The sequence below is a fragment of the Pteropus medius genome, unplaced genomic scaffold (assembly GCF_902729225.1).
Source record: "Pteropus medius unplaced genomic scaffold, Ma_sr-lr_union100, whole genome shotgun sequence".
NCBI classification, from domain to species: domain Eukaryota; kingdom Metazoa; phylum Chordata; class Mammalia; order Chiroptera; family Pteropodidae; genus Pteropus; species Pteropus medius.
Window position 1 is genome coordinate 2,903,447 of NW_024340696.1, and position 72,089 is coordinate 2,975,535.

Sequence of the window (72,089 nt, forward strand, 5' to 3'; positions counted from 1 at the left end):
TTTCTCAATATTACTAAATTAATGCCATATGTATAACTACTAATATTTCCTTGCATAAAGATAAATCTTTTGAACTTAAAGTCACAAAGGTGCATGTTTAGTGTTTGGATTTTTGGAAATACACGAAGAAAATTTGTTGGATTAGTAAAGAGTGTCTGACTACATATCTCTTATATTGGGAGTAGCTATTAATTTAGAATAGCCTAAAAGGCATTCTTTGGTCTCAGGTGGCCTAGTAACAATTGTAATTTTCCATATACAACATTTTCCCCTTGTTTATGACTTTGCTCAAGATGTCCCCTCTGGCTGGGATGATCTCTAAGTACCATAACCCATCCCCTACTCAGTTCCACTGGGCTGCCATCATCTTCATAGGACTAAATTTCTGTTAAAGTATTAAGACAGACAAGGAAACACCACTTCCTGAATTTTATTCTGTACATTTTCATTTCCAGGCTGGGTTACTTAACTTGTCCAATTTCACCCATAATTATTTGTAATTGTATTTGTGTGTCTATTTCCCATGTAGCTTGTGAAGCCTTTCAGGGGACATTCCTAGAACCTGGTGCAATTCTTGGCACTAAATGAATATTTTTAGAATGAATAAATCAATATTAGCAGTAATTCTTATTCAAGCACTCACCCTGTTATTAAGAGAATGGAAAAGAGATCCGGATGACATTTATTCCAATAAAGGTGAATGTAATTATTTTACTCTAGAAACAATGCTTTCATATTGAATTTGTATTGCTCGATGCCCCCTCAGATAAATATAATGCAGTCTTAGTAATCAGGTGGTTTAGATCTCAACATTTGGGATGAAACTTAAGCAGGAGTGCTTAGGAGAATCATTTTATATCACCATCCAGCCCCAAAGATATTCATTTAACTTCTATTTTTTTCATAACTTTCTAGAATTTCAAAATCGCAGATATCCCTAAATGAATTACACTTAATGAATTTGGCCACTAAAGAGTTTAAAAACATAGGTATTTCGAAAAGCACCGAGATAAATCACATCCCAATTAGCTTGAATCTGTTGTTTGGAAGGGGGTAAATTAATGTTTTCTTTTTTCTCTTCGTGCTTGATTACCATCAGGGATAGATATTATTTTGAGACATTCCAGGGTTTTAGAAAAATCTAGTTCATTGTTTTGTAGGTATGTGTGTGTGTGTATATATATAATATATATATATTATATATTTAATTCAAATTTATCAAAACAAGGGAAAGATACCTTCAGTATCTTTTTTATCACAACTCATAATGAAATACGACAACTATTAAATTTAATAATTGCAGATGGTTTTAGTCACTTTTGATAATATATTTCAGCTATCCATTTTGTGTACACATATCTGTTGTATTATTTGGCCTATTCAGAGAACATACTTGTATGATTCTGCATTTGGATCCACACTTCTGAGATTTGGTCCCAGGATCTCCAAGAAAAATCTACTCCCCCTGTTGGTTTAAATAAAATCCAAGTATTTCGACCTTGAGAATGCAGTTCAAGGGCAATCTGTTTTGTAATCATTTGCATGAACTGCATCTAAGAAGTTTGTGATGCACGCAAAATGAATTAATAATAAACATTAAGCTAGCATAGTTGCTTTGCTTAATGAAATAGATTCATTAATGCTGTACCTGTGTGTGAAAACTAAAGTCTAAGTGGATCTCTCTTTTCTATTTTAGGGAAAGATGGTACAAAGAAAATAATCACATCTTAAAGGAATAAAAGTAATTTTAAGTGAATCTTGAAAATATCATCAGTGATTATTTATTGACAAGCACAATGTATAGCCACAAATTTCATTAGTATATTGATGTTTCAGCTGTGAATTAGTTAAGTGGAGAATCATAAAATTCCAAGGAATATATATTAAACTACCTGTCTTTTATTTAACCAAGGGTACTGAGGTTGTAACTATTCTTTCTTTCCTTTCCCTTTCTCTCCTTTTTTTCTTTTCTTCTTTCCTTCTCTCTCTCTCTCTCTCTCTCTCTCTCTGTGTCTGTCTCTGTCTCTGTCTCTCTCTAATTAGGGGTTAAAACAAAACACCCAAACAATATAATTATGCATTCTGTTTACATATCTTTTATATCCAGGGGAGCTCATTTACCTCAGAATACCACGAACATAAGTAAAATATATTGTAATCTTTCTTCCCTACAATACCATCAGATGTGATCTCAACGTGCTGGGTAAAACGTAGGAGACTAGAAGTAACTTGTCAATTTTTAATAAAGTCTTCCTTCCTCGCAGAGCTAAATGCACCATTCTCCCTGCAAACTCTGGCGATGATGACATCTTCCCAGTTGGTCTCCATAGCATCCATTTCTGTAGATCCCCAGAATAGTCCTTGTTTAGGGAGATCCGCCCAGCTCCCCTAGAAAGTTGGCAATCTGGTCAGCCAAAAGAAGCTGCCCCTTTTCCTGAAACTTACTCTGTCCGTGGTGCTGAACCATCCTGCCGAGACGCTCCCACAAGGGCGCTGTCAGCCGTGCTGAAAAAATTCTTCCCTGACGCTGCCCAAACCAGGACTGTGTATCTGTTATTTACTCACGTCCTCAAAGAGCAGCAAGCTTTCTCCATCTTAATTCGACTCTACCGCAGAGCAGAGTTGCGCCGGCGTGATGGGAGGAGATCATAGACAAGGAGAAAAACTAATAGCAGCATCGCTCACCTGAGACCCAGGATGCTCCCATGAGTTTGAGAAGTGCTCTCTGCTCTTTACAGCAAATACAACATTTTTTAAAAGTGCTATTCTGACTTTGTCCTTACACAAGGGTTCTGTGATATTTCCACCCTTCCATTTAAAAGCCACAAGATTTTATAGCAATGAGGCGTTCAACACCGGGAATTTAAATCGTTTTTCAGTGGACTGACTTCCAGGACAAGGACTCATCGGCACCTGCCCAAATACCATGGCACTGCGTGCGCCCTTTGCTACCGGATCCTCCCCTTCCAATGAGACTTTCTGATTGTGTCTACCAACTCTCCTATTAGGAAACCCGTGGGTTGCATGCAGCTATTCTGTTGTATTTTCGTTCTCACTCTCCCTCCCCTCTCTCACTAGCACTCTTGCTGGAGGCACACCAATACCTTTCTGCTGAGGAGAAAAAGCCCACAACTACCTTAAAGGGTTAAGACAATATGCGCAACTCTCACCTTTTATAGCGATCACTATTTAAATTTGGCAAGAGCTGACACCAGTCTTTGCAGGAATGGAGTCTGTAAAACAAAGGATTTTGACCCCAGGAAAAGAGGGGCTAAAGAATTTTGCCGGAAAATCCCTCGGCCAGATCTACAGGTAAGAGAGAGCAAACCTATATTTGCCTGGGGCTCAGCATGAAAAAATCTGCAAGGCTATTTCCGTAAAACCTGGTTGCTTAGAGAGATTGTAATATGATCGGAAAGTCTTTTTTTGTTGCTCATTGCTGGAGCGGGGCTGCTCTGGAAACTTGCTTATTTATTCAGGAATATTGTACTAAATGAACCTGTCTGCTTTGTGTATGTGTGTATGCGATTTTTGTTTCGGTACCTGCAGATTCTCATTATTTCTTATCCAGGATTTATCCTCTTTACAATTGAAAAATGACCAGCAGCTATTCAAAGAACCTTTCTTTTAGTGCTTATAGTGACATCAAATTAAATTCCTTTGATGCAGACAAATTAATAAAAAAAAATACAATCCTTTAAAAAAATTAACCAAGAAATTCCAAAGAGTAATTGCAAAAAGAAATTTAGATCTTAGCTTCAAAATCACTTGAGTAGTGAATCTCCGGTAGAATCATCCTTCTGTACAGAAGGAAGAAGAATCAAAATATATCAATAATTGATAGCTGAAGCAGTTCTTCTCTCTGAACTTGAAACAATGTACAATGTATTTTTTATTATTTGACTTCTCATAGAAGTCTGTTTCTTGCATGGGAAATGGCACAGTACTTTAAAAAAAGACATAATAATAACCAGCAAAATGACTTTGAAAGAACTAGAAATTATTTAAATTTTTTTATCTTCCCTGTAGCCATTGTACTAATTATGTGGTAAACTTCTCAACATTAAATCACTTCAAGAACATTACAGGAATACACTTTTTCTTAATCAGAGCAAAGTCAAGAAGAGAAGGCAGAAACAAAAAGAAACGATTCCAAGAGAACACTCATTTTCATAGCTGGGAAACTTAAGACTTTGGAAATGTATAGGAAATGTAAAGAAAATGACCAATGTGCCTCCCAAATTGCAAAATCTCTTCCGTTTTGGGGGGCTTTGTGCGGGCTCAGTCATGCTATGCGGCAGTAGGTACCGCAAGGGCCTGCAGTCCCTTGGCTGCCCTGGAAAGAGCTGTTGTTCCCCAGCTCAAGTGCCATCAGGTGGGGAGTTCAGGTGCAGAATTCAACTTTGCATATATGAGCATATGAAGCCAATGTAAGAAAATAATAAAATTTCGTTAGCTGAGTTTTTCCATCCCAGAATAAATTGCCCTGTGCTCTACAATTGGGATTGGACTTTAGAAATAAGCATTAACATAGCCACGACTACCTTTCTGACCCATTCCCAGGCGATAATTTTGCAGAATTTGGAAGTCTGACTTTCCTCCCCTCGCCCCTAGTAATCTCAAATCTCAAGCTGTGCATTCTTGGAATTGATCTGAAATTTTCATTTGCTTTGCCCGTGTGCATGAAAACAATTGTGTGTGGCTACATCATTTAAAAGAGCACACACAAAAATCGATTATATGGGGGACTGGAAAAAACCTGCAAATTGTAAACGGAGAGGTTCCTTGTTTAAATATTGAAAGTGTCCATCTCAAGGGTCCATCGGTGATGTTACCGTTCACATTCACCTTTTTAAAATAGTAGTTTCACGGATACACCGTGGACTAGAACAATACTATCAACTTTTAGTAACATGGTTCCATCACTCCGCTCTCCCCTTCTCCCTGCCCCCAAGGAGGAAAGCCTAAAAGTAACTGAATCAGGCAGGTGAAATCTTGTGAAATACTATGCATATTTAAAAACAAAACAAAAACTAAATATGAGACCTTTCACCTTGGCTGGAACATCTTAGCAGAGTTAATTTGGGGCGCGTTTGTATATCTGGGACTCACATTTTAAGTCTTTGGAAATGGGCCCGTGACATTTTTCAGTGTTTGTAGCCGAGATAGTAATGACGCAAGATTGTGAATAATTAATTATTCATGTTCTGGCAGTAGGAAGCTTAGGTGTCGGCGGCCATATGTTGCGGAGGTCTTTGTTTCAAACTCGAGTAAAAGGCGGGGAGACAGTGAAATGTGTAACCGGAAAGTAAACGCTGATCTGGCACCCTGGGGCTGGAGGACCGGGCGGTAGAGTGCGTGACACTCCCAGAGAACGTTCGCAGACCTTCTCCGCATCGGCACTGGACTGGGGAGGCCTTAGGCCCCGTGGGCGCCGGGCTCGGCTTGGGGACGGGATTGCGGTGTTCTCACCCCGGAAAGCTTCAATTTGACGGGGAAGGAAGGGGTAGGTCGGGTGCAGGCCAGTGGCTGCGCCGGCCCCGCAGCCCAGCGGCTTGCGGGAGACTGGATGGCTGAATAAATTTTCTGTCGTAAGAGTAAACCGCTGTGGTGGGAGGCGCCTACACAGGTGCTGAGAAGAAGCCTTTGGGGTAACCTTCATAAACTGCAGAGCCCACAAGAAAGTTAGGCCCAAGCCTTCTGTGTATGTGAAGCAAGGCGCTGAGGGGTATATCCCGAGGGAATGGGGACTGGGTACCAGAGGCCAGAAGGCATTAAAGTTGAAGAGATGCTGCGGAAGGGAGGAGGACTGCCAGAGGCTGAAGAACCCATGAGGTCCTGAAGCCTGGTGTCTTTCTAACTCCTTCATCCCAGAGGAAGGGGAACGGGTCAGAGCTCCTTCCCTCAGCCCTGACTGGCCCAGAGGATTGGGAACGGGCCATCGTCGGGAGTGCCTAACCCGACGCGTCCTTGCCTCTCCCCACTCTGCCGCACAGGGTGCTGGAGAAGAAGCAAGAGGCCGGGGAGACCATCGAGCTGACGGAAGATGGGAAGCCTCTGGAGGTGCCTGAGAAAAAGGCGCCTCTGTGCGACTGCACGTGCTTTGGCCTGCCGCGTCGCTACATCATTGCTATCATGAGCGGCCTCGGCTTCTGCATCTCGTTCGGGATCCGCTGCAACCTGGGCGTGGCCATCGTGGACATGGTCAACAACAGCACCATCCACCGCGGGGGCAAAGTCATAAAGGAGGTGGGCAACAGCTGGCAGAGTGGTTGCAAAAGCCAGGCCTGCTTTCTCTCTGAGCCCTGTTTCCCCAAGGTCCCCCTCCCCAATAATAGGACTGTACATGGGCAAGAAGGCCTGGATGCTCACTCAGTCCCCTTCTAGCAAAGCTCTTATGAAATGGACCCTTCTAGTATTATCCTCTCCCTTTTTGTGCCCGAAGCAAGTCGCTTCTGCCGGTTGGGCCTTCCTTTTCTTACCCGCAAAGTGGAAAATAGTATCTAGCTCACTAGGCTTTTGAGAAGAGCGACTTCATACAAGAAGTTGCTGCTTAGTAATGTCCTCTAAATCTAAATTGAAATATTTTTCATTTATTCAGAGTAATAGAGCAGCGTGTTATAATTTCCCCTGACTTCTTCCAATTCCCGCCAAACATTCTTAATCAAAATGAAACAAAAACAAACAAACAAAAAAAAACAAATCAAATCCACAATGCGCACATGGACAGTTTTCCCCGAGGGGGTCTCCAGAGCCTTCCACCTGGCTGGGAGGTCAGAGATGGTGCTGCAGCGCAGGCGCGTCTCGGGGTCTTGGGAATCCAGTACCCTAGTCCTACATTTGTGTGTGTTGGGTGACTCCTAGGGAGAAGAGAGTCAACGTCAAGTTCACAGAAACCGGTGGGTCCGTACTTTCCGTTTAGGGATCTGAGCGATCATAAGCCAAGAAGAGCAAGGGTTGTTGGGAGGAGTAATTTGGGACGCGCTCTGCACACGTAGGCGGTGAGCGCTGACTCCCCAGAGGGATTCCGGGAGACCCTGCAAAATGTGTTTGGTTTCAAATTTTCATTCAAAGGGGAAAAAAAGCAGCCCCATTTTCCCAGGCGGAATAAGCACTCTTTTCCTTTTCTGATGCAGATATTTCACCCGAGTTTACTTTAAGGTTCGCCAAGTGCAGCCCCTCACGCTGGTGAGGGAAGAGTTAGGCCCCGACCTTCAGACACACCACTCCCGCTTTCTTGACCTCCCCAAAGCACACTTCTCTCTCCACTGACTCTGCAAAGAATGACTTACTCCAAGTCATTCTGGTCCACACCGACCCCCATTTTGCTGGGACCATCCTTCCCCTCCGCACCTTCTGTTCCAAGGTCCCTGCCTTCTCTCCTCAGAATTTCCTGGGTTGGGTTCCTTTCTCCAAGCGATGACACCACTGTCCTCACTGACAGGCGTTGGCTAAATGCACCCTGCCAGGTGTCTCTATCCCCAGCTAACTAACGGAATCTCTTCCTGGAGAGTCCAAATTTCCCCAACTGGAGTCCTGAGGATTCCTCATTCATTGAGGTGAGGTGATCCGACCGGCCCAACAGTTTTCTGAGAGCAAAGCCAGGGGGCCCAGCTTTGCTACTAGTCACAATAGATTTTAAATGAGCACTATTTTTCAGTTAAAAGAGATATTTCTTCCCTACAAGAAGGTATAGATTCAACTTTATTAGGAAACGAAAATTGAGCAACATCCATGTCCGAAATGGAGACAGTGGAGGGTGGGGCGGGGTGAGGGGAGGCGGAGGGACTATTTGGCCCGAGAATTCCTGAACGAAAATCATAGCCCAGGCACTGACTGCTCTCTCCCTCCACCCTGCTTTTAATTTTAATTTTTTTTTCCTACTCCCATAGAAAGCCAAATTCAACTGGGACCCAGAAACCGTAGGGATGATCCACGGTTCTTTCTTTTGGGGCTACATCATCACGCAGATTCCGGGCGGCTACATCGCGTCTCGGCTGGCAGCCAACAGGTAACGCGCCAGGAAGGGCTAGGGCTCGACGTGGTGGTGCTTGTACACTTGGAAGGGCCAGAGGAGGCTGGGGGAAAGGACTACAGTCCTGCGGGGTTTGGGAACTCCTGGGCGAGGTCCCTGGCACCTCCTTCTCGAAGTGGTAACTCTTGATGCCTTCTTCCATAATGAGGCTCCCAAAAGGATTGGGCTCTCTCTCCTGGGAGGGCGCTAGTTGTCGCTTTCTATTTGCTCTGGCCCAACCGGCCCTTCACAAAATAGTCGACGTGCCTTTAGGTCTAGGAGGAGCTGAGGCCCCGCAGTGAGCTGACCAAGCACGGACTGTGAGGCTGGAGCACAAAGAGGTGGGGGCGACACGTGCTGCGCTCTCGCCTGCGAGTCCCGAGGGTGCCCCGGCTCCCTGAAGGGCTGACCTCCTGGCAGGGCGCGTCGAAAATACGGCCGGGGAGCCAGTCCAGATGGTGCTCTGGGTCTGAAGGATTTGTCTCTATGGAGGCAGGGGGGATTTCAGGCGCCCGGGGTGCGATTCCACCTGTTAATGAGCTCCGCAGAGTAGGGGCGGGGTGGGGAAGGTGCTCAGCTGCGACCGGCGGCCTCCAGCCTTGCTGCGGTAGTGGCTGCAAGTCCTGGTCCTAGCGCCAGCCCTCAGGAATGTCCCCAGCGCATTCAGAGGGACTCCAACATTGGGGCATAAGTACTGATGGTGTCAAGGAGCACAGCCTGGCCCTCGGAGGGTGTGAGCTTCATTTGCTTCATTGTAGCATAATAAAACTATACGCTCCTTAAATTTTAATTGTTAAGCTGAGCAAGAACCCATGTGTTCGCCCTTCAGCTATTGCTTCATAGAGACCCCAAATAAAGACTTCAGGTCTTCCTTCAGATCTTGTACACATGACCTCACCTTCTCCCTCCCTCCAAAACCTGGGAAGTAATTTAAGACTGGGCACCTCTCTAGTCTTGATATCTTCTCTGCTTTTGTAAACTGGTTCCTCCTCAGCTCTCAATGAAACCTTCCTTTGGCTTCAATCTCATTCACCAGAGGTGTCTTCCTGTCCAAGATTTCTCCATCCTCTCCAAGGCCTATGAAGGAATTCTTGGAAATTTATTTTAGGTTTAATGACTGTAGGGTGAGGATTTTTGGACAGTCTTTCACGAGTTCTAGAGGAGAGTGCCATAGCTTAGGAATATTATGTTTAGCCTGACATTATGGAGTATTAGCATTCAGGCAGAACAAGAGGCAATTTTTTTTTTTTTAAAGAATCAGTTTAAAATGAAAATGATTAACTGTGTAAAATGAAAATGATTAACTGTGAATGAGATAAATCAAATTAAAAAAACTGATATCAGGCAGAAAAATCTGAAGGAAATATTTCCTTAAATATTATTGGTGATGAACATGTTACATTTTTGACTTTCGTATCCCTGATGCATAGGGTCTTGAATCTTTTTTTTTTTTCCTTAAACAAAATAAACTTCCCCAGAAAGATACTCCAAACATATATATATGAAATATTTTCACTTCAGGGGTAAATATCCAATAATTTGCCAAAACCCAAAACTGATACAGGAAACTCAATGTAATGTAAACTGGAAATACAATGGCTTTGCCAGTAAGTATTTTTTCAGAGTCAAAACCTTCAGCTTGCCAAATGCTAAAACGATAACATTTTTCCTGCCAGGAAAAAAACACCATGGATGCCCCAGCTTTCCTAATTGTAACAGTAGGAGGTCAATAAACAGATTTTCCTGGTTAAAAGAAAAAAAGCAAGCTCACTGCTATCGCTTGTGTCATCTTTCATAAAGAAAAGACTGATGCTGACTCAGGTTTTAATTTACATGGTAGATTTTCCTCAAAGGAAAAATTTCTGAATTTTAGAATTTTTATTTGGATCCAAATTTACCTTACCTTTAAATGGGTATTCAAAGGAGAGAAACTTAACATTTTTACATAGTGTTTTGCGTTCTACGAGACTGAAAAAAATTAAGTTAAACTTCATTGTAATGTACTATGAACAGGTAGAAGATTATAGACTAACTTCCTTATTGCATCTTAGGATTTTAACATTTTTGCTTCATCTAAAAAATATAACCAAACATTACAATACAGTTGAAGCCTCCTGTTTTAAAAATATATAACGTCCCCTTTTGTATTATGAAAGTATTACATATTTAAAAAATATATATATAATATAAAAGAAAGGATAATAAAAAAAATCATAAATAATTTAATCACCCAGAGACACCTATTAGTTACATGTTGATGAATGTCCAATTAGTCCTATACATGCTATACAGAATTTTATCTATAAGACTTTTTTAAAACACAAAATCTGAGAGTTTTAGAATTGGTTCAAAAGATGTATATTTTCTATTATGATTCTTTTTCAAAAACAGTAAAAACAACACAGCGAGACCAGATTTCCACTACAAGTCTTGTATGCCCATTCAAATAAGCTTCTCCCATTGGATCATTTAATAATAGAACAAGATCCCTCTTGGGTGGGAGACTGGGGACAGATTCCTTTCCCTCTAGGTACGAAAGAAGTTCACTCTGGAAAGTGTTTGCTCTCACTGTTGTGGATGGAACTGGAGTAGAGGAACTGAGATGTGTGGAGACAGCTCCTCAAGAGAAAAAGGCTCCTGGTTATGCTTCCTGGCATATTTCTTAATGAAAAACAAATGACAATGATTTGGAGTCTCTATTTTATAAATTAAGCAAAATCAGTTCCATACTTGGTCAGAATATAGAGATTTGGTTCTTTTTCTGGCCAAATTGTAAATATTCTTGCTTTCTTGTTTATTGAACAGAGGAGCAGAGGGAGTCCTGGGTAGAGGAAACTCAGAGGAGAGCTCTTGCATCATATTTTCCTTTGCCTTTCATTAAAGGGCTATGGCACATTCTGGGCAGGTGTATTAGTCACCTTCGTGGAGGGCCTTAGGGTGGAGAGCCAAAGAAAGACTCCTCAGAAAATCTGTAATATTTTCAAATAATAACATATTTAACAGTGGTTAAAAAGTGTTGGGGACAAATTAATTTTGTCTTTAAATAATATGGAGTATGGGACTTACAGTAATCCAGATATTTACAAATGCTAAATTGCTAAGGACTACTTTTACCTTGCATTTAGAAAATGATGAGGAACCTGGGCAAGTATCAAATGAGAGAAATGACAGAATTTTGCATTGGCATAACCCAAGAAAGTCAGATTTACCAAAGGAAGTTTGGTCAACATTATGTTTTTAATGGTAATAGTGTATACACAAAGACTATTCTTGCCTTTGTCTCAGTGGCAATATTACTTAAAAAATATTTAAAATTTTTTCCTATCCAGCTCCTGTCCTCCTGATTTTCCAGCCCTGCCACCTGTCATATCAATATTTTACTGCCACCTGTTTTATCAATATTTTACTTATTTTTCTTTTTGTTTAATGTTGGCCTTTCTCTAATAAAATGTAAGCTCCACGACAAAAAGAAATAGTTTTGTCATTGTTATTTTTATTGCTATCTACCTAGCATCTCAGAGGGTGAGTAGCCAATGATTAATACTTGTTGAATAAATAAAAAGAACATCACAACAAAATGTTTTGGGCTTTTGAAAAAACTGAGAAGGCAGCGTGGCCTAGAGATTAAGATATAGGTTCTAAAACAAAACTGTGTGTGTTCAGAGCCTGAATGTGCTATTTAATAACTTACTGACATTAAACATTATTTAATCTCTCTGAGCCTCAGTTTATATTTCTATAAAAGGGGACTAATCGAAGTACTTACCTGGAATGGTTATCATGACATCTAAATAAGAGGACATGTAAAATTCTGTAAAAAAAGTGCTTGGCACTCAATAACTTGCTGTTATTATTAATAAAAATCTTAAATTCAGAAAGAAATTAAAAGAAAAAAAACTTCTATGACCGTTCAGTATTACTTGTGTTTAAGCATTAGTAATACAAAAGGATTATTTTTATTGTAATAAAAATGCCTCTTTTCACATGTCATATTTCTGCCTTTAAAATTATTTTCTCATACACATTATTCTCAATTAATTTTGTTGTTCACCACAAATGTCGTTAAATCTCATTTGAAGGCCTTTAAAGAGCTATCTTTAAAATATTTTTAGCCAACAGTATAGAGAGTGCTAGTAATTCAGCGTATGCAATGTTAGAATTCTAGCCAGGCATTATAAATACATTTAGAGGAATCGGTTTAAGTTTGAGATTAGATTTCTCTGTTGAAAGTTACAGTTTATCTTCCCCTGCCCCTATCCTTTATTTAAATAAGATTCAGTTCCTAGGACAACATTTTGTTTTTTCAAGTATTTCGTGGGTTTCTAATGACTTTTGCTAAAGAAAAAAATAGTTCCTTATTTGAATAAAAGACTGAGGGTTGCATGTGTCTGTATCATAAGATGAACTCCCTATGACAGAAAGAACCTGTATTAGTGCTGGACAGGGCTCATCGAATCCAATCCTCTCATTTTACGGACCAGGAAAGAAGAGATTATGACTAAAACTCAGATGTCCAGCAGTACATGACCACAGGCTACATCTACTTTGAAATTTAATATCGCTGCTTGATTATGTGTTTCACTGCAAAGTTCACTTTCAGTAGCAGGCTGAGCCATCTGCTCTCTGAACGAGTGCCTACAATCTATCATGTCCCAAATCCTGGACAAAAATCCACGAATTAGAGAGAGAAGCCTTTAGCAGGCCCAAGGGATCTTTAGATTTTTGTGGCAAAAAACATACTGTATTTTTGTGTGTGCACTGGCTCCCAAACTATTTGACCACAACATGACTGATTCTGTTCTTCTCTGCAAAAGGCAACATTCAAACTTGATAATGACTTAAATAGAATGATTATCTGTAACAGAAAACATGGTTTCTACCTAGCCCCTTTTTTAGTTTGGGCTTCTAGAAGATTGCAGAGGTTTGAGCATGACTGAGGTGGGGGTAGTTTGGATCTTTTGCCTGCAAAGAGAGGTTCTTCCTTAGGATTTCAAATGATACAATTTAATTCATACTATTGATACAAAAGGGAGATTAATTTATATTTAAAGTGAACAAATTTAACTGGATAGATTTTAAAACTTAACTAATGTGCATTTGCATTTATAAAAATGAAATTTGATACTACTGATATAAATGAAAGAATAATTTATACTTAAAAATGAATATATTTAAATGGGTAGATTTTAAAACAGTTTACTAATGTGTATTAGCATTTATAAAAATGAAATTTGATGTACTTTAGGTAAATATTCTGTATAGTCTGATTATGAAAAATCCTCTTGTGAGAATGATTTTCAGAAAGAGAGAAACAAACCTATTTTAAACACAACACCTTCAGATTTTAAGCCCAGAAAGAAATGATTTTACTGCCATGATTCTTTTTTTTCACAGAAATAAAACAATAAAGATATGCTTTATTTATTGAAATAAGCTTTTACTGAAAATGAATTTTTAAGTCTCATCACCAAACACACACTATCTCTCTGTCTGTCTCTCACATCTATCCATCATCTATCTAGCATCTTTTTTCCTTCTCTATTTATTTATCTATTCCAACCTCCATTGCAAGCTAGGGCTCCTTAACCCTTCCAGTGAGAAATATTTGCAAATTTCTCTTTGTGTGAAAATATAATTCAAAATATGAACATAAAGCATGCTGCAAGGGACCACCATCCTTCTATGGCTGAAAAACAGTTTATAGTAATCTCGTCTTTTAGGGCCAGAGGTGACTATTTCTATCTCGCTCATCTATAAAACATCTAGCTGCCTTTCTATTGTGGGCCCTGTAGGTTAGGTATCTAGGGCAATGCAGAAGAGGTCTTCCTTTTTCTGACAAAAGAAAATACCCTTTACATAACATGAATAGATGGATCAAGACGGGGAGGGGTCCCTAAAGGGCTTGCACGTGCTTTGCTAACACGAGCTTCTCTCAGCTTTTTTCTCCTTCCATTCTCCTTTCCTCTCACCCCTTACTAGCTCTAGCTTCCCCTGTGGCTGCCACATCCTACTACCGCACTGCAGAGGCAGCCTCTGGAGGGGAGAGACATGATTTTGAGGGAGGAGAGAGTCAGGTGGGCAGCTGGTAGAATGATTCTCCCGCTGCCATATGCCACTGTTGGGGCTGTCTAATTTCTCTGTCATGAGTGATGAAGTCATTTTTACAACTTAATGATGTACCAAGGGACTTAGAGGGCTGGCTCATGCTTGTGCTTGCTTGCTTGCTTGCTTTCTTTCTTTCTTTCTTTCTTTCTTTCTTTCTTTCTTTCTTTCTTTCTTTCTTTCTTTCTTTCTTTCTGTCTCTCCCTCTCCTCTTTCTTTCTTTCTTCTTTCTTTCTTTCTTTCTTTCAATATGGGAGTAGGGGCATCAGATGTGACAAAAGAAGGTATGGAGCTCTGATTTGATTAGATTAAATAGATTAAGCAGCCTGAATCAGTCTATTCCTGCACACCCTCTAGGAGAGGATTAGTGCCACACCTGGAGAGAGGAACACTAGTTTCTTGTTAAGTGACAACCCACTGCCCAAATGGAAATTGATTGATTGATTCAGGGAAAATGGATATAAGCTGTAAAAGTGACAAGTCACCAGTGTTTCTGTTGCCTCTTCTGGACAAATCCTTATGGAGTGGGCTTGATATGCGAGAGGCATGTGGCTATGGGTCATAGAAAAAAGAAATGATTGGGAATTTTACAGCTAACTTGCCCTGGGCCACACTGAATGTTAATCATCAGGCGAGAATGTGGTACAGGTTTTCAACAACAACATTTGTTTTTCCAAACATTTCCATGTTAAGGATACTATATGCCTCTCAATTTTAGCAATCTGTTTATTAATATAGAGCCTCCTGCACCACATACAGACAATTTACACACATATGAGTGTTTTTAAAGTGATTATATGTAAGAAAATATAATTATTTCATACTGTAAGACAAAGGAGAGGAAAGAAGTGTGTGTGTGTGTGTGTAATAAGCAGAGAAAAAGCAAGTCAAAATTAGGTTTCAATTTGAAAATAAAGAAATCGAATTCATTTTAGTATGTCATTTTCTGAGGAAATCATAGAAAAACAATAATTTTAAGTAGCTTTCAAGTGGTTTATCATTTGAAAAGCAATCTTAATAAGTAAATGGCCCTTATTTCACAGAAGTCATAATGATGTTCTTTGAAAAATTGAGAGCACCCATCAATTTCTAACCCTGTTCTTTAGGCATAGAAAAGTTAAGATTTTTCACATTTAGTCTGCACATTTTTTTTGTGTGTTTCTTTTTTTTCCTCAGCCCAATTGCTGATGACTCATCCCTGACTTAAATTCACACCAGGAGTAGACTTTTCAGATAGCACTTTATCTACCAATTATAAGGAGAAGAACTTTAAGCAAAATAAAATATCATTCTAGCTGAGATCCAACTTGCTATTTGGAACTTCAAGTTCAGCAATATCTACCTAATTCATAACTATATGATTTGATTATTTGTTTAGCAATAACTATTTTAGTTTAGTTCATTGCTGAGAAAATGTGTAATTTGCTGGGATTTTCATTTATGGTTTGTTTTTATACATAGTAGTGATATAAATATATCGATACAAATACTTCTTGACATTATAGAGAACTGAGATTTACAATTTAGAAAATAAAAATGGACGAATGTTTATTTGGGAAAATTTATTTCTTTCAAAAAATCTTTTTTTATATGTAAAGTATATTTCTTTATTTTCCCTTACACTATTTACCTTTACTTGGAAGAAGTAGCAATCAGAACTTGAATGACTTTTTTAATTCAAATTGATTATAAAGCAAGAAAACAAAACAAAACTGAAACCCAGACTAGAAATCAGAAGTCAGATTTTTACAAATATGTAATTGTTTAGTTGTATTGAATAGAGAATTAATTTTCTATTCTATAGTTACCAATTTATTAAAATGGTCTCAGATAAATGACATAATTATTTGATATTATGAAATCTAACATTAAGCCTAGACAAACACTAAAAATACACCTGAAAAAATCCACAGTAAGATTTCAAGAAACAAAAAGATTGTAAAAACGAACCTAAAAAACCATTCAAATGTTCCCTTTATGCCTACTGCAGTCATGCAGTAACCTGATTACTTAATTTATGTGATGGAGGAGAGGATGCCTTCTCCTTTCCTGTGGTTAAAAAGAGTCTAGAAGTGTTGCTGTTAGATTAAAATGGAGAAAAATAGAAAGCCAGCTCGACAGAGTGGAAACACAGAAGAGCTACTCTAACCATGCAAAGTGGACAGGGATAAGTGAATATCAGAAGAGCTTATTTAATCAATGTGAAGTAGATCATTCAGGGATAAAATTTCTACCTCTCCCTAAACAGAACATTTTCATTGGGGGTGGGAATAGGGAAGATATAAATTATGAATTGTCTTAATAATTGCCTTAGTTCTCCATTTTAGGAGGCATACAAAATTAGAATTGATTAGAATAATAAAATATACATAATATACACCATCTTTCTTCCTCGTAGTGACTCTATAAGGCAGACGTTCTTACATCCATTTTATTGATGAGAGAACTGAATGCAGAATAGCATTCATTTTCCATTCTGTTTTCCCAAAGACTACTAGCTGGTAAAGGAAGAGTAGGGGCTCTGAACTTCTGTGTGTCTGACTTTAAATGATGTGCTTCCTTACTAAACAGGTTTCTCCAGTTGAATAGCTTTACTGTGCATGTTCTAAAAAAAAAAAATCAAAACAAAAAAACCAAAACTATTTTACAGCCTCTTTAAAAAAAACACTATGTTACTTAGGGCTGTGGAATAATTAAAAGATTTATTTATTTGCATGATTTTACTTTTTTAGACAAGTCTTTTGATAAGAGGATAAACTTGAAAAACCTATTATGATGCATATTGTTTTCAGGGCAGCAGTGCTGTGAAACGCAAATATGTGTCAAAGTTGAGACCAATGCCAGGGATAATAAAACTCACATGAATATCAAATGTTTCTTTGTACATAATAGATTTCCTTCTGTCTGTTGAGATATCAAAAATATACTCAATAATCAATGATCATGTTTGTTTGTTTTTGTTATGTCAGGCCAAACAAAAATGATGACAGTCAAGCATGATACAACATATGCAACGACATTAAGGATTGATAAGTGATGAGATTCTTTAAGAGGAGAATGTATTACCTCTAAAGCTTTACAATCTAATTTAATTTTGAAAGCAGAGCTTCAGAGACAATGGTTTCCGAGGCTGACCAGGATGCTGTGATGAACAGAAGTGTAATGGTAGTTGGTTTCAGGAGATTCTATAGTGTTGTTTGGAAGACTTAAGGATGAGGCCAGACTGGGCCATGTACTTGAACTCAGCAACTATCTCAAGTGAGGATTTATCCACAGGGGTACTCTAAATTCTAGTCCATAGCTGGTATCCTACAGTTATTCCGTGAGAATAACTCAGCTTCCTAGGATTGTTAGGATACCCAGAACAGCAGTTTGTCCCCATTAAAAGCTCAAGAACAAATAAATGGTCAATTGATTGAATAAGATATCAGAATAAAGAAGGTTCAAAGAAGAAAACTCTGCTATCACCTACATCTACCTCAGAAAAGGAGGTTATCATGCCCTCCCTTTAAAGCCTTTATACAAAAGTATAACAGCATACTATATAAAAGCCTTCTGTTATATCATGGGGTTTGAAGAAGTGAAATAAAGACCTGGACTGTATTCTCCAAGAGACTCAAATAACTTAGGGGGTGGAGAGACACATGATACCTTGGGTTAAGTCTTATACAAGTGCTCTACTGGGCTTTAGAAGTATCTACAAGAGATTAGCTTGAAAAGAGGCTGTGTGTGTGTGTGTGTGTGTGTGTGTGTGAGAGAGAGAAATATTGGGGGTAAGGGTAAGGGGATACCAAAACAGGTATAATTGGTTTAGAGAAGGTTGTTAATTTTTTAAAAAATTTTATTTCCTGTGTGATATTTTAGATTAACTATTGAAACACAGATTGAGAGGTTAATGCATGTTGATTAATTCTATATGCTTTCAGAATGGGAGGTAGAATTCCCACTGTACATCTTCATGAACTTAAGCTGCTAGAATTTCAAGATGACATGGAACAATTCTGACTCCATTGATATAGAAATAGATTACTTAGGGCAAAAATATTCTGGAAGAAAAGAACAAAGAATAATAATTCTCTGAAAACTCAATTGAATGTTAGGAAATTTCTATGTAATGATAGCTGATATTTATAAACTCTTTACCGTGAACCAGATACTGTCTCCTTTCATAATTGATTTATTTAACCTTCTTCATGACAATCCTTTGAACATTTATTATCTCCATTTTACAAGTGCAGAATCTGAAGCTTAGAGAATTTGAGTAGTAAGAACTTGCCCGACAACATACCTAGTAAGAAATTAGAGTTGAAATTTGAATTCACATAGTGTATTTTTTTTACTTATTATTATTATCTTACATTAGTTTCAGGTATAGAATACAATGGTTAGGCATTTATGTAATTTATGAAGTGATCTTCCCGATTACTCTAACACCCATCTGGAACTACATACAGCCATTATATAATATTATTGACAATATTCCCTATGCTATACTCTAAATCCCCATGACTATTTTGTAACAACTACTTTGTACTTCATCCCTTCACCTCTTTCACCCAGCCCCCAATCCCCTCCCCTCTGGCAATCACCAGTTTGTTATTACATGCTGTTTATATGTTCTTTAGAAAAATATGGCAGCTGCTCTGTCAATTTGGTCAATTCAGACAGTTAAAACCAGGCCAGTGAACTTCATTTTGGATCCTGATCAAATGATCTAATCACAGTTTATATTTTATAAATGACATCGTCTCTTTCAGTGGCATTCAACTCTTGCCACTTCCCTCTGTAATAAAAGGTAAGCCCCTTATTTCAGCTATGTCTAGCTCTTTTCATTGTAGGCCTACTCTGCCTCAGATCTGTCCTTTTTGTGATGTCTAGGGAGAATATCTAGCATAGTATTGGTCAACCTATGATTCCCAAATCAGGAAAATTAACATCAACATCACCTGGAAACTTGCTACAAATGCAAATTCTCCATCCCACACAAACCTGCTGAATCAGAATCTCTGCGGCCTAGCAATCTGTGTTAGAACAAGCTCCCTGAGGTGATTATCACATAGGATAAAGCTTGAAAATCACTGAGCTAAACTATTTGATATTCTGGAACTTCCTTTCCATACTCAGTTCTATTACTTCTTCCATTCTTTTTGAAACTTAGACTTTGTTAGTAAAAAAACAAAAACCCTTCCTTAATGAGCCTCTCTATTTACTTACTTTAAAACATAGGAGGGATGGGGTTGAGTCCTGTTCTGTTTCCCACTGCTGTGACCATCCATCTTTCAATAATGTTTTTGTCTTTCAAAGTTTTCATTTCGTCTGCTGGTGCTGTCACTGTTAGTGTTCTGCTGCTATTAACATACAGTAGAGCTTGGTGTTTGAGCATCAGGATGTACAACCAGATTGAGTAAATATAAACCATAGGAATCCTCTTTGTATCTGTGTGACCTTAGCAAGATATTTAAACTCATTAGGATTTGGTTATTCTGTCTTTGATGTAAGGATAGCAGTAATAGCTTTCTAATATTGCTGTTCATTTAAAACAAGAATCTACAACAGTGATCGACGCACACTAACAATTCAATAACCATAAGCTATTATTATTTCTTCTTGACTGACTCACATTTATGTGTTTATTTTTATGTACCAGACACCAGACTAAGCCATTTAGGTGCATTATTTCATTTAGCTTCACAGCAATTCTATGAAACATTACATATTAATATCATCCTCATATAAGTCCTAACACCCCTTAGATGCTTAGGATATGCCAGACATTCTTCCGGGTGCTTTACTTGTAATAACTCATAGGTTCTGTTAATATCCCCATTTGTATATGAGAAATGAAGCATAAATAGTAAAATAAACTGCTCAAGATAACCTCGGTAATAAGTGACAGAAATGAACTTTGAACCCAGGGAGTCTAGCCCTAGAAACCAAGCTTCTGACCATGCACAGCCCTTTTTACAGACAACTAATCAGAAGCCTTTAAAGTTAGTAACTTCCTGTCACATCTTCATTAAGTGACAAAGTTAGAGTCTTACAAAAATTTCTGCACCATATTACATCACTTATTTTTCTCTGCTACCATTAGTGAATTTGGCCCCTTGTTCCTCTCACGCCATTATCTTACATGAACTTAAATGAATCCTGATCACCTTCTGTCTCCCTGGCCTTTTAGATCCCTCTCCTTTTAATTCTTATAAGTTTCATATTTACTTCACCTTAGTGGCTTAATCTTCTGTTATCCTCTATGACCCTAAACTCCTTTATTTCCAAGATGTTATGGACTTAAGGACTTTGCTCTTTCTCTCTTATCCTAACTACATTTCCTCAACACGCCCCTACAACCACACACACACAATTCTTGTTCATCATCTCACTCTTGACATTCTTATTTCTATCACCTGTACCATTCTGTCCAGCCATTTTCAATACAGCCCTAGATTCTGATCTATAACTTAATCTCTTCCAATTTTTGGACTTTTGCTGACCATTTCCTCATTTTGGAAATTCTTCCTTCTTTTGTTAATTCATTTTCCAATGCCCAACTTGAAAGTTTTCCTATGAAGGAAGGGCTTGCCTCCTGGTCCACCCCAGTTGGAATGGATTTTTTTCTCTTTTGCTTTCCATTTGTAGTCCTGTTACAGCGATGACATAAGTTGTCTCTTGGCTACTTCTTTCTTTCTCCTACAACGCGAAGGGCCATTCTTGTCTTTTTTCTGAGTGCCAAGTAGCATTATTTAGATAAAAGAGCAGATTTTCATGTCAGAGAGCCCTGAATTCAGATTTTAGCTCCACCGCTTGATTTTTTTCTTACGTAACTTTCTGTCTGCATTTTCATATTTGTAAAATGAGAGGGGAGTGTAACTCAGAAAGTTGTCATGTGGATTAAGTTACTGTAGGTGTAAAAAGTATAGCGAGTGTTCTGTGAATTTTAGCTCCCCTCTCCTCCTCTACACAATACCCTGCTCTGAATATCGTCTCACAACAGTGTGGAGTGTGAATGCATAAATGAATGCTGAATGAAATGGCTGCTTCAATTGGGCTGTGTATAGTACAGAAAGAAAAGGTGCAAAGCCTTCTCATATTGAGCAAGAATTTTAATAATCAGAATTTCAATTATTTGGATATTGATTTGTATACCAGTTACACCAAATTTAAAGAGAAGATGAGGTTTTGAAAACTTTAATGGATTTTACTCTTAAAACAGTTAGAAAAAAGTCAACGCATTTTTATGATGCGATGGCCACTCATAATAATAAAAAAAGAATTGTTAAAGGAATTAAGGAACTTTAAAGTTGGAAGCATTTAGAAATGTTGTAAGATTAGATAATTTGAAACACTATTCAGGTCAAGAGTAGAAAGTAAACATTGAAAGTGATCTATTAACGTTTTATTTCAGAAATAGTAGGTTGATTTCAAGTAGCTTTGTGGAAATTATTATTTAAATTTACAATTAGAATCCTGAAATGCCTTACTAAGTACAGAGTATGTGCATCATCAGATATAAATCCTAGTGGTAAAGTCCACTGGCTTTGGAATCAGACTAGATGTGAAACAGGGCTCTACTTAGAACTGGTGAACAACTTGTGCAAGTGATTTCACTTTTCTCAGGCATAGTATTTCTTTATGTATAAAATGGGTATATTAGTAACACCAATATCACTAGGTTATTAGGTGGTTGTGGATTTTTATGGCATATGAAGTGTTAGCATAGTGTGTAGCAAGTTGAGTATTCATTAAATTTAGAGCCAACTATATTAAGCACTCAACAATAGTCCATAATTGATTTAGCTCTACTGGTGGGTGATTCTGTTCCCTAGGAGACATTTTGGAATTGCTGGAGACATTTTTGATTGTCACAGTTTTGGGGTGTATGCTACTGGTATCTAGTGCAGGCCAGGGTATTGTTAAACATCATACAATGCACAGGACAGCATCTCAACAAGAAAGAATTATATAACTCAAAATATCAATAGTGTGGAGGCTGAGAAAACTCAAGCTAGGAAATGGGTAAAATTCATCTCTCTTGAGCGTTTCTAGAGATAGCAGTATTTTAAAACCCTTCAAAGAGGGATAAAGTAATGATTGAAAGTTATATTCATAGAAAATGAACCTTATGCATCATACCTTCAAAATATTATTGGAAAAGAAGACACACATGTTAGAGAAACCCTGATAAAACATTTACCGTGGGTTTTTTTGCATAGCTTAGTATGCAGAATTATCACCTGGACTACAGATTTCCAGGCTTCACTCACAGCACATTCTGATTCAAAAAGTCTAGAGTGAGAAATCTGCATTTTAACAAGCACTCCGGGCAATTCCAATGCAGCTGGTTCAGGGATGACAGTTTGAAAGAATTCTTCCAAAAGGCTGAATGCGTGAATGCTAACTAATATAAACACTTTAAAAAATCCTATAGCCTTATGTCATTCTGGTTCTCTTTATCTTTAAAGCCTTATGCAGTCAGTCTCATTGTTATTGATGATAATAAGCAAATTGGGATGAATATACAGAAAGATACAGTCATCACAAGATTGCCAGTACCCAGGCAGCCTACTCATGTAACCAAAAGTCCTGTGTCATTCACCCTTTCCGCCTTTATCCTTCTCTGTTGCACAGATACCACATTCAAACTCCCAGAGCAGTGGAAAGATATATTCACCTCACTGGCCTTTGGGAACACGAACCATTTACCACTAGGTCCAGGAAACATGCCCCATATACTCCCTCCTATTTCCTGTCAGCCTTAAAAGAAACCTCCAAGGTGTTCTGGGGTTTGCACGCAAGGACATTTGGTTTGCCATCTTAGTTGAAAATTCTTTCAACTTAAAAGTAATAATCAATAATTAAAATATGTTTTAAATCAATTTTTATAACAATTTTGGATTCTTATTTTTACAAAAACACATTATGGAATTTTTGCATTTATTTTCTGAAAAATAAATCATATTTGGCAGACATTTAATGCCACTAGGTATGTGGCATCTTCATGGAAGTCATTATTTCTAGAATTGGAAAGTTTCTATTTTGTGCCAGACATTTAAGAAATAAATTATTTTTTGACACAAACTCAAAGATACCTGTTCAGGAAAGAGCACAGAGAAGAAAATGGAACAGAACATTCACCGTCTGAGTGACTACCTCAGGAGAGAGAAGCCACTAAGGACAGGCAGATGGAAGGCTGCATCAAGTAAACAAAAGTATTTGACCTAGTCTATGATTCATAGAAAAAGAGATGATCCACTTTCTAAAGTTATTTTTCAAATTTCAGTAGCGGAATAATAATGCTCAAGATTCCTTTCAGAAACTCAAGTCTTTCACAGTTACATTTAAATGTATCCTGTGGAAGACTTAGAGCTTCTATGAGACAACCAATTTTTACTGAATTAAAGGCACAATGTACAACTTGAGAAAACTTGCAAAGAACACACAGCTAAGCTCATTAGAGATAGTGTGTCTCGAAACTTTTGCATAAGAGAATATTTCTAAAGTTACTCAGTTATGGGGTTGTTTTTCTTGCTTAGTATGAATATTATATATTTTTAAGGATGAAGTGGAATTTTTACTTGCAGATGTATAAAAATGTTAGCACCACATTTCTAGCAATTCTTTCTTGACTTGTTGTGTAAATATATACACCTAAGAGTTGTGCCTTAAACACAATCTCCCTACCCACACACATGCAAAAAAAATAAAAATAAAAAAAGACCTGAGACAGATATATTAAGTAATAGTCGTTTTGATTATAAAAACATGTATTGTGGGATCTGATCATGAGATTTAAAATATGATTTCATTCATAAAATTTTTATAGATATACAGATTCCAGGGAAGTTGCAAATAATTGTATAATGTGAGGCACAACTCCATTCAACCATTTCTTATTTTTTCACCAACTCTTCTGTGAGTTTCTACTATGTGTTAGGCACTGTGCTATCAGTGTATCTAAAAACCAGCTCCTGCCCTTGAGCAGCTTATATTGTAAGCTGAGACAGAGATCAAAAAATATACAATGATTCATTGCATATTTACTATTTGTAATTATATCTATGAAGAAAATAAATACAAGTAAGTATAACAAGATTTATTGGATCCCTCTTTTATTTCTTGTGCTTCAAGTAATCTAGTATTTCAAGATAGTTCGAATATCTATTTGCAATGGCTAGCAATGAAGTCCAGGACATATTTTATTCTCTCAGAAAAAAACAATCTACTTTAAAATTGCTTGTAATTAACTTGACCTGAGAATTTAGCTCTATTAACTCCTTTTCTTTTTCAGGGTTTTTGGAGCTGCCATACTTCTTACCTCTACCCTCAATATGCTAATCCCATCAGCAGCCAGAGTGCATTATGGGTGTGTCATCTTTGTTAGGATATTGCAGGGACTTGTTGAGGTATGGAAATGTAAGACGACATCATCTTAAGGTTGGCATGTTATTAAGAATCATTAGGCTATCTTTGTCTTGATTTACAAATGAATGTGTCTTATTAGGTTATGTCTACATCATGTTAAAAAAATTGGAAAAGTTAGGCAATTAGATATTGTGTCTTTAAATGATGCTAAATTACAACTATTACCGATTACTTCCCCTTCTTTAGAATTGAGTAGTATTAAAGAAATGTTTAGTGAATGACTTAAAAAAAAGAAAAGGCAATTTTGTTAATGGATTGCTATAAAAATGTTTGAGTCTGCCCTTTGCTGGCGATAACCCTGAATTAATACCTTTTGAGCGTTTTATACAAAGTCTCTGTTGGCTTTGAATCATGATTTGATTTTTCACTAAAATATTTTATTGAATATATTCTTTGGGCACTTAACTCTAATGATTTGCTCTATCAACCTACTGCTTTTGGAAGAGTATCATTTAAAAACTTGGGACTGCCTGTTGCCTTTTCTTTTTCCATAGAGTATGGCGGGAATAGATAAAACAGATAAAATATTAAGGCCCTGAAAACCACCTCCTATCTCCAAAAAGAAGGAAAAATCGATAGGATCGAACTGACAGTTGTTCTTCAGTATCTGAAGGGTGTTCATTCCAGGATTCCCCCTCTCTGAGGATACTCAAATCCGAGGGTGCTCAAGTCCCTTATAAAAAATAGCATTGTTGCATGTAATCTACACACATCCTCCTGTGTACTTTAAATTGTCTCCAGATTACTTAGACCTGAGGTTGGAGGCAGGTTGAATCTGTGGATGAAGAACATGGAGTTACAGAGGGCTGACTGTATTTTAAAGGTCTTAAGTTCTAGACACTACTTTTAGGGAGTGTGAGCTTTACCTTCCTTTTTATGAATTCTTTACATTTGGGTATCACTGAGCTTAATGCCTCACAAAAAGACCTTCCAAAATCTCAAACTGTTCCGAATTGCAAATGAACTAATAGATCTTTTATTTTGCCTTAATTAGAAGAAAACCGAGATCAGAGGAAGACTTGAAGGGTGGGGAGAATTCGAACAGGTCACTGAAAAGGGGTCATATTTTACCTGGTTTGGGCTGAAAGTTTCAAAAATAAAGTTTCAGGGAATTAGTAAAGGCCCACAAGAAGCAGCCTCTGCGCATTCAAAGGGAATAGCGTCAAAGGAAATGTGCTTATTTCCCAACGACCCTGGATCGTAAACAGTGATATATGTCCTCTCCCATCACAGGGCGTCACCTACCCAGCATGCCACGGGATATGGAGCAAATGGGCCCCTCCACTAGAGAGGAGTAGGTTGGCGACCACCTCCTTTTGTGGTGAGTACTGTGTGCTGGTGGGTAAAAGTTGAGGAACAACTTGAATAAGACTTGAAAATTGATAAAGCTGTAAAACCATCTAGATGTGTATGTGAGGAAAAGTCTTTTTGTTGTTTGTTCGTTTCGAGTTAGACCAACAACTTTATTGAAAGAGAGACGAGTCCTACCCCGCGGCCCTGGCAGCGTCGGCCTCAGGCGTGGGGCATCCAGGTATCCTGCAACCTGATAGCGAGGAAAAGTTTTTGACCACCGTTTCAATTTCCTTAATTCTTATTGGACTCCTTAAATCTTCTAGTTCTTCTTGTCTTTTATATTTTTCTAGTTCATTCATTTCATCTAGATTTCCAAAGACATTAATGAATGGTTTCTATTCTAGTCTTTTATTTTTTATTATAGTCTTATTATTTTTAAATGTCTGTTGTGTCCTGGGTAAGTTATATCCACTTGTGCAATCCTCTACTCTACTGGCTAAATATGTAGGTATAGATATTTGTGTGTGTTTGGAAGTGTATGGGTGTGAGTGCACATGCACCCATGTGCCAGTGTGTATTTGTGTGAACCAACCAAGGAACATGAGATAAAGTCAAAATTTTTTATTGAATTCCCTTAGCTTTCTCCCATTCTCCCTTCTACTTTAGGTTCCTATGCTGGAGCTGTGATTGCAATGCCTTTAGCGGGCATTCTTGTACAGTATACTGGCTGGTCTTCAGTATTCTATGTCTATGGTATGTTACATTTCTATACAACAGAGTTAAAAGAAATGTGCATAATCTAAAACAAAGGGATCACTAAACATACTTCTGTTTACTCACTTATTTTTTTCCATAAAGAATCCTTTCCTTATATTCTGAGAAGCTTGAGGAAAATGTTCTCTCTCTATTATTTTCCTTACATTGTTACTTATTTAAAAATGCAACCACATTGCTGATGGAAACTTTGTAATATATGACAAATATTGTCCTTGATTATTATGAATTTAAAAAAAATGAAATGAGCTCTCGATTCAAAGCTGATTAAGAGAAAGAGCTAGGCTGTGCCCACTCCTCTTCTTTGCTACTGTCTAGTTCATTTCCCTGATTGTGCTTCCTCACGACTGAATAGGGGTAGAAAGCTGGATGGTGCTTTTAATGCTAATGAAACAATTCAGTTTTGTGATAAAATATTATCAGTCACCTACAGCAGCAACATATTTTAGTCTTTATTTTTCCAGAATTAAAGGAGATGAAGCCTCAAATGGCAATAAAAAAGAACAAGTAACCCTAAGTTCAAACTTCTTTTCTGTTTACTTTCTAACCATAAGCTGAAAGCATACCACTTCAAAGTACCCCTAGAATCTCCCTCTAAGAGACGGTTTTAATGAGGAAAGGAGAAATATAAGAGAGCTGGGTTCTAACTGGTATTGTCACTGATTAATACCATTTTTGAACATGGGCACGAGAATCTGAAAGATTCATGAAGTTGAACAGAACAGTATTCAGCTGCTTCCAAATTTGCCATGATCCATTTCCATTTTGAAATGTTTTCGTCAGAGCAAATCCTTATGTTTGTAGAATGTTACTAAATATACTTTATAGAAGAGGCTCTTATCCTCGGTCAAAAGCTGTGAATGGGTTTTGGATTTATGAATGCCTAAATTATAAGCCATACATGCATTTGCACATTTTTTTTTCCAGATAGATCTTTTTATCACATTTTAATCCATATCTTTCATTAGATTTTCAAGAGTTCATAGTTCAAAGAAGTTTAAAGTATTTATTTATAGGATGTATAATAAAGTTGGGATGGCCATCCATTAAATCCCTTGTTTTGTCCCTTTGTCAATTACTTAAATGAAGACGTGATGTAGATTTAAAGGAAGGATGCTAATTCCACAAAGCACTCACAAAAACTAGCCTTATTATTGCAAGTTATAACTTATTTAATACTTATCATTGAATGGTACAAAGTTTTAATATTGGATAATCTGAAAATATCATATTATAGTACTTACTTGCTGTGTATAACAAAAATTGGGTCTTTGAGCCACACATTCAATCAAATTTTAATAATTTAAAATTTAGTAAGGTAAGACCCGTATAGTGCCTTAGGTTTAAAAAGATAATGCACATAAAGCAATTAGCTGAGTGCCACTTTAGATGCATTCAGTTAGCGGTAATGATAATTATTTCTAAATTACAAGAGCTCACATTTATTGAGTGCTTATTTTGTGCCATCTACTGTGCTAGGGGCTTTATACATCATTTCCTTTAACTTCTCTTTGGCATAATCTCATATCATCTCATTTTGTAGTGGAGGTTTATAGAATTCAGTTTCTCAACGGATGATGTAGCTAATGAGTGATGCAGCCAGGATTTGAATCTGAGAGATCATATTCCATATTCACTACACTATACTGAATTTTCACATACTATATGACCCCAGATTGTATTTGCTATCATGTTCAGTAATTAAAAGAAGCATGGAACATCAGAAACTATGGTTTTAAGGAACACTTCTTAGAGAATGAATGGGGAAAAAAACAAAACAAAACAAGAATTATGGCGATCAGTGGCATTCGGATTGGTACCCACTGGAAAAAGAACACTACAAGACAAAAATGAAATGGCTAGCTGCTGGGAACCTAGAATAAATCACTTAAGATTCTTTCTATCATTAATGCTTCCACATTTATATTGCACAATAAGGACATACTTTAATGGCGAGAGTGCTAAATAAAGAAGGTGATGAAAAAAATTTGCAAACAGTTTATTGTACTGGAATTTATAACTTTCATCTGCCCAAAGAATGACCAATAGGTAATAGCATGTACTGAAAATAATATGGTATACAGTCATGTAAAGAGAAAAATGTTACTACATTAACTACAGAAGCCCATTTTTTAAATTGTACAGTAGTCACTCAAGGTAAAATAATCTTCTAGATTTTATTTAATATTCTGTTTACTAGATCTGGAAGTGCTAACAGTAGAGGGAAACAAGCATTTCTTTTCTGTGAAAATAGTGACCACTCTAATATAATTAAGACAGGCAACAAGGTAAAAGGATTCACTCCTAGAAAAATTCTTTAAGGACCGGAATTTTCTTTTGTTCATCATATTTCTCTCATTTAGCAGAGTGCCTGCAAAAGTAATTGCTCAGTAAATATTTATTAGATGTATGAACATGTTCTGAACCACACCATTCAGTAATTATTTATTGTGAGTTTCCCATGTATCAATATTATTTAATAGAGACAAAGAGATAAAATTACAGGACCAGCCTTCAAGAATCTTGTCATCTGGTGGCAAAAGACAAGAAGAGATGACTAAAGTCAGTTGGAGACACATAAACTCGAATTCACATTTAATAGAATATTTTTGTTCAAAATTATTGTAGTCTATTCTAGCAAATGACTATTAAATGGCAGTATTTATAATGGTTTTCTTTGACTTTCTCCTTTTGAACTCTGGCTTGCAGGAAGCTTTGGAATGATCTGGTACATGTTTTGGCTTTTGGTGTCTTACGAGAGTCCTGCAAAGCATCCTACTATTACAGATGAAGAACGTAGGTACATAGAAGAAAGCATTGGAGAGAGTGCAAATCTTTTAGGTGCAATGGAAGTAAGAACTTTATTATAGTGTATATTTCTATTCTAATTCTCCATCTCATCTCCTTTCAACCAACCAAACTATTTTATGAGTCACTATTCAATTCAACAAAACTAGTTTGGTATGAATCATGATTTTCTTTACTTCATCCATATTCCCTAACTTACTTAGGAGTGATTGCTACTTCCTCCATCTATAATTTCTTTTTTCTTTATCTTTGTTAAGTATCTTCAGATTTTGCCCTGGATTATAGCTATTACTGTAAACCTAAACAAATTTTTGAAACACAGTTCCATATAGTCCATAATTTAAACAAATTTAACAAATTGTTTTTAATTTTAGATTGTAGGAAATGCCAAATCACCTAACACAGTCATTGAAAAGGCTATATTTTGTTTATTGAATAATCTAAATGTAGGTTTTATACATATGTATTTATATTATATATGGTTTAGTAAATATAAAGCATTAGAATGTATATTTATATTATATATGGTTTGGTAAATATAAAGCATTAGAATGCCAATAATAGCTGGCATGAAAATATTCTTAATATAATCATTTTATTGATACAATGTTATCGATTTTCAGAATTATTATTATGAAGATCAAGTATTATAAGATAATGTTGTAAAGCTTTTTTTATAATTATGATTTGGCTTCTTAGACGGGATCTACCTATAAAGAGTGAAAGGCAGTTCTACGTCAATAATGCAAATTTAGTTCATGAGACATTAATATATCATAAATAGTAATCAACAGATAGCCATATGATACTATAAAAAAGAAAAAACTGGTAAGCACAAGTAATGCATTTAGACAGATTAAGTAATTCATCACTTAATGCATAATTCAATTTTATTATTGTAAGAGTTGAAAGGTAACATGTATTGGCTGAGGAACCAATGCCCCTTACACATTATGTTTCTCCTTGTTCTTTTAAAGGCTCCCTTACCCCATTCTAATTGTATTTTATTCCAGCTCTGCTTCTCTGCTTCATTTATTAGAGAAGGGCTGTCTTTGACATCTCATTCCGGGTAAATAGGTCTGTCATCCATTGTTGCTGAGGTATCTTGGCCTTTAATGAATAAGAAAAATCCCATATTGGATATTATTCAGAAGTTAAATTTCAGTACTTAAAAATAATCATCTTTACATTATAGTTGTTCCATGAGCTGAATAGACTGACATTTGAACTTTTCTCTTTCTGTTTTGTAATGGATTGATAATTTCTTTCTAATGGTGGCTATTCAGAAAACAAGTGGTGATGTGGGGGTGGGGGGAGGAATTGGCAGTGTGCTCCAGTGCCCACCAGCTACAGTTGCCATGACCGAAAGCTAACTATAGGCTGGTGAGTTCAGAATTTAGCTTCAGTTTCTAGCCAAAAATAATCTTATCAGCCTGTATCTACATGGTTAAATATGCTTCTTTTATTAACCAGTTTTTGAAAAATTATATGTCTAGATCAAGCATAAGTTTTTAAAAAACAATCAGAAATTTAGTCTAAATGAAAACCAATTTCTAAAAAAAAACCCGAAAGAACAGCCAGTAGGTTAATAAAACAGCAGAGATAATTTCAAACTCCCCATTTTTTAGACCTTACTGGTTTTCTAAACACAATAATTTATTTCTTACTAATATTTTACACATTTCTGTAGCTTCAAAGTTAAATTTTAAAAATAAGATAAGGCGGGAATAGAATTTGTGCTTTAGTTATTTTGAACTTTTTATTGTGAACAAATTTAATATACAAGAACAGTAACAACATCATCCATATATCCATGGCATAGATGCAACAGTTGTTAACTCCTTGCCTTATTTCACTTTTCTTTGCTGAATGATTTGAAAATAAATGAAATATCAGAACTTTATCCACAAACCCCTTCCATGTATTTTTAGAAAAACAATAATATTCTCCTTCGCAATCTAAGTACTATTATAATACCTAAAAATAATTAATACCTAATTTAAAATACCTAATTTAATACTTAATTATAAATAATTTTCTAACATTATTTAATATCTAGATTATGTTCAAATTTATAATATCCAGTCTAAGTTCTAATACCTAGTCTATATTCATATGTCTTTTGTCACTATTCGTTTTAAGTCTGGATCCAATTAAGGATCATGCATTGCAGCTGACTATAATGTCTTTTAAATCTTTTTTATTTCTTTAAAAAATTAATTAAATATAACATACGTACAGAAAAATGCACCAAATAATAAGCAAACAGAGTGCTGAATTTTTATGAACTAAATACCCTTGTGAAGCAAACAGCCAATTCAGTACATAGAATATTATCAGAATATCATAAACCCTCCTATGGACCCCCCCAATGTTTTAAGATATAAAATTAGGTACTTTTCTCTTACATTTGGTGAAATGTTTTGTAACCTGAAGAGTAAAGTTCTCAGAGATGGTATATATCAAAGAAATATCTCCCCTGCAGGAAAAGTTATTTACTTCTAATAATATTCTAAAATTATTTCATATGCAAACATAATACTATAATGCAGACATTCCTGTATTTGACCATTTTTTAAATCAGCGAATAAGTATATTCACCTGGCACCATTTTCTAAGAATATATTTAATTTAAAAAAAAAAACAAACCTGCATTTTTTGAACCCACCTGTGATGCTGTCACTAGAAATTTTTATCCAAAGCCATATAGTGCTCATTATATATTATTGACAGGTTGTTGTTTTTGTTTGTTTTGTTTCTTTCTTATCATATATATTTGTGATCACAATATAACTTCCTACTATATTACTTTTAAAGTGATCTTTAAAAGGCCTAATTAGATTCTTAATACAAACAATTATGAGGTTTTATATCTAAAATAATTATAAAATCTGTTTAAAAAATGTTTTGCCTCCTCTTTTACTAATTTGGTCAGGCCAAAATGTCCCAAGCTAGCATTAAACAAAGTTCTTTTAGGCTTTTGTTTCTTCACCAAACAGTATTTTGGTATTTAAAATAAAGTGATTGAGAAAGTATTTGGAAATATGAGAGGCATTTTAAGGTGTAAACTTAGTCTTAGGGAAAGTCACTTGTTTTATATTTGGGCATATACAGGATCTTAAGAACACTAAATGTAATTTTTAATGGGTGTTATAAGCAAAGCTAATGATATTTAGGTTGTTAATTTGGAATGTTTTGACAATCAAATAACTACAGTGATGTGTTGCTTAACAATACATACGTTCTGAGAAATGTGCCGTTAGGTGATTTTGTCGTGCAAACATCACTGAGTGCATTTACACAAACCTAGATGGTATAGCCTACGACTGTAATTGCATGTGCTATACTTTTATATGACCGGCAATGCAGTAGGTGTGTTCACACCAGCATCACCACGCATGCGAGTAATGGGTTGCACTACAACATTAGGATGGCTACAGTGTCACTAGGCAAAACAAATTTTTTAGCTTCATTACAATCTTATAAGACCACCATTATAGATGTTCAATATAATCTTAGAAGACCACCACATCTATATCGCATATGTTTTATGCGATGCATGACTGTGGTTATGAAGTGCCCCTGGTGTGCTGGGTGGCCAAGTGCTTTAACTAGATGTTACCATGTGAGTTTTATAGAACATTGCATGTCAGTGTCACAGAATTTATACTGATATCCACTGGCTATCAAGAGTTTATCAGTATGTAGTGGTATCATTGTCTTTAGAATGTCTAGCATTTTCGCACTGTTAATTTTTCTTATTTTTATCCTCCTAATAACATTGAATTTTCAGTATTTTAGATAAAATATTTTGGATACCAACAAGGTCACTGATTTGGCAGTAAGTTTTAGCTGAGCCGTGATTTATCAGTGCCAAAAAAAGAGAAAAAAAACAACTTAGAAACTAAGATCTATGCTTTTGGAATTAGTTTTCTAAAACTGTGGAATCTTGTATATTCTTAACACTGAAGCAATTTGATCAAAAGAAGGGGCCGATATGTCTTTTTTCCTATTCAAATGATTATTCATGCAGCTAAAGTTAACTAGGCTGTTGCAATTAATGATTCACTACCTCTTGCCTACTTCCTACTCATGTCCCAACATACACATCCTGAAAATACAAAGCCCCTATCATTCCTATTTAAGTTAGAATATACTTAAAATGGTTATAATGGCTCTCTTTTTGGGATTTCAGAAATTCAAGACTCCATGGAGGAAATTTTTTACATCAATGCCAGTCTATGCAATAATCGTTGCAAACTTCTGCAGAAGCTGGACTTTTTATTTATTACTTATTAGTCAGCCAGCATATTTTGAGGAAGTCTTTGGATTTGAAATCAGCAAGGTATGTAAAAATTATCTCTATTTAACTCATTACTTTGGTATTTACATGAATATTAAGTTTCTTTGCCAAGATTTTATCTTCTAAATTTCCTAAGTTATTCATTTAGTTATCCAACAATAACTTTCAGGAAATGAAGACTAAGTAAGGTGTTTGAGTATTTACTGCATTCAGCTATCTGCTAGAAATTGCTCTTTGTTACTAGAAATATAGACAAGACAGACCTAGTCTCTGCCTTCATGGAGTTTACATCTCAGTTGGCAGCAGCGTACCCTTTTCCCTGTAAACATAACTTCCCTTAAGTCTCAGGTCAGAGACAATATAACAGTGAATAAAAAAGTTTCTTATTAAGATGGAATTGTATTTATGTAAAATAACAAACTAACTCTTCTTCAATGCTCTCAGAAATCTGCCTGGCTAAAAGATTTCAGGATAGCAAAAAATATCTGAAAACATTCTTGTATGTTATTTATCCAATTTATTAACAAGGATTTGTTGAACATGATATGCCAGGTTTTGTGTTAGATTCAGAAATAAAACCCATGGTTCATGGTTCCTGTCCTTAAGAGTTTATAGCTTGGTGGTATAGACAAAAAAAAAAAAAGTTACCAATTAGAGCACAACATGCTAATGCTACAGACATGTACTATACCTATGAAAATGTAATCATTTTGAGATTTTCTATAAGGATAAAATAAACATAATAATACTACTATATATAAGAGTTTGAAATTTACTAGGTTATTTTATATTCGTGAACAACCCTGTATGGTTGACCAGGTGGATAACTATCACCATTTCTATTGAACTGATGGGGAAACAGAAACTAGGGGGAGTATTTAAATTGCCTAAGGCAAAGCTAGAAATAAATGACAGACTCAAGTTTAAGCCCAGATCCTTTGATTTATGTTTCAATTCTCTCTACTATACCATTCAAATCCAGGTAAATTATATGTTCATTTAAGCATTTAGCAAGTATTTGTTAAATGGCATCTCCATGCCAAGCCCTTTGCTGAGTCCTGAATACACTTGTCTGTGATGGCAAAGGACTTGCCATCTCTCTTCATGTCATTACATAAGTCCAGCTGGGCTCGCTATTCATATTATGTCTCTACATGAAAGACTATCTGAGGCTTGGAACTGAAGAAAACCTGAGTTTAGGAGTAGCTATTCTAAGAGCTCTTTTGTAATCCCTGTTTCTAAGGAAACTGCTTCCTCCATTGCTGAGAAGAATGGCTGCTTTAGACAGGGCTCTTCTCTCTGGAGCTGATCAAACATTGCAGGGTAGCCTTTGGGAGCTCTGAGAGGTGTTATACGTCTCAACAAAAGCTGCTGGAGGTGTGAGTCCATTTTCATAATCTAGGACAAATATGACACTGAGAGGCTATTAATAAAGTCAGGTCTCATGGGGGAGAGTGAAGGAGCCAACTGATATTAATGAACCTGTTATTAATGGTCATTCTGGCCCTGTAGCTCCAATTAATTGAAAATGCTTGAGTAAAAGCAATGACATTTTATAAAAACTAAATATAATAACCAGATGGATTGATTCGATTCACTTATGTTTTTATTTCAAATTGTGGATAAATTATATATGAACAGATTGGCTTGAAGATTTTGATTATACTGTTTTAAAAAAAAAGTTTCTTGACTTACCTGAAAAATGTGTGAAGGAGGTGATGGAGGAAATAGACCATGGGCTTTGGATCTAGGCTGACATGGTTCTGAATCCAAGCTCTGCAATAAACTATAATAATAATATAAAACATCTGAAATGAAAGAGGAAATTAAATTGCTTAGACATTTAAGCTATTATAAAGTCAATCACTATCTCAATTAATCATCACAACAACCCAAGTTCATGGTTGAGTTATAAAATAGAACACAATATTTGTCTCTTGAACCTTCAAAAATCGAATTTGAAAGACATACTTATACCAGATAATGAACTTTTATCCAATACTTTCAATTTGCCAGGAATTGTTCTTCAAATTATACTTAGTAAAAAACTTCCTTGTATGTTTATATTTAAAATTTACTAAGTCCATGAATGTGGTAATACATGATTAAAATGCATTTTATTTATACTTCCTGCCTCAATAACGCCTAGAGAACAGTGCCTTGAACATAATTATTGGTCAAACAGTATGTGTTGAATTGACGCTGGTGGGTTAAAGTTTAGATTGGGCTATAAACTATGAAATTAGTACAGAAACTATACTGTATGACAATGTGACCAAATATTGACATTTGATATAGAAACTGCCTAAAATTAAAGAATTGATTTGTATTTTCTGAGCTCTTAATTTATAGAAACTAAATATAACACTCATAAGACATATATATTAAAAACCCAATCAAGGATTTTTAACCTTATTATGAGTTAAAAATGAATTTTAAATACAGACTCTTCAAGGTTTTTCAAATGGATTTCTCCTCTTTCTCACTCTGTCTTTGTCTCTGTTTCTCTTTTCCACTCCCCTCCCTGGCTAATGACAAATTTTTGCAAACATATTTAAGAATATAAAATGGGCACATAAATGTGAATCACTGTGATAAGATTCATAAAACTCAAAATTTACTGACTTGTGGCACAGGAAAAAAAGTATTCTCTTTGAGAAGATAAAAAGGGATCAAAGTAAATTTACTTAGCTTTTCTTGTTTATTCTGTGGAGGTTATTACTTATTCTAGGAATGAATAAGTGGTCATTTGGAGACAGTCTTTCCTTCCTTTGTCCATAAAGTGTTTATGATGGATTCAGAAAACTAAGACCATTAAATTGCCCACATTATTTATGGTCACGTATATTTCTCCTCTTTTTGTTTTTCATCAGGTTGGCATGCTGTCTGCTGTGCCACACTTAGTAATGACTATTATTGTGCCTATCGGAGGGCAGATTGCAGATTTTCTAAGAAGCAAGCAAATTCTTTCCACTACTACAGTAAGAAAGATTATGAATTGTGGTGGTAAGTGCATAAGCGATGTTAAGGATATGTTTTTAGTTCACAAAGTTTTGATCCACATGAGTAACTTTCTCTATACATATTAAATATGCAGTTATATTTGTGCCTTCATTGTTCATTTATAATCATTTTTCCATCTTCAGATTTTCATAACTCCTAGTTTTAAATAACTGCATAACAAACTTGACCCCTTCCTACCATTAAAACTTAAGGTCATTTTTTGATGTTTTTATTAAAAAACAAGGGAGGCTTTAGTAATCTCTGTGTAGGAATTATTAATGTTTTTATTTTTAAGATGGATCCCCTAAAGTGGTTTGCATTTTAGGGGATCCATCTTAAAAATAAGTCTGCATTTTTAGCACTTTGGGCTCATTGGAAAATTTTACGCAAATTTCTGAAGTATTGTCATGTGTTTGTTTCTGAAGGTTTTGGCATGGAAGCAACACTGCTTCTGGTCGTCGGCTATTCTCATACTAGAGGGGTAGCTATCTCATTCTTGGTACTTGCAGTGGGATTCAGTGGATTTGCTATATCTGGTAATATACATTTTTTAAATTTGTACTTATGACATCTGATTTTGGCTAGTGATAAAAGATGATTTATCTAGAACTATCTATCTTTCATCTATCATCTATTAATCTTTCTATATTCTACTTTTCTCTTTAATATTTCAACTGTTGAGAAAGTTCACTCAACATATTTCCACTAGGAAATAAAATAAAAATAATAAACCATTTAGAAATCATTATTTAGGTTTTTTACTACTTACTTTCTCTTGGCTTACTCTTCCTTTTTTATTTTTTTAAGAGAATATATCTCTTCTCTGTGGAATATCACATATTGTATATTAGATAATAAATTATACTTCATTTCATTCCCATGAGCTGGATTATACAAAAGTAGTTATTGAGCACATACTATGTACCTGTTGTCTGTTAAGGAGTATAGTAAATATAGTAGAAAATATTCTATAGATACTTCTAAGAGGTTTAGGATTCTTAGTCAAAGCTTATGTATATATTTCAGGTTTCAATGTTAACCATCTGGATATCGCTCCAAGATATGCCAGTATCTTAATGGGTATTTCGAATGGTGTTGGAACATTGTCAGGAATGGTTTGCCCTATCATTGTTGGTGCAATGACCAAGAATAAGGTAAGATGGAACAAAATAGGTGTTCAGTTGTAGAAGATTCTCTCTCATGGTTGGAGAAGGGGTTAATATATTCACTTTGGCATTTCTTTTCTGGTTCAGTCACCATACCTCTGAGTAAGGGAGATAATCGAGGCTCAGAAGAAAATCTCTAAGGACTCTGAGTGAGCCCTTTTTCTCAACCAATAAGCAATATGCTTCTGAATACCTTTTAATATTTCTGATATCTTTGATGTAGTAAAAAAATAACCTTTCACTTCTACAGTATTATTAGAATAGGAAAACAAAAATCTTCTGAGTTTTATTTGCAAACCTCAATTCAGAGTCTTCTGCAGTTATCAGTGGAATAATATAATTACCAGCTATTTGTCCTTATATGTAGAGCTTCAAAATCATGGTTTACCAGAAGGAAGTAAACAAAAGGAATGGGAGAAAAAAATAAGTAAATCAATAAAAATTAAAAGAAATTATGAATATTTTATAGGTAGTTTTATTTTACAAAATTAGATTTAAAATTTTTTTAATGATGAAAGTTATAGTATTATAAAAAGTTTCTGTCCCAGTATTTGTTTTATATAATCATAATAGAATTTCTCCTGAAGATAGAGTTTTATGAAAAGCTTGAAGGTGGAGCATTTAATGAAGATGTTAAGCTTTTCTAACATGGGGAGTTTGTTCTCACAGTGCCACTTTTGTCACTACAGTCACGTGAAGAGTGGCAGTACGTCTTCCTGATCGCTGCCCTAGTCCATTATGGCGGAGTTATATTTTATGCAATATTTGCCTCAGGAGAGAAGCAACCCTGGGCAGACCCTGAGGAAACAAGTGAAGAAAAATGTGGATTTATCCATGAAGATGAACTTGATGAAGAAACAGGGGACATTACTCAAAATTATATAAATTACAGTACCACCAAGTCTTATGGTGCGACGACACAGGCCAATGGAGGTTGGCCTAATGGCTGGGAAAAGAAAGAGGAATTTGTACAAGAAGAAGTACATGACTCATACACCTACAAGGACCGAGATGATTATTCATAACAAAGCTATTGGCTGGATTTTAGTGTTTGTGATTAAATTAATTGTGATTGCACAAAAATTTAAAAAATATGTGGTGTAAACATGTAAACATATCAACCAGGCAAGTCTTGCTATAAAAATGAAATCAGAACAAACTCATGAAGTTACCATCAAGTGCAATCTGTAGAAGTTGTGAAAATCATTCATTTCCATCCAGGTCATCTATTCTTGTGTTTATGATTTAAAGGTTGACTGGTAAAAAATGTAGAAGCAAGTAATTACTCATTGGATTCATATGAGCTAAAACTCATCACCGTTTAATAAAGCACAACTAAAACAGTTGGCACATTTCACCATATAAAGGTTAGGAAACCAAAGCTACTTGACCATGTAAAATGCACTTATATATTTGTTACACTGTATTGCAAGATCTCATGCAGAAGTCCTGTTTAAAAAAAAGTAAAGTTGTCATGTTGGCTGTATCAGATGTTGACAACGTTTATCGAGTGTAAATCATGAAGATGGGATATCTCTCAATTAGAGAAGAATATTGTGGGCTAGCAACTAGCAAGGCATACTACATAATTGTTGTTATTACATAATGTGGAATATTTTGTTGGGTATCAAAAGGAATATCTTGCAGTGTTTTATATGAAATGCTTGGGCACAACCACTTATCTCTGTAAAAGAAAACTTGTAAAGTGAGGGGTATGCTTCATGTTCTTCCATTCATTTACCTAACAGTATATAACACTTCATATTTCAATAAAATCTGACTTTTCATGTAGCATATCACATAACTTTTTTGCAAAAAAAATTATAAAAAGATAAATAGACTTTAATGTATTTTTTATTACAACTTTGTACAGGTTGTAACTTGCATTAAAAAAGATGCAATCGCCATAAAGAATCTAACAAGAAATTTACTATGGAAATATAACCCTGCAAATGCAATATTAACAACAAAAGAAATAGAAATGGTTTAGATATTCTTCTTCCTTAATAATTAAATACTATATGAAACTTGTGCCACAGAGCTATATATAATATAAAAAGATAAATTTAATAGAGAGATTGTAAGTAGACAATTTTATTATTTAAAGTCCCATTTAAAATATATTTGTCTTAAATATATAGGACAATAAATTATATTAAAATTATATCTCTATATATCTGTATATCTTATACATATCCATACACAGAAACATAATAAACAATCTTCACACACAAAAAAAACAAAAATAGCATACACCTAATGTTGGGTTAGGGGACTGTGATTTCTACTTTCATAGAGTCATTGAATTTTAGATGGGGCAGAGGCACTTTGCTTGTCATTTCTTAATATAACTCAACAGGAATTGCAACATTTGTGTACCAAGCAATAAGTGCAATGCATAAAATTTTCTGTCTGTATATTCTCTTTTTTTTGCTTGTAGTAGCTTTTTGGGTGGTTGGAATGATTTTTTTTCCTTTTAAAAAGTTAACGACAGACCTCTTTATAATGTTCTAAAATGATAATAATGCATTTCCCAATTCAACTCGAAATATTATTAGTGTATTTAATTGTCTATTCTGGATATTTGATCTGTTCATTGTATTGTGCTAGTGACTGGAGGCTCTGCTACTGCAAATACAAAACATAAAGTTTGTTTTAAAAATGCAAACCATTCTTGACCTTAAGAAAATGAAAATAACTTTTGCTTTGTGTCTCAGTGATGTAATGTGACATAGCTTTTGTTGTATTGAATGAAAAGATGTGAACTATCATTTTGTTGCTGCAAAAAAAGTGTTAATAAAATGCTCTATTTATCCTTTTGTAAGAAAACAATACATTAATTTGGGTTTATTTTATTTAGGTTGTAAATTTAGCTTGTGTGTGCTCCAACAGAGTCAAATCTAGGCTCAAGAATAACATTTTCTCTTAGCCACTTTAAGATTTTAGTGGAAGAACATGGCGTTCTTTAGATTGTGTGGGATATGATTCTGTAGATAGAATTTTACCTCAAGAAATAGGTCTCTGAGTCAAATTCTCTCTTTTTTTTTTAAGTTAAGTTTAGTTGGGGTAACACTGGTTCATACAATTATATAATTTTCAGGTATACGTTATAATTTGACATCTGTATATTCTATTGTGGGTTTACCACCCAAAGTCCAGTTTTCTTCAACTACTATATATTTGATCTCCTTTACCCACTTCATCTTCTCCCTGTTCCCCTATTTTTGACCCCTTTTAACTGTCTACCTACCTCCTCCTCCCCCACTCCTTGCCCTCTGGTAACCACTAGTCTACAGTCCATGTTCATGAGTCTCTGTTTGTCCTGTTCATTTGTTGCTTTTAGGTTTATATCCCACATATAAGTGATATCATGTGATCTTCAACTTTTTGTCTGGCTTATTTCACTTAACATGAGGTCCATCCATGTTGTCACAAATTGCAGTATTTCTTCTCTTCTTATGGCTGAGTAATATTCCATTGTATACATGTACCACAGCTTCTTTAGCCAGTCATCTATTATAGGACACTTCGATTGCTTCCATGTCTAGGCCACTGTGAATAAGGCTCCTATGAACATCGGTGTGCAAATATCTTTTTGGATATGGGTTTTCAAGTTCTTGGGGAAAATACCCAGTAGAAGGATTGCTGAATCATATGATAGATCAATCCTTAGTTTTCTGAGGAACCTCGATACTGTTTTCCATAGTGGCCGTACCAATTTGCAGTCCTACCAACAGTGTATGAGGATTCCTTTTTCTCCGCATCCTCTCCAGGATTTGTTATTACTTGTCCTGTTGATTATAGCTATTCTAACAGGTGTGAGATGGTATATCATTGTGGTTTTGATTTGCATTTCGCTAATAGCTAGCGATGTTGAGAATCTTTTCATATATTTGTTGGCCATTTGTATGTCCTCTAGGGAGAGTGTCTGTTCAGGTCCTCTGCCCATTTTTTGATTGGATCATTTGTTTTTTATTGTTATTGAAACTCTATCTTTCAATGACAGTCTTTCTAAAACTTCTGCTAAGCTTCAAGAAAAATTTAGGAAAAAATTCGAAGCTCGTCAGGTCAACGATACTACCTGATATTGACTACACGTATACTGTGCTGGGCATTGCTCTACTCATTCTATGTAAGTATCTTATGTAACTCCACTGACCCTCCAAAGTAGGTTTTTTTAGTTCCCAGATTACAATGAAGAAACTAAAGATCAGAAAGTTTAAATAACTTTTCGAGGGTAAAATAGGGTAATGACATTACATTGTAACGTGTCAGCCAAACCAGCCAGGAGTGAGCAAGATTTATCAAGGTAGCCTAATCAAATGTTCGTTGTCACTAGAAAGGCAGTAATTTAGCTCAGATTCCCTACTTTACAGATGTGTAGTAAAGGGAGACTATAACTATATAGCACATCAATCTGAGACTCTTAGAACTTTATTTTTTAAAGGGACTTAATGGCTGATGTAGTTGACAACCCTTATATAACAAGGGAGGACACCGAAGGTCAGTAAGAGAAACTGACTTGATCGAGAGGACACAGGATGTTATGGATTTAGAAAAAAGTTGTTCTGGTTAGCTATACTGTTGTTTTTATTTTTATTTTCATTTTAAAACAGTTTTTACTTAAGGAATTAAAGAATATTTATTGCTTCAACCACTACCCCATATTCAGCACTCACATAATCTCAGTGTATGGGGTGAAGGTGAAGAATGTAGGTGAGGGAGTATATTTTCTCTTCCTGCATTCCTTTACATAAATACACAAAGGCCAGAGACCACACCTAATTCTTAAGGTGGCTTACATGCCATCTTTGCATAACTTGATGGCAGGAATAAAAATGTCTTAAGTTTAATACTACAAGTTCCTTAATTCGTAATATAAACATTAACAGTTCCTGTAAGAAAATTGCTCTAACAATGATGTCTCCTAATATTACCACTATACACACTCATTTTCTTTTTTCTCAGCAATACAAAGTCATCTTCCCCTTCTCCTTCTTGTCCTGCCTTTTGTCTATATTTTCCTCCTCATCCCACTGCCTATTTCAATATGGCTCAGTATATATATCTAGTATTTTGCAATTTGAAAAAATGCTTTTCCATTACCCCATTTCATTCACACATCTGCCTTGTAAAATTGAAAGGTCACATATTAATATTAGTATTTATATTTTCTAAATAAGAGGACCCGTGTCTAATAGTGGGTAATTAACTTCCTAAAGTTTCCCTAGGCAGGGCTGGAACAAGAATACAAACTATCTGGCCACAGTAAGAGAGTAATTTGTTTTTGCTTTTAAATCACTTTATTACTCTTCTGATAAATGTAGTATGGGATGGGAGGGGACCTTCATTAGGTAAAGAACAGCATTAAAAACAATGAAAGTAAAGGTAATTGCACACATACTTTGATAATCTTGACATCCAGAGGTAATCATTATTAAAATATTTCTAGAATTTTTTCTATGAAAAACACAAAAAATTTACCTAAGTGTCTATATACTATGGAAGCCACTGGGTGTACACATTGGTAAGAAAACAGATCCAGTCTTTGCTCTTATGGACCCTACAGTCTAGTCCCCCACCAAGGTGTTTGTAGCAGACTCAGCTGCCCAGTCAGTCCACACAGATGTGACTGAGAGAAGAGGCTCTCAAATACAGGGCCCTTCCTAACTTTCCTGAGAAAGGATTGTTCTTAATTCCTCACACTCTCAAAGCTGGGCTGCTTTCCAGGTGCCCCTCATGTTGACTTTTTTTTTCTAAGTTTCAGATAAGGAAGCTTTGTTTTTAGCCTCAGAGATCCCCATGCTACAGGAAGTCTAGGCCTTGGGGGAAGATCAGTAAACTATCTCCAGTGCCTGCATCTCTGCAACATCGGATATAGATGGGCTGAACTTAAGAGCATCTTCTATCCAGTTCTTCAAATTGCTCTGTTTCTGTTTGTCCCCTGAGTTTCTAAGGACCTATATATACATTTTCTCTTTCTGCTTTTTCTCTTTCACCTACATGCTGCTTCCCTCAGTTTTAACCACAAATAGTGGCTCTTGAGATTTTATTCTTCCTGTAGTGATGTAATTATCAGGGGTTTTCTTTTTTTTTCTCTTCTTGATTTCCATGCAAGACCTCAAACCTGAATTTTCATTCAGCTGCTGTCAAAAATTATTTATGAACATTGGTCTATACTATTCAATCCCTTAAAACGCTCGAGCTTCTCCAAGCTTTCCCCCTTGAATGCAGCCAGGCATCTAAAAGCTGCATAATCTGGAAATACTCCCTTATCCAAATTCAGCAGCTTTTATTGAGTAAAACTCTCAGCTTTCACCAAGAGGAAACAAAATGAAGAAACCTCTCCAATTTTGTTAAATCATATTTGAGGACCTGTTTTATTACTGTGCTCAATATGCAGTAGATAAAGATCCCTGCCTTTCTAAGAGTTTGAGGCGTGCTTTCCGGATGCATTAGAGCTCTTTCAACAAATAGATATAAAAGGATGCGAACTACCATGTCTCCTTTGTTTCCTTCTCGAGAATCTTAGAGAAACATTTTTTTTGGCTCAGTTGCTGTATTTTCTCTCCCTTATTTTTATTTAGTTTCTGATTTTTACTGTTTGTTTAGATGTTATTTACTTTTGAGTGAATAGGGATCCAATAATAATTATATGAATCATGTTTATAAGGTTTAGAAAATTCCAGACACAGTTCTCAGGGTTTTATACATATATGTGTATATATATAATTTGTATTTTATAATATATATATTTATATCATATATATATATATATATAATCTCCAAAATAACCCATTGTGCTAGATACTATTGTTAACTCTGTTTTGCAAATGAGGGCACTTAGGCACAGGAAGTTAAGTAACTTGCTCAAAATCATACAGCTAATAGAGTAAAGTTAGAATGTGAATACAAGCTGTCTGATTCCGGATCCTATATTTTTTATCACTGCCTCTAAGTAGCTGTGTGACTTTGGTAAGCTACTTAATTTACCAAAGTAAATAAAGTAAATTAATTTTTTCCTCTATGATATTGGCACTCTAAAGCCAAATTGGTAGCTAGTTTTGCAATTAAATAAAATAACATATCAAATGGTTAGCACAGCACCTTGCACAGTAGTAAGAGTTTAACAAATGTTACTTCTCCTTCACTTTTCCCATAATACTAAATAAATGTGAGGTATTAACTCTTTAGATATAATTTCAGTGTCAGATTCATCACAATGGACCATTTTGGAAATTATCTTGAGATATTTATATTTTTGTCATAAATTACTCAGGTTGATTACTTAAGTTATTTTTCCATTTATATTTTATAAATTTTATGTGGCATAGAACAATAGATGCTATAAGATGCTATTTATGTAAAATCTATAAAATCTATATATTTATAAAAATATAAAATACTATATATTATGTAGTAAGAAGATAAAGACATGAATTGGAAGCATTGAATACAAAAGTATCGATAGTAGTTGCGTATGGAGAGGAAGAAAGAATGAACTTGGGAAAGCATAAATTTTAAATTTATCATTTTTTAATTTAGAAAAGATATTAAGTAAATGTGAGAATATATCAATATTTATTCTTAGAATTCATATATGGCCTTTTATTATACCTTTCATGGTACTTTTCTGTATTATAAGGTAAAATATTTTTTTCCCAGGAAACACAAGTCTTATTCTCTTTAGTTCTTTTTTTAATATCTGGACTGTCAATGAAGATACTGTCATGATCTTCAAGAGTATTTGACAGTTTTCTGAAGCCATAGAATGTAATGCAACAACTTTGGGAGAATGGTTTTATTTTATAAAGTCAAGTTAAAGAAAGGTAGAATTTTACACATTTATGAACAGGTTTATGAATCCAAATAAAGTTCTTCTGCACAAAGCTAACAAAAGTGTGCATGAGAATAAATGTCACAGATGAAAGCCATCTTTCTGACAGATCTCATCAGAGTCTATTGGCCTGCTTCTCAAAGATTAAAAAAAAAGGGAGGGGGTGTTAGAAAGCACATCTCTGTCCATGAATGCAGGGTGGAAATTAGTATGTTGTCATAATTCTACAGGCATATTAACTCTGACAATTCCAGTTGTGGTGGGGTAGCAGAAAAAGCAGAACCATTTGGGTTCCAATATCTAAATCTGCCACTTTCCCTTTATATAAGCCAAGGCAAGTTATATCGGCTCTCTGGACTTCAGTTTCCCCAGCTGGAAAATAAAGGGATTGGTTAGCTTTGATTGTTTCTAAAGATCTCAGCTCTGAAGCTCTGAAATTCTCTGACCCTATTCTCCCTGACAAATAGTTGAGTTCCTCAAGTGAACTTGAAGAAGTATTATAATTGTTCTTAGAATTCCACTACATACAAGACTAAATGTTTATTTTCTGCCTACATTCCTATTGACTTTTTTTTTTTTAATCAGTCACCCATCTCAATAGGTAACAGAAGGGACAAAATTGGAGGATCCTCACTACCCGGTGGGTTTTATTCTGTGATGCCCTTTTCTTCCTGCCTCTTACACATTTTTGTAGAAATTTGGATTTGAGAATATTATGGAACTCTACTAATTAAATATCCTGCAATGAGCTGAAATCCTTGTATGTGAAAACCATGAGTCTAAGTTCTAATAACAGGTCTTGCTCAACTTTTACTAGTTTAATGGGATATATTATAAATCCCTGACATTAGAAATGCTGGAAATCTATGCTCAAGCCAGTTCATTTTATAGATGGGGAAGCTGCAGCTAGAAGTGGCTGGTTAAAATCCACCAACTAATTAGTAGCTGAGGTTAGTGTGGAATTACTTTTTGGGGTTCACAAGAGTGCTTTTGAGAAATTAAGAACCACTTTTTCATTTAGTAAGTTAGTTTGTCAAGCAGTGAATATTTATTGAGAATGCATTATGTGGCAGGTACTAGGGATACAGTGGGAGAAAAGACTAAATGGATCCTGCCTTCATAGAATTCTTTACACGGTGGGGGTGGCAGATAGTAAATACATGAACAGGAAAATTAATTACAGTTGTGATAGATGCTATGAAAAAGAAGTATAGGTGCTTCGAGAAGTTCAAACAGGATTTGGCCTAGTCTATGGATTGAAGAAAATTTTCTCAGAAATGTTACATATAATGTGAGACCTCAAAGGTGAGTATGAATTAGCCTGGCAGAGCATGACAGGAAGAGAGTTTCAGAAAGAGGAAATGGTATTTGCAAAGACCTTAAGGTAGAAGAAACTTGGTAAGTATTTTACTGTTAGCACCTAAATGTTAGTAGGTATACATATAGTAGAGGTGGGATTTGTTTAATATGTAGAAATGCTAATCAGCTAAGCTAAATCTAACATACTAAAACAGTTTTTCAAGAACAACAAATTGGCCCGCCATTACTTCATTCGACATCTATTAAGCTATGTGCAGGCCTATTAATTGTACTATGGAGATACAAAGATCTCTGCTCTTGAGAAATTTCTGATTTAGAGGAAATACAGATAGAAATAGAAATGGGTATAGAATGTCATCAGAGCAAATTAAAAGAGAACTTTGTGTATATAGAATCTCTTATTTGGGCAGCAAATTCTGCATATCAGCATATATTCATAATCATTTCTTTCATAAGTATATCAATTTAGAGTTCTCTGAGCACTTTTATATATGATTTATGGATGGTTATATTTGATAAGCAAGCAGAATGATATTATCCTCCTCATTAAATTAATTATTCTTTTCAGAAGAGAAGTCAGGGAAAGATAGAGGGAAGACTTTGAAAGTGGAATAGATGTTTGTCCACCTTTTAAATGGAGGAAAGGCATAGAGACAGAGGCCACATCATTAGCAAATCATGGCAGTGTAGCTATCATAGTATATTTGGAGGAGTGAGCAGGTGGTATGATGGACTGTCAAGGGTGCTTAGTAGATCTGAGGCTGAATTGGACATTTAGGCAGCTTGTGCAGTGCCTTAAATGTCAGACTAAAGTGTCTAAATGCTATCTCATAATTGAAGAAATTTTTAGTGGAGCCTGAGATGATCAGATCTGTCTTGCAGAATGTTGCACAGGAATGGGGAGAGACTAGAAACAGATTCTGTACAAGAATTCCAAGGAAGACGTGGGGGGAACATGGTTGCCTGGGGGATCATGGTGCTTTTCAGATGTTAAGACATGAGTTTGGCATATTCATTACTTTTATAGCCACCTACTCACAACTCAAACCCAAGAGCAAATGTAGATGATCAAAATACATTGACAAACACATGATGCATGTTTTCTTCACCTTGCATAATGATTTCAAGGCAGGGTGGTCCACTTGTCCCTGGTTTCCAAAACTAAGAAGTAAGAACTACACACAATATTTATAAGATAATACTTTTTCTCTTCTCTTTCAAAACCCTGTCTGAAATTCAAGGTTATATACAAGGAGGAAACAAAAATTTCCATTTTTTTACTTTTCTTTTTCTCACATCTAGCAACATACTTATTCCAGAGGTATCCCCAAGTTAGTCTCTTTCCTCAAGGAAATCAATACACTCAACCCAGGGAACAATAGATTTGTCTTAATGGTAGATTCAACTTAAGCTTTGACTATATTCCCATCGTTTTTCGTGCTTTTTTTTTTCATTGTATTTCTTTCTCTTTTCCTGACAGAATATAATTCTTTGTGATGTGTCTAGAAACATAAATAAAAACTTGATGTATCACCAGAGGGCTATCAATGTCAAAATCACACTTCTTCATCAGTAATTGTGGACAATATAGTTGCTTGTACTAAGGGTTTATTTTCAAAAACATAGAAAGGGTTGGGTGATCCAAAACGTCCCCTTCACTAAGACTTAGCTGCACATCACACTTTTAACCACTTATGAGCAAACAACTTCATTTCTTGAGCTCAGTATCTTCAGCTGCAAAACGGGCATAACATGTATAGCTCACTAAATTGTGGTAAACATTAAGTGAAAGATTTGATTTGTAAGCTTTGTAAATCTTTATAAGGTGCGAAACCAATGCAGGGATTTCAAGTTTCTTTAGTTGAGTGAAGGTAGTGGTTCTTAAAGAAGCTCCTGGTAAAAAGGAAGTATTTAACTCAATGTAAACATACTAGATCATTAGTAACTATACATATTTTATTATATATTACGTGTTTTCAAAATGTCTCCAGATATTCTCCCTTATTTGATCCTCACACCATTACTGTGAGGTAGAATGAAGAAGGGTCATTATTCTCATTAAAAAAATAGAAACTTAGAGAAAGTCTTTTGCTTTATCTAGTATGGGGCTAGAACCCAGGACCAGTGCTAATTCAGATATGCCTTAGTACTCGTTTTTGGATGGAATAAATCCAAAGGAAATAAATGCCAAGAGAGGTGGTAATTGTGAAAAGAGGTGCTCCTGAGTAGAGGTGGGCTCAGTAGGGGTACCCTTGAGTGGGGGTGGGAAGGAGCAGCCACATGACTGCATGGAAGTCCTGCATGGAGTAAGGAGAAAGGGAGGACCGAGAAGGAAGGAAATGGGTCTGGAAAGCGTGTATGTTATCTTTTTCTCTGCTCACTGACAGCAAGTTACTTTATTTCCAGGTAGCGTTATTGTCTTATTATTTGTGCTTAAAGTCACTGAAGGTAGGAATGATGTCTTATTTATTTTTTTATATTCCCACAGTACCCAAAACTATGAATCATATCTAATAAATAGAGAATAAAGTGGAGCTAAAGTCAAAACACCCCTGTGTTAGGTTCCTAGGGCTGTCATAATAAAGTACCACAAACTGGGTGGCTTAGAACAACAGAGGTTTAGTGTCTCACAGTTCTGGAGGTCAGAAGTCTGAAATCAAGGTGTGGATGGGGCTGTGCTCTTGCCGAAGCTGCTAAGGATAATCTGTTCAAGGCCTCTCTTCTAGTTTTGGGTAGTTCCTTGGTTATGACAATCTAGCTCCAATCTTCACATGGCATTGGTCTCCCTGTGTGCATGTCTGTCTCTCACATAACATTCTTTTTATAAAGATTCCAGTCATATTGGCTTAGGGACCTACTCTAGTGTGATGTTATCTTAACTAATTACATCTGCAAAGACCCTATTTCCAAATAAGGTCACATTCTGAGGTACTGGGGGGTAGGGCTCCAACATATAGATTTGAAGGCGACACAATTCAACTCACAACTTCCTGTTTTTAAAAGCATCTGCTAGGCTCTCAATTTTTAAGAGTTTGAGCAGCTGCTCTTAATAATCTCTCCATTTCTCCCCTTTACAGTGGATAACGAGCCTCTTGCAAAATGTTGTTACACTTAGCTTATCATGAACATTGGTTTTCCAGCGTTCTTTTTGCAAGACATGCAGGAATGTGATTGTTCCCACCACTAACATAGCCAGAAATGGGTGAGTAAATACGCATTCTAGACAGCAAGGAAGACATCACAGAGATGCTTCACGGCCATTCTGCTGACAAGGAGTCGGTCTGACAAGACACGCTGTCGATCCCCTCAAGAATCAGATGGCAGAAATGCTAGAGCAAAGGGCAAGAAATAAAATGAGCACTGAAGACAAGGGCATAAAACAAGTGTACTTGCCTGTGTGACTGGTATCTCAAGTCACTCAAGAGTCTGATTTCTTCCACTTGGCGATTTGTGTCTTAGTCTATGCTTAACATCATTCAGAAAATTCAGTGAAGCGAATCAACATAATGGCAACATCAGTCACTGTCAAAAGTTATTTTTGGAATATTTATTTAAAAATCAACAACTATGTGATATACAACGTGAGATCTGCAAAGTATATGAAACTGAAAAGTTGCCTGAAAATCAAATAAAACCAGAATTCTCTAGGTCATTCTGCTTCTGGGTTCAAATAAGGTCACATAACAGTTAAATCTAAAGTCCACTCCTGACTCTATGTCCAACTTTCCTTCTGGGGAGCGTCCCTCAGACTGACATCCATCTGAGTCACCAACTGGGCTTCTACTATGTTTGGTGCCAGGGAGCTTATCTACACAATGCTACTCCTAGAAGTTCCAGCAGGAACTCTTCTTGCTATCACGGTGCTGGTCTGAGCAGGTATTGCTCCCTCATGACCAAGCTTCTACACATGGCCTGCCCTTGGCCAATGAATTACAAAGAGGCAGATGGGATTTGAAAGGAACACCTTTCCTTTTGGTTGCCTGGTGTCAGGGTATACTGCTTGTCATGCAGAGTTCTGGTTGGTTTCAGGACTAACGGCTCCCTCATCTTGTTCCTTTGTTCAGGTTACCACGCTAATCTTTCCCTTAGTTACTCACGGTACAGCTCAAGACAAGCTGAAGATTCTACAATGGTTTATCAAAGAAAGAATCCAGAATTATAGAAGAGTTTGACATAGAGATCTTGAACTGGTCACTATTGGGATTAGAAACTCAGAGGTTTATAGGGATTAGGCATATTATGCAAAAGAGGGGGGAAGGCTAGTGGGGATGTGGTGACAAGGAAAATTTACTCTCAGCCGAAAAGGGGCAGCAGCTCCTCAGTTACAGCTGACCATAGCCATGTGAAAATGATGCCACTTTCTTTCAGGAGAGGCTGAAAATCCAGTTATTTCTGTGACATTTCACAATTATTTTTTAATGTCAACGAACATAATGGCGACTTAACAAACAATGCAAGCTAAATAAACAAAATAGCTCCAGGCCAATTTATTTATTTATTTTTTCTCCTCTTCGATTCTCCTCCCCCACACACACACTTCCACCCCTGACCTATGGATGTTGCCGTTTCCCCCTTAAGAACTGGATCTCTGAAGGCCATAAGTCTCCTTCCACACGAGAGCGCCCCTGGAGCCTGGCATCCCTGCGCGGGGTGGGGGAGGGCTGGCTAACTCGTGGTATGGTCCATGGCTCTCCCTGGGGTGCAAACCCAGGACCTTCTGCATGTAAAGCAGACGTGCTAATAACTACACTATGAAGCCACCCCCACCAGGTCAATTTAGCCCTTGGAAATCTCTAGGCTGGCAGTTCTAGAGGCTACATGACTTGGGAATTCCTCAGGCATCCCTACAGAATGCCTGTGCTCATTACAGGCTGATTTCCTGGCAAGAGCTAGAGATAATTCCCCCCTACTCTTACCCTATGTCCCTGTGGCAGAGAGATCAACTTTTTCCCTTCACCTGCAGTTGTGCTTATAAACATCTATCAAACCTCAGAGGCCAGGGGAGAGAGAGAGAGAGAGATCAAAGTTCAGAGAGAGAAAGCATTTCCTTCCCCATCCAAATTTAAAGCCTGCGTTCCATTCATTCATTCAACAAATACTGACTGTATGACCACACATAATCAGGTACTATTCCAAGTATAAGTATGTATGTCGTGGTGTTTATTACATGTCTAGGAGACATTTTTTAAAATAAATAAATAAATAAGATGAGATAATTCCCGAATAGTATTGTACTAGGGCAAAAATAAAAGAGGGTAATGAGGTAGAGAAGAATGGTGGGAGGGGAGAGTCCTACCTTAGATCTGGTTGTCAAGAAAGCCTCTCTGAGGAGGAATATTAAGTAGGAATTTTTAGAAGTAGAGCTCGAGATGGGGAACCCTAGGTGATTTATTGAAAGTATGCTCTCAAGAGAAGGGCGACTATGAAAAAAAGAGGGCAGAGAAAGAAAGCAAGGCAGGGATATGGTCTCAGCTGTAATTTCCTTAAGCCTGGCCCCACCAGGAGCTCTAGAATATTAGTTACACCACAGAATTAGTACCTTCTAGAAACAAGAGGGCTGCCTTTTGCATCTCCTTATCAGGCAGGCAGGCAGGCAGGCAGGCAGGCAGACAGTTAGTCAGTCAATCATCAGCTTCAGTTTGCCCCCTGGTGGGGAGAGTACAACCTCTTAGGCTAGGGGGCAATTTTTAGCAAAAGGTGGCAGCTGTGAGTTGTTAACAACCAATACACCTAACAGCTGGGGGGTGGCTACACCAGCATAACAATGGGGGTATGGGGTGATATTTGATCTTGGTGCTGGCAGGATAAATCAGCCAATTATGCAAAAATCTGGAAGAAGGGTACTTCAGGCAGAAGGAAAGGCAAGTGTTTGTCTCCATCACCAGCATAAGCTTGGACTATGCGTCTGGAACTCAATGGGAACGTGGAACATGGCATGAATGTAGCTGGAGAAACAGATGGGCAACCAGGACCTGTGTGCATTTTTTGGTAAGTGTTATGGGAAACTCATTATAAGGTTTTAAGTGAGAAGTGATATGATCTGACTTAAAGTTCAGAATAAGTTATGAAATTTCTTTGTGGGGGATAAATTATAGGGTAAGCATGAATAGAAGCAAGAGACCAGTTAGGTTACTGCTGAGAGACAATGGGGCTTGGACTAGGACAGTAGCCACAGTAAAGATGAGCTCTTAGAGTTTCAGAATATTCTGAAGGAAATGCTGACAGATTTCTCGATAGATTGTATTATAAGGTGAGAGAAAAAGAGGAAACTCGCTTAAACATCTCATGACAGTGTTAGTGAAGAATTTTCTACTCAAAACCCAAGCCTGCGGAAATCTAATCACCTCCAAAAGCTGATGTGCATTTGAAAGAACGCAGAACCGAAGGGATATTTGAAAACTGCCAACCATTCTTTTTTTTTGGCTGGGAGAGTCAGAGAAACAAAGACAATATAAAAGGTAGCCAAGAAAGGTAAAAGAAGAAAAATACCCTGACACCAAGATTGTTGCTTCCTAGTCTCTGTGGTTTTTATTCAAAGCCTCCATCGTGGTAAGATGCAATCCCCCCAGGCCAGACTTTGTCTGGTAAGGGGCAGGTGGACTAATAAAGAGGATTCAGACTCTTTTCAGGCAGGGTCTTTTCCTAGGCTCCAGGAAAGCCTTCTTGGGAGGGACTGCTTTGGACCTGCTCTTTTTAGTTCTACAAATATGGTCATTTACAGGAATTAGATTGCTTTCCTCCTTACATTCATCAACGCTGTCCCCCACTGATTCAAACGTCTTCCCGCTGGGTCTGCTCTTTCCCTCTCCTTCAAATCCCCACTCCTTCCCCTTGCCATTTCTCCCCTCTTCTACTTATAATTTATCTTGGTGTGACCTTTTGATAAGCTTAAGAACTACAGCAATATGTGCTCTTTAAATACTAGAAAAGAGGATATATTTAAAAGAAAGGTATGATTAAGACAGTTTAAAGTTCAGCCATTTTTCAAATGTACTTAATGTGATTGGCATTGTCTGTAAAATCAAAATCAAGAGAAATTTCACAATTAGTCCTTTGGCTCACAAGGTGCTTTGGCTCTTCTTTGCAAAAACAACTGGAATAATGAAAAGAAATCCAGGTCCCATTGAAAAAGACAATATTTTCTAGCTAAGAGCTTCCACAAATTTCTCGTCAGCATGAAATGGTAATTGATGTTAGAATCTATGTATTAAAAGTACATGTGCCTGACAGCTTCTGAGGACCACAAGACAACTCAGAACTTAAGTACACCATCTCTCACGTTAAGCAGACACATGCTTCTTTACTAGCTCAGCCACTTAAAAGCTGTGCCGCTTGAGCAAAAGAACCTGTTGGGTGCCTTGGAAACCTCGTCCATGAAACAGGGATAATCAGAGTACCTAAATGTTGTAAAGATTAAATGCGAGAGGATGCATTAAGAATTTAGAATAGGGTCTGGCATATAGTAGGTACCCAATAAACAAAGATTTGTTAGTATAAAACAGTGTTCTGATTTGGAGATTCAGTGATAAATGACAAGATTCTTGGCTTTGGGAGTCTTTGATGGGCCAGTATAAAGAGGATTCAAGGACAATGGGGGAGAGAATTAGAATAAATTAAGACTGGATTTCAAGTTTAATCAGTTAATAAAATCTTAATGAGAATGTAAGCTTTGAAAGGTTTTGAGAAAAGACAGAAAAAAATTTGGATGTTAGGCACATGATGGGAAAGTGGTTAAATCTGAGCTGAGAAGACCTTGTCAAATTCACAATGTTCCTGAGGGCCATACCTGAGCCTGGACGTGACAAAAAAAATTTTTTTTTAATTTCTTGTCTTTTCCTTTCCCTGATATTCTGTAAGATTCTATGTCTGCTAGTAGTGTCAGTGATAATGAAATCCAACAATATGTCTATTTTTGAATTTATTGAGAAAGTATTTAACAAGAAATAGAAATTCTATAAACGAGGTATACTGCACATGATGACATAGATAAATAAAATTAATATTTAAGCACTTGAGCATTTTTAACATCCAGGACACTGTTTCTGATTAACACAATGATGCCTACATTATATTCTAGAGCTTAATCTCTTAAAATATCAGGACTAACTACAGAGAGGTTTACTCTTTGGCTTTGTTATAAACTGAAAGTATTTCTTAACAGTCGAATAACCGGTTTAAAAATTTGAGCTTATTCTATACAATATGGAAAGTCAAATTAACATTTCATTTTATTTAAGCAGTAATTTCCAGATGTTTCTATTCATTGATTTAAATATGTATATATTTAAAATGTATATATTTAAAAGGTATTTTTATATGTGTATATACAGAGTCAGGTTTGCATCAGGAAGCAGCAAAAACAAGGTAAAGAAAAAGGGATTTATTACAGTTTATTTACAAAGTATGGGCTTGGTTAGAGGAAACCACCAAGACATATCAAAGCACTCCTGAGTGAGCATTCCTTTTGTTAAAATTTACCCAACCACAGGACTTTTAGAAAGAGAGCACTGAGTGGCCATATTTGGACTATGTGACTTTACTTCACTGGGTAAAACCGAATGGGCCAAAATGGATACCTCACCTTGGGAAAAAACAAACATAGGATTCATTCTCTGTCTCATTTCCTTGTCCCCCTTTCTTTCTCTTACTCCTGAATTTAGATGCAAAGGTTTAGTCATTTATATGGTGATAGGTGCTAATATTAACAGATCACTGAGAGTTCTGTCTATAGTTTTTGTCATCCCTAACAGAACCCCAAGAAACACACAGAAAACAAGGGACTTACAGAGGGAGCAGGTCCTCAAAGAAGATAAAAGAACAGATGTGCAGGAGAATCTGAGATCAGAGAGTATTTGGGACCAATGGGAGAGAGAGTAGTAAAGAGTCTCACCATGTTTTTAACGTTCAGCTGCTGACAGCTTTCAAGCACCCTCCTCCTTTCTCTTCTGCCCCCATCTAGGCAATCTGGTAAAAAAGCCCAGGTGCTCCCTCGCTTGGCACTAGTGGAAAGTCTAAACCAGGGGTCTCCAACCCCTGGATTGTGGACTGTTCTGGTCAGTGGCCTGTTAGAAACTGGCCCGCATAGTGGGAGATGAGCAGTGGGCAAGGAAGCTTCATCTGTACTTGCAGCCGCTCCCCAGCACTAGCACAACCACCTCAGCTCCACCTCAGATCATCAGGTATTAGATTCTTATAGGAGCACCAGTCTCCAGTGCCAAAAATTTTGGGGACCGCTGGTAAACTGTGCAAGAATCAGTTTCAGACCCTCCATTTCAGCCCCATCTCCTAACTACAATAAACCCGAAGCCGTTCGTCCAACTCTGCTTTCTCCAACCATCTTTGGAACTGCTTGAGACCCTGTCTTGCTCTCCCCAGAAAGCCTTGTTATGTGAATGATCTTTTCATAGTCTCTTGTTGTTGTTGTTGTTGTTGTTGTTGTTGTGTGTGTGTGTATGATATTATCGCTTTCAACATGTGAACTAAATTTTAGTCAGGGAGCCCATTCTCCTTCTGTGAGATGAGCTCAACAAAAAGAGAATGAGAGAGCAATTTATGAAACATCTTAGACACTCTAGGACAGATGTCTGCTCCTTTTTTTGTCCTTAGGTGCTTGTGAGATTGTTTCCTTTATCTTTATTCTGAACTCTACTTTATCTAGATTAGCTTTGGTATATTTCTGTTCTTCGAGTGATCTCTGCTATGATAGCTGACAACCCCTCCTTTACCACCACACACAGATCTTGTAAAATATTAATGCCTCTTCCTACAGCTCATAAGTGTCTTTGACTAATTTGATTTTATTGAATTTTGGATCTCGTATACCCAAGGAATGATGATTCCTTGCAAAGAGAAACTTATTATTTTTGGCTATGTAAAAATAATAATTGCCCAGACTCTAGATAAAGCTAAGTCACAGGAAATAGCTTACTCATAAGTACTCAGAGTAAAGGTGTGAAAAATGTAGAGACTATGTCACTGGGACTGAAATGGTGCATGCCTCCTGGGGAAACATGGTAGAGTCATTCCTTTTGGCTGTCAGGCTTACCGTTAATTTTGTCTGCAATTGCCAGCGAAGTGCAGGAAGATGTATGAGAATGAATTATTGATTTTCACTTGCATTCTGATTGGAGCAGGTTTGCGACTTATTTCCAAGTAACTCTTTTCATCTTTGTGGCAATAAATACAAACATCAATCTAATTTATCTTTCTGAGTTAACACCTTTCATGATAAATTGTATTTGTGAGACAACGAACCCTTTCCTTACAATCAACGAATGAAGAGCTACAGCTGAACAGATTTTTCATCACACCAAAATTTGGAAATAGCAATTTTCATTAAAAAAAAAAGATTCGTGGAAGGTGAACACGGCTTGTGGAAAGTTTTAAATACGATGTCTTACGGGCTGGGGAACCAAAAACCTTCCTGCGGAAATTAGTTTTGACAGTAAATGAAGAATATGTTCCTTCGCTCAAAATTGATTTCTCATGTTATGACAGCTTTGGTTTAATTATGTTAACCCTCTGTGCTTCTGTGACTTCTCTTCTCCCATCCCCCATCTTGCAAGAAGAAAGGGGACCTTGCACATGTTCCAGGGCTAAGCTGCCCTGCTCTGAAAGCTCTCACACTACATCTTTTTGTTTGCTGTGTCCTCTGCAGTGCTGAAGAGCTCTTATCTCCTTCCCTCCATCTGCTTAGGAGATAATGCTATCAAAGAACAACTTGGTTGACCACAGAGTAGGCCCCTCACTGTTCGGCATCTATTTGAAACCATCTGGTCTCAACCGGCATGAAGATTTGATTTTTCAGAATTTTATTTAATGAGGATGGTAACAGACACACAGGTTCAGAACAGTTCACCTGTCCAAAATAGACCCATTTTACCACAAGTCCTAATAATTCAAAACCATTTCAGTATGGTCTCTACAAAAAGACACTCTGTCTTCTCTATCAAGCTGAGAAGTGAGGCTCACCAAGTCAAACACAGACATACGAAGTCTCATACCTGATAGCTCATTTTAGCATCCATTCCAGTGGCTCTTCCTTTGCTTGAGAACATTTCTGAGAATAGTTTAATTAGATGCAGACTACGCTCATTAAAAATTTTTCTTCTTAAATTTTATTCTCTCAATGTCCTTCATTATAATTTATTTAGTTTTAAAGAATCTTTGATAATATTGTAATTATTTTAGATTTTAAATTTTTTATTCAAAATATGCATTCTCTTTCTGTGTATATATTATGTTCACACATATATTTCTTTGCATGTCAAAAAAATATAAAACCCAGATAATTTTTTTATATTCTGAAATAAAATTTAATGAAAACCCATACCTTCTATTCCTGGAGATTACAAGTACAGCATGACAGAATTTAAACCAGAAGTTATATAAACATTATTAGCCCAAGACATATTTTTCCATGCTGTAGAACTGTCATGAGGTAGTTCAAAGTATTTAAATTGTCTTTACTTCATTTTTGTTATTTTCACTCTCATCTCCCAATTAGAGCAGAGCTGCAAAGCTGCAGGGAATTGGGACAGGAGGTCAGGGGTACAGAAGACAGGGTATTATTTCATTAGACCGGAGCATCAAGCTCAGGGAAAAACGCTGAATTGATCTATATAAAAAAGTGGATGACTCCTTTAGTGGTGCGATTTAGAGAACTCCTCTTCTTCCTCCTCTAAATATATCCTTTATTTATTCAATTCAAAATACTTGTATAGAGGGCCTACTTTATACATGGGGCTGAGCCTGCTATGAGTGAGATACAAAGATGGAAAAGAGACCCCTCCTATCTTTAGATAGTTTACAGTGTAGTACAGCACATAGAAGGAAAAGAAAGACACTCAAGATACAAAGTGATCATGTTATCATAAGGGGAAGCCTGGAAGCCATGGAGCATAGAAGGGAAACATTTACCCAGTCCTGGTGTCAAGGGAAGCTTCCTGAAGGAATGAGTTGTGAGCACCTGCAAGACCAACAGAAGTTAGATGAAGAGAGAGAGGACAGAAAGAAAAGGCAAGAACACGATGGATGGAAGGGAGAGGCAGGAATCAAAGCTTGGAGGCAGAGGAATCACACCCCATGTGGTACTAACATTTATTAGTGTTTTGGCCTCAGGCAACTATTTAATCTTCTTTGAACCTCAGTTTCCCTATCTGCAAATTATAGATAATATTTATATCTCAGCATTACTGAAAAGTAAATGAGATAGTATATGTAAAGTGCCACCATTTTTAGCAAGAGATAAAAACTTCAACCAGTTTAAAGGGCAGTGTATTGGAGAGTTACGGGGATATGTCATAGAACATGAAGATTTTACAGAATGCAGGAATGTGGCTGTATCTCAAAACCAACTGCAATCAGAAATTCAAATGCCATTATTAGGACACTATTGCTTCTCATATCTATTTCCATTTGCATGTGGATGTTTTACCTGCCTCCCACTGAACACCAGCTTTTTATTCATAATAGATGATTATGGCCTCTCAAGAAGTCAGCTCCTGAGTTTTATATCTTTGGCAGAAGTTATTCCGAGAGAGTCTGTCCTTCTCACTTCTAGTACCAAAATTCTCAGGAAAGGACTGATCACATGTCCACCCCTACCTATACCATCAACTGTGGCTAGCATCTGAGTTCATAAGGTATTCACATGGTGGCTCCTGTGGTGAATTTGATGGTGGAGGTAGGGTTTCCAAAATGGGCCAGGAATTGGAAAGGCAGATCAGTTTCTGGTTCTCAAAAGTACTAATTAAAGTACTTTTAATTAGTACCTTTGGCACTCATCTACTATGTGTCGTGAACAATGCAAAGAATTTTAGATGCAATATATAATTAAATGTTAGCCTAATGAGGTAATTACTATTATTATCTCTATATCACGGATAAGGAAATTAAGCTATTGAGAAGAGGTCACTTGCTCAGGCTTCATAAGGCTAGTCAGGTGAAAATCTAGAATACTAAACCAGGCTTTCCTGGCTCAGAGTTTGAGCTGTTGACCAGTATTGACATTAATTTAATAAATGTCTCTTTTCAGCTACAGACCAGACTTCTACTTCCCTTCTCTGAGCAGAACTCTGAACCCTAGTGAGGTAGAGAGCAGCTATTTCCTCTATCCCTTCAGTGTTCAGGGCCAGACAGAGATTGCAAGCAATTCTTCCATGAACATGAAAGCCAGAGCGTAACTCAAAGACAGGAGCTCTTTAGATGTTGTAGGTCACACAACTTTGATGTGATTCTGTTACCTATGTCTATATCATCATCCTCTTTCCAACAGAGTTTAAATATCACACCTTTCATGCTAAAAGTGATTTTCACACATGGATGCTGATTTTTCATAAACTTTGGTGGTGTTAGTCCTCATTCAACCTATATATCTAGAAATTAAAGAGAAGTGATTCTGGTTCTAAAAATGGATGTGGGGAGATTCTGATAGCAATTTTTGAAAGACAGATGAATTCAGTGCCTACAAATTGATCATAGATTGATTAAGGGATGGAAGAAGTCTGAGTCAATTCAAGGTTTTTCAATAGGGTTTTATAATAAATGAATGTATTTCCCAATAATGTTCTTTTTTTGACATTCTGGGTGGATCAGAACATTCACCTCAAGTTTCCTCACTCAGATCTGGAAAATGTTTCCTTTGTTGGTGTTTTAGCAGAGTAGAGGATGGAAGTACTTATGGCTTTGTTGAGAAAAAAAGGAGGGAAAATATTATTGCAAGTGTATTTATTCATTAGTTCATTTATTCGTTTATTCAATCAATAGTTATTGAGGTGGAGAGAAGTGTGAATGAGGACAGCATACAATGGTAGCTTAATTTCTATCTGTAATATTTTATTTTAAAATTTCAAAGCAAATATGACAAAATATTAAGATTTGTTTATTGTAGATACAATGGCATTTGTTTTAAAACCAGTTATCTTGAATATAATATATAACATTTGCTTGGGAATGAAGAATAAGAGAAAAGGAAATGCATTTTCATTCCCATAAATACTAAAGCAGCTCCATTTTTGCTTCAGTTTTTTTTTTAATGCACAATTATTTTGTGTCCATATATCTTAATGTGCCAGCACCAAGTGGGTGTCAAGCCTTTGAGTATATGGTATTCTTTCTCTATGTTCTGTGTCTGGTCAGAGGTTGCAGTGGTACATTTTGGAGCTAGAAATGTGAAAGGCATATCAAATTGGAAGGCACAGACCTCTTAGATTTTCCTTTCTTCAACCAAAAATAGAAACTTCCTGTTTGAAACGTTACTTAGTATACTTACCGTAAAGAACCTTTAGCCACAGGCATGACTTACAATTTATCCTAGAATTTTACATTGCCCTATCCTGACCTTTAAGACATGAGGCAAGTCGCTTTTCTAAATCTCATTTCCCTCATATATCAGTTGTGAAAAATTTAAATAATAGTACTTATTTTATAGGTTGTTATTTTGAAAAAGCTGGCTTTACCATGACACTAATAAAGGGTAAGTTTCAAGCATCATTTGTACAGATTTTCCCCAAATTTAGTATCTAATTTTATATTTGTAATTTTGTGTTGTTTTTCTTAAGAAGGGCCTCCTAATTGATTATAATTGCTGACCTTCAGGCCTCATAACATCTGGATATGCTTCTGGTTACAAAGATTAAATAAGATATTAAATAAATATAAAGCTTTTAAGAAAATACTTTCTGTGGAAGAGAGATTGAGAGAAAGAGAAAGACAGGAGTTTTAAGAAATTGGCTCATGTGATTGTGGAGGCTGCTGGCAAATTCATAATCTGTAGGGCAAGACAGTGGGCTGGAAACTTGGGAAGAGTTGATGTTGAAATCTTCAGTCTGAAATTTGAGTCAAGCTGTTACACTGGAGTCTCAGGAGGACTTCTATGTTACAGTCTTTAGGCAGAATTCCTTCTTTCTCAGTGAACCTCAGTATTTGCTCTTAAGGCCTTCAATTGATTAGATGAGGCCCACTCACATTATCGAGGGTAATCTCCTTTACTTAAAGTCAACTAATATAAATGTTATATCATAGCTATATGAAGTAAAGTTTGAAGAGTGAAGAATAAATGGTAAATACCATAATCGCTGTATAATTATTTTACTTGCTCAGAGCAGAAATAGCCTTAGGATATCCAACATTTATATCTTCTTAATTATGGTGGTTCCTCTTTTCTAGTGTTTGCTTTCCACAGTTTCAGTTGTCTGTGGTCAACTGTGGTCCTAAAATATTAAATCAAAAATTCCAGAAATAAACAATTCATAGGTTATAAATTGCATGCCGCTCTGAGTAGTGTGATGAAATCTCGCGTTGTCTCGCCCTAGACGTGAATCTCGTATCCACCCTATATATGCTACCTGCACCCATTAGTCACTTAGTAGCTCCAGACTGTTGAGGTAGCTCAGTACTTTTGTTCAAGGAACACTTATTTTACATAATAATGGTACCAAAGTGCAAGAGTAGTCCTACTGGCAATTCAGACATGCCAAAGAGAAGCCAGAAAGTGCTTCCTTTAAGTGAGAAGGTGAAAATCCTCAATGTAATAAGGAAAAAAAAAAATCGTACACTGAAGTTGTTAAGATTTGTGTTAAGAACAAATCTGTCTGTGGAATTGTGAAGAAGGCAAAAGAAATTTGTGCCAGTTTTGCCATTGTACCTCAAACTGCAAAAGTTATAGCTGGAGTGCATGATAAATGCCTTAATTAAGATGGATAAGGCATTAAATTTGTGGGTAAAAGACATGAACAGAAAACTGTGTTCTGATTGACAGAAGTGGGTTGTGCCATAAAGCTCTGAGCCTATATGAAGACTTCAGCGAGGGATCCCCCAAAACGCATGACACCAAGCCATTTATTGCAAATAAGGGATGGTTCCACAGATTCAGAAATAGTTTTGGCATTTTATCATCTCATATCATCAAGAGAAAGGCGAGTACAGTATAATAGGATATTTTGAGAGAGATCACATTCATATAACTTGTGTTATATTGTTATAATTGTTCTGTTTTAGTATTAGTTATTGTTAATCTCTTACTGTGCCTAATTTATAAATTTAACTTTATCATAAGTACGTATGTATAGGAAAACAGTATATATAGGGTTTGGTAGTATCCATGGTTTCAGGCATCCATGGGAGGTCTTGGAATATATCCTCAGAGGATAAAGGGGGACTAGTGTATTTTTCCCTGATTGTTGTTAAAATGTAGCTAGACTTGAGGAACATAACAAACATTTTTCTTTTAATCTGGACTGTCCATAATACAAGGCAACATTCAGTCACATATCTTTATTTCATCTTTCTGACTTTTTTCTATGTTCAAAGAAGTCAGTTCAATTTTCACCTTTCTATCACTCTTGTCTACTTCTTAATACAAAGAGTGTTCATTCTGCACGAGAGTCACAGAGTGGGAGGTGGCAGACAATTATGCCCTAAAATTCAATAAATACTTCTCTCTTATGCGTGAGAAACCTGTAGGCTTTCCTACAGAGGGCTAAGGTAAAATGAATTAAAACAAATCCACCTTCCTTTCCCTCCATGACTACTACAGTGCCTATGCTAACACCAGGAATCAAATCATTCTGGTTTCCTATGCTCTTCATAAATCAAGCTTCTCTGGAGGTCAAAGATGAAAGTGGTATTTATTTTCATCTCTGTTTCAATCTCTACTCTGCAACTTGCCTCAAAATGATTCTTCCTGGGAATATGTGTATCCTAATCCAAACATCAATTACATTTGTTCTGTCAGCATCAACAGACAAGACTTTTTGCCCCCATCTTGAGAGCACTTTGGGTATCTGAATTATAATTTATACAGATCAGACACTGGATCACCCTAAGTCCGCTGGAGTGTGAAGTCCTACTAGCACTTGAAACTAAGGTAAAATCTCCACACATGTCTGAGCCAAGCTTCCTCTCTCAATGTACTTTCCACTATTTGAATGGGACATGGTTAAGGAAAAGAAACTTAGACCTGAAGACTAAAGCTGCCATTGGAGATATGTTTTCCACTTTTCTCTAAGTTGAACTTATGTGTCTTGAGAGATAGATGCGTTTTGAGGTATTCGTTTATCTCTTTATTTCTCCACTTTTTCTGAGAACTCGTTCCTTCCTCCCTCTCTACACACATGCACACACAGAGATGTGGACCTCCAAAGTCACCAGGTAATCTATGACCATAACTCCTGGGCTCATGTTTATTAGTACTTGACCCAATCTGGGCCAATCAGATTTTCTCCACAGGGATTTGGAAATTTAATTCTCAGATACTAGTTTACTGTCTTTGCGTCATGAAGGCTATGAACTGACATAAAGCCAGAGCTGGGATAGTCATTGCTTGAGAAACTAGAGCAAGCTGATCTGCAGAGAGAGAGAGAGAGAGAGTGAGCAGACAAAACTGTCATATTACCTCAGGGGAAATAGATACATTGTGTGATGATTTTTTAGTTCCTGGTTCCAAGGCCCTGGGAGGTCATGGTATACTTTCTGTGCATCCATTCAGATGACATTTTTGTCCTTATAATAATTCTTCCTTGTATAGAAATTCATGTAAGTGGATTTCTGTTACTTGTCACCACAAAAGCCTCAATTAAAATATTCTATGGAATCTTTACTCACCAAAGTTAGTGTTATTTATTGTGCAATCATTGATTCGATACCAAAAGAAATTATCATATGCATACTATTCTAGAAACTGCTAGGTGCCAAGAATACTAGGGGGGAAAAATATTTACTTCCAACTGTAAGCAAAGAGATGAACAACAATTTATTGAATGTCCGTTATATACCAGAGTGTTTCAAATGCATTAAAAAAATTTCTCACAGAAAATATTAGTTATTTTCTTTATCAGGCAAGTATTTATTGAATGCCTACTATTTTTATGCTTTGTCCTAAAAACTAAGAATAAGATAGCAAACAAGATGAACTCTTAGCATCTAGTGGATTTCATATTCTAGTGGAATAGATGCAGAAACAAAAAACTTCAAGTAATACAAATGCTGAGGAGAAACCAGGGTAATGTGGTGGAGAGTCAGCAGAGGTATGTATAGATTATATGTGGCTGTAGAAGGAGAAGCAACCTTAGAAAGGATGGCCAAATGACATCTGAGGCGAGACCTGAATTACGACAAAGACTCACCACATGAACAGTGTCTCAGGTAGAAAAAATAGCAAGTGCCAAAGCCACGAGGTAGGAACAAGCCTGGTGTGATCAAGCAACAGAATGCAGGTCAGAGTGGCTGAGGCGTTAGAAGAAGTTGTTGAGCAATGGGAGGTGAGGTTGGGGAGTGGTAGGCAGGGACCATATCAGAGCCTTGCAGACAACCGTAAAACGTTTAGATTTAATTCTGTATGTAGAGGAAATCCATTAGAGGTTTTTAAGCAGAGGAGCAATATGATTATTTATGTTCTTAAAAGATTCTGGAAGCTGTGTAGAGAATTGACTGAAGCATTTAAGAGTAGAAACAGGGAAAGCAATTAAGAGGATACTGCAGGTGATGAGGAATGACGATAACCTGGCAGAGTTAGTAGAAGCAGAGATATTTTAAAAAGCATGTAGATTTGATATATATATTTGGTATCTGACAAGACTTGGTAATGGATTCATGAGAGGGATATGAGAAACAAGAATGAATTCCAGTTACTGAATTGGAGCAACATTGTTAGTTGCCACTATAAATAAAGAATAACTGGGAGAGAGAGAGATGAAGTTTTTGTGTTGGAGGATGATGGTGAAGAAACTAATAGGATCAAGTGTTTTGTTTGGGCATGTTGTTTATGATCTGCCTAACAGACATTTAAGTGAGATGCCAGGTCAGTAACTGGATATATGAGAAGGGAGCATGAGAGAGGTTAAATCTGGAGAAGTAAATTTAAAAGGCATCTAGAAGAGAGGTAAGAAATAGTCCAACAGATAAAGAATGTTGGAGTTGTTATTAAAAAGGTAAGGAAACACTCTCTCCTTGCCCACCCCCCATACATGTGTTTGGGATGTATATTATAAAGTAAGAGCATCATCTAGGAGAATGACAAAGTGAATTAACCAGAAAAATAGGTGGATAAATAATATTCAATGCCCAGGTGAAATTTGTAGTTATGAATTACAATTAAGAGCAGTCAGTATGTTTGGGTGATTTTCTTCAGTAATGTACAATTGCTTCAATATAGGGCAGAACAGGCAGATTGCTGGGTTTGATCAGAGTTTGGATTTTTTCCAGTTGAGTACTTGGGAGGGAGAATTAAGGAAAAACAGAGTTGAAAATGTTTAGAAAGGAATGGTCATACTAATAAAAGTATGAAATACTGTTTGTTCAACAAGGGTTTGGTATGTTTTTGAAATAATGTCCCCTGGTTTGTGCTGGCCTCTCTGCATCAATGCCCTTTAGTAGTTTCTGCTGCCACATGGGAGATGGTCATTTGACTTGCTTTGATTCATGGGACATTAGCAAATGTGATACAGAGGCTTGAAAGACATTTGAGCATTAGGCTTGACATCTTGGTACCATGACACTAGATGAGTAAGCTTTGATTATCCCACTGAGAAAATAAAAATTATGTGACTCAGTCATTCTTATCATACCTGGTAGATCTGTGAGTGAGCCAAGCCCTGGTCAACTGACCAATCAACTGCAGACTCATGGCCAAGCCTAGCCCAAATCATTTGAGCCCAGACTAGACCAGAAGAACCACCTAGCAGAATTGTGAACTTAATAAATGGCCTGTTACATAGCAGTTGATAATTAATACAAGTTGAGTGACAAATAGTGAGAAAGGATAAATGGATTGGAAGTTATAGGGAGAAGAAGGGATGGTAAAGTGGAAGCAAAAAAATAAAGCATTAGAAAGATAAAAAAAATTTCTGAAGGTGGATGTGGTTGCACAACAATACGAATGTATTAATGACACTGAACAGTACACTTAAAAACGGTTAAAATGGTAAATTTTGTTTTACATATGTCACAATTTAAAAATTAATTTAAAAATACATGGGTTGGAAGAAAGATTTTTTATTATTATTTTACCATTGAAGAAATTGAACTTTGATGTAGAGAATAAATTTGTCCAAAGTCACAAACAGTAAATGGAGAAATTGTGAATAGCAACAAGACATGTCTGATATTTGTGGCATAGTGGAAAGAATATTAGACTTAACTGATCATAATATTTTTTGAGTTAATATAAATTTACAGGTCATTAAGTCTAATGTCACATTTTATAAATGAAGTAATAAATATAGTAGTGTCATTGTGTGTTGCCTAAACATTGATTTGTTAAATATGTACTGGACATACTCTGTGTGTTTGTTATGTTCTAGTATCCAGCTTATGCTGCCTTGTGAAGATTTCACTTGTGACAACAGACTCTAAAACAAATTGCATAATTATAAGTTATGTTAAGTAGTATGAAGGGAATATGCAGAGAATTTTTTGAGTATACACTGGGAGAGAGGCTCATTTTTTGGTGACAACAGGAATCAGTGAAGGCTTTCCCAAGGAGTTAATCTTAGGCCGAGACTGGTAGGATTACTAGGAATTATTAAGGAAAAATCTCTCTGTGCCTCAATTTCCTCAACTGTAATATGAAGGAATTGGACTAAATTCTCTTCTAGTTCTAAAATGAATTATTCACTCGATTTAGAGATAGGGGATTTAAATATGACTGGAAAACAGATGTGACCATTATTCGAGAAGTTGCTGTTTTTTACATTCATGTGGATTGTTTATTATATAGTTCAGTAAGAAAAAATACTTAAAGCTGGTATTTGGGCATCCGATCTTTTTTCAATATGCTCAAATCAAATCCTCTACCTTGAGCAGTGCTCTCATAGGATTTTTATGGTATCTTTTAATCAAAACTTAAGCATAAACTATGTAATAGCTCCAGATTTCTCTTTCGATATACACAGAGGGAATGAGGGAGTTATTTCCTTTTCCATATATAATCATCTAGCTAATGGAAAATATGTTTCAAATTACGCATCAGTTCCATGAATGAGTACAGTGTGAATGTTCTATGTCAACATTTAAAAGACTATTAAAAATGAGAAACGTACATTTTATGTATTTATGCTAAACTCTGGATTCATTCTCTTTGGACATATTAGCATTCCAATCCCCATCTGAGTAAAACCATCTTAATTTAACTTGCAGTTTATTTTAAGAATAAAAATAGGGAGAATAGTTGCTTTTAGAGGCTGATGTTGGGATGTGAGCACAGTGGTTCTAAAACTAGGCTGGTATGGAAATTAAGAGCTCCTGAACTAAGCTGGAATATTCTGCTTCCAAAAATGAGCAATGATTTTCTGAAACAAGTACTGGCTCAAATTTTAAAATTTCTTCCATATATATTTCTTGATATTTGATACTTTCTATAGCGTATCTTAAAAAAAAAAAAAGAATTGATGAACAAGCATGTGGAAAACTGAGAAATGGAAAAGCATGCTTGCTCTGACTGCTTGACTTTCCCACTCCCAACCCTAGAACACCCATGATTATAACTTTATGACAGACATATAATAAGATCATATTTTCTGCTAAAAATATGTCTAGTTCATATGGCATAACATACTATATAAATATTTCATGACATTAGCATACAATATACTAAAGTCCCATCAAGACTTCCTGGTGTTGCCCCAAATGAAACAGGAGAGTACGATCAGTTTAGTATATAGCAGCCTTCTTAGTTCTATTATAACTTTTCACAAACTAAAGTTAATCTAGGTATCTGTATTTTCAGGAGATAGCTGTTCTTATAATTAGTTTTACAGATAGTGACTTCAAGACACAAAAGATCACTGCCTTGCCTGTGCACACACATAAATATTCAAAGTAAGGATTAGAATTCAGGAAATGCTAAGAACACAATTTTTCCTCATGCAAAGTTCACGGTTAATTGCCCGTCATTCAAATTTAGCCAGGAGTTCCTATTATAAAGGATCGATCATATCTTTGTGATGGCAAAGAGGAATAGGAATCTTGTTAAATCTTTGCCTGTTTAATGCCTCTACTGTTCTGCTTTCCCTGGAGGAAGTTGGTAAATAGTTCAGGCGAAGAAAAGTCCATTGGAAGCTGAAGTGGAGTCCCCACTGTGGGCAATAGAGAATGTTAAAAGTTAAGATGTACTACAGCCAAAACCCTTCCTGATTGCTTAAGTCCTAAATGCCAAGGACAGAGTCTTAAATGTTATAAAATATGAAGAGGAAAAATATGATATCAAGTCAAGATATCATGGATGATAAAAATAGAACAAGTAAATTGGGAATGCATAGGCAGGAAGTCATTGTCTTAGCTGCCGAGCATGAGATGAGATTTTGCCTAGGAAAATATTAATATTGGTGACATATGGGTCAAAGTCAGTACATCAGGGTGATAGGATGATATCCAGAAAATTACTGAATATGATCTCTACAGTTTCTTTCAAAATAAGCTCTTTTCCCCTAGGTTTAGAAATACTTTTAGATTAATATTTGGAATAACAACAGTGAACCTATTACATATTATATAATAGATAATAAGGGCATTTGATACCCTGCTCGCCAGATCTCTTTGTTAAATAATGTTGAAGCATGCCCACTGATGACAACCAATGAGGGACTGTGATGTCCTCAGCCATCATAATATCCAAAATTATTTCATTAAGGAGAAGTTAAATTATATGTAGTGGGGTTTTCATATACTTAATGATATGATGGTTTTTGATAACATTTATGGTATAGACAATCTCTTAAACAGATTATTTGTTTAAACAGAACATTCTATCATACCCTAAACTGAATTTATTAGACTTTGGGGAAAAATATTTTAGTTTGAATGATTGATTGTTTTATTCATCAATAGGCATTTATTGGACACTTAATATATTCCAGGTGCTAGGTAAGGACTAAAGTTTAAAGAAAAATAGTTCTTAGACTCAAATAACTTGCCTTTTAGTTACAGGAAGACACGATCCATCAATCTAATACAGAATAAAATGTCCTGTGTTAGAGACGGACACAGGATACTACAGGGGTCTGTGGACGAGTAGGGAATATTGATTTCATTCACTGTGAGGGTCTAGTTAAGGGTAAGTTGAACTGAGACATTTTCCTTGAAATGATTAAACCAAAATGGGCACCTAGAAAGGGTATTTAGAGCAGAGAAAAAAATATGTAAATTCTAGTAAACATGGCCTATAATAAATTCACAGTGTATGGAGTGTAGGAGGGTACAGGAAAGAAGAGATGAGTCTAAGAGGTAAGTTAGGGATAGAGTAAATGAATCTTATACAGTATCTCTAGAAAATATGAGGTTTTTTTGATGTGTGGATTTATATGCGTGAAAAAAGTAACGAAATGTAACTCACCGTGTTGATTTAATTAAAAATTAATATTTTATTAGTAGGGATTACATATGTATATTATTTTCTAGCTCTTCTTGTTCTCAATTATAACTGAGAGATTTCATCTCAGAGTGCCGAGAGAACATTATAAGGGATGTGAAGAGAACGCATGGCCTTTAGAATCAGATGGACCTGAATTTGAATTTCATGTCTTTTACTTCTTGACTCTGTAACCTTGAGAAACACTAAATCATTCTAAATTGAAGCACAGGGTTGTTATGGGTTATAAATAAAACACAGAAAGATTCTATCCCAGAGTTTGAAATGTGTATTAATTGTTAATTACGTATTTTTCACATGTGTATTCTTTACCTTCGAATACTTCACTTGTTATTAGAAATAATGGGATAGATAATAAATGATGTGCAAGAGGGGAGTAATAAATATGAAACTTGGTTTATGACTTCAGATAAATATGGACTTAGAACAGTGAGAAAAAATTTACCTCCCCTTATTACCTACCACAACACATTTTCACACCCATACCTCCACTATCACCACTATTGAATGCTCTTGTGCTGGTGTGAACATTTAAAATCTCTCCCATGTGGTGCCTCGTTGTTGCCCGCCCTCTTAGAATAATTTGTAATTGCTAGATTTATTCAGTCCCGAGAAAAACTAGTGCCCATTACTTTTATTTTTGGTAAACTCAATGTTAAAGAGACTTGAGAATGTTTAATTCTTTATAGCTTAGATATTTGCATTTGACAGGAAGATTTTATCAATTAGATCTTGTTATATTTCAAGCAATGGAAACCAACTTTGGCTGACTATTTGGGGGTGAAGGGGCAAGAGATTTATTGGAATATAATTCATGTCCCTAAATATTTACCTACTAAAGTACATGGTTCAATGGTTTTTAGTATATTCACAGAGTTGTGCAACCATCATTACAATCAATTCTAGAATCTGGCTTTTTCAAAAAGGAAACTCTATTAGAAGGATATTAGGGATGCCAAGAAATGATACAACTGGCTTGGAACCAGCCAAGATGTAAGCCAGTGCTGTAGGGTGAGAAAATGACCTCAAAGCTGGATGATTTCTATAAGGTAGCACTGCTGCAATGACCATCTCAAATGGGTTTCTCGGGTTCTTTCTTACTTACCTAAGATGCAATGTCTGGGGAGAAACACTCTGTCTTTGGTAACTGACTATACTGAACTTCAGGAGTAGAAAGTAGGCAACTGGTTTAACCATCCTACATAGACTACACACAAGGCAGGAGAAATTTTTCCCAGAAAACACAAGTAGAGTACTATGAAGGCAAGAGGCTAGATATTGAGAACTAAATGACAAATGACTATTAAAAAGATTGTTGGATATTCAACAAAACCCCCAAATGAAGTAATGGTGAAATTTCAGAGTAAGAGGGATATTTTTGTTTGTTAGTTGTTTGGTTTGTTTTTTGAGACACCTCATTCATTGTACTTGGAACATGGATTACTTGGTCACCAATTGTCTTGAGAATCCAATTCCCCCATAGAATCCTATTGGAAATCCTCAAACTGGGCAAATGTGAATTTCTGTTTTCTTCCTTTCTTGCTTTCCTCCTGGGCCCTGTTGAAATGGTTACCTCTGTGGCCAAATCCCAAGAAAACTGCAACATGGTTTGTAAATCTATTTCGCCATTAGAGGAGAAGAAAGGAGGCAGTATTCTGAAAAATGCCTTCTTGTCACCAGGGATT

The 72,089-nt window shown here is 36.3% G+C and overlaps 1 protein-coding gene across 3 annotated transcripts; it reads left to right on the top strand.

The window, feature by feature from the left end:
- The first annotated feature begins 3,021 nt into the window (after positions 1 to 3,021).
- On the top strand, positions 3,022 to 39,473 carry SLC17A6 (solute carrier family 17 member 6). 3 transcript variants are annotated; one of them, XM_039864922.1, is made up of 12 exons: positions 3,022 to 3,312; positions 5,997 to 6,249; positions 7,893 to 8,011; positions 24,402 to 24,516; positions 25,769 to 25,856; positions 26,495 to 26,585; positions 29,316 to 29,454; positions 33,606 to 33,755; positions 36,587 to 36,719; positions 37,142 to 37,252; positions 37,743 to 37,870; positions 38,572 to 39,473. In XM_039864922.1, exons 1-12 carry the CDS (start codon positions 3,227 to 3,229, stop codon positions 38,905 to 38,907), a joined length of 1,749 nt encoding a protein of 582 aa, XP_039720856.1. In that variant the 5' UTR covers positions 3,022 to 3,226; the 3' UTR covers positions 38,908 to 39,473. The 3 variants fall into 3 exon arrangements, with proteins under 3 accessions (XP_039720856.1, XP_039720855.1, XP_039720857.1); XM_039864921.1 differs by having other exon boundaries at positions 26,495 to 26,581; positions 29,312 to 29,454; XM_039864923.1 differs by lacking the exon at positions 33,606 to 33,755.
- Positions 39,474 to 72,089: the final 32,616 nt, after the last annotated feature.

Bases quoted from the DNA above. Each gene is read 5' to 3' on its own strand.
- SLC17A6 (XM_039864922.1), top strand. From the start codon at position 3,227: ATGGAGTCTGTAAAACAAAGGATTTTGACCCCAGGAAAAGAGGGGCTA. The intron at 6,250-7,892 runs GTGGGCAACAGC...CTACTCCCATAG, and splicing joins GGGGCAAAGTCATAAAGGAG to AAAGCCAAATTCAACTGGGA. The intron at 37,871-38,571 runs GTAAGATGGAAC...TTGTCACTACAG, and splicing joins GTGCAATGACCAAGAATAAG to TCACGTGAAGAGTGGCAGTA.